Source organism: Labrus mixtus, chromosome 10 (assembly GCF_963584025.1).
Source record: "Labrus mixtus chromosome 10, fLabMix1.1, whole genome shotgun sequence".
Classification (NCBI taxonomy): Eukaryota; Metazoa; Chordata; class Actinopteri; order Labriformes; family Labridae; genus Labrus; species Labrus mixtus.
Window position 1 is genome coordinate 2,309,489 of NC_083621.1, and position 71,897 is coordinate 2,381,385.

The 71,897-nt window shown below is 42.8% G+C and overlaps 1 protein-coding gene across 4 annotated transcripts; it reads left to right on the plus strand.

Moving 5' to 3' along the window:
- Positions 1 to 1,669: 1,669 nt before the first annotated feature.
- On the plus strand, positions 1,670 to 60,466 carry pitx2 (paired-like homeodomain 2). Of its 4 annotated transcripts, none has more exons than XM_061047564.1 (4): positions 1,670 to 1,692; positions 54,347 to 54,417; positions 58,823 to 59,022; positions 59,880 to 60,466. In XM_061047564.1, the coding sequence occupies exons 2-4, from the start codon at positions 54,372 to 54,374 to the stop codon at positions 60,435 to 60,437; spliced, it is 804 nt and encodes a 267-aa protein (XP_060903547.1). In that variant the 5' UTR covers positions 1,670 to 1,692; positions 54,347 to 54,371; the 3' UTR covers positions 60,438 to 60,466. The 4 variants fall into 4 exon arrangements, with proteins under 4 accessions (XP_060903547.1, XP_060903546.1, XP_060903544.1 ...); XM_061047563.1 differs by lacking the exon at positions 1,670 to 1,692 and adding an exon at positions 51,317 to 51,883; XM_061047561.1 differs by lacking the exons at positions 1,670 to 1,692; positions 54,347 to 54,417 and adding an exon at positions 57,668 to 58,326.
- The last annotated feature ends 11,431 nt before the right edge of the window (positions 60,467 to 71,897 follow it).

Below are 71,897 nucleotides of genomic sequence, written 5' to 3' on the forward strand. Positions count from 1 at the left end.
CGTACATTTGTGGTCAGTTCACAGCTCATAAAAGACTAGCGCTAACCTCAGTAAAAAAAAAAAAAAATGGAATAATGTAGAGTGTGGAGAGGCGGCGCAGAACCTTCTCAAAAGAATACCAAAAAAAGTTATTGACCCGAGTTTTGAGCAGAAGCCTCCGCGCCTCGTTGATCTCCTCGCTGGCGTAATTAAAGGGCAGGACGCATGAATCTTCACGTCGATTCTCAGAGATGAATTCTTCACACTGATGAGGATTCTTGCCAAATTGCAAATGTTAAATTAAAAGCTCTTTTTGCCCAAACCTCAAGTTGAGTGCGGCCCAATGAAATAAAAAAGGGAGTGTGTTTAATGTTGAGATTCTCGGCCCGGGGTGCAGCGTGTGAACGGGGGGGGGGGCGTCGGTTTAAACAGCGGCTCTGTTAGGGCTCTAGTATGTTTGTAAGATATGTGCACAGCATCCCCCCCACTTCTTCTCTGTTTTAGAAGAGCTTAAACTTCACTTTGGCATTTACTTTAAAACTTTATAATTATGTGGCCTCCTCTCTCTCCTCTCCCCCTCCCCCCCCTCCCCCCCCTCCCCCTCCTCCTCCACCCTCAGCCGACTGTGTTTACATTTGCCAGCTTAGCATGCACGCGGTCCAGTCCACACACACGGCTCCACATGTCGCTGTGCCGGAGTGTTTGTTGGACCGGGCTGCGGGGAGATTAGTCGCCTCGTTCCCTCTGCTGCCTCGGCGTAACGTTGCTCACCCAAAGGGGCTCGGAGGGCTTGATTTCCACTCCGAGCAGGAGGTGGGACATTGACCCAAAATTTTCAAACAATCTATTTTCTTTTTGGTAAGATGTTGCAAAAAAAATGTCACAAATTCTGCTTTTGACATTTAAATTTGTTGCCTGCCTCTCTTTATATTTTTACTTTTTAAAAAAAGGAAGAGGAAGAAATCTGGAAAAATTAATTAATCAGAAAGTTTAAATACTTTTTTCATGAGACGACTGCATGTTGAAAATCTTACGTTTTACAAAGTGCAAAATTTGGAAATTAGAAAATTAGATGAAGAGTGAAAATACAAATTAAAAGAAAATACTTTATTCACTCTGTTAAAATAGTTTTTGCAGCTCCCAAACAGATGGACCCGAGGAGGATATGTAGATGTGGTTTGTTGACTAAATGTCATGATAATAAAAGCAGGAGGAGATAAAATAAAAAAGTGTCCCAAAGTATTTCCAGTAAAAACATCTTCTTCTTCCTTCAGTTAAAGTGTAAAGACACCAGCTGTGAGGACACAAAAACATGCAGCCATAAATCAGAGCATTTGAAACGCTGCGCAACCCAAAGCCTCGATATTCACTGAAATAATATATCACATATCTCATATTGAGAAAATTACAGGCAAGCACACGCAGCCTAGGGAAGGGCGCTTAGACGAGACAGGGACTAGAGGACCCACATGGTCCAAAAACCCCACACATCCGAGGATTCTTACGGCATGAGACAGAAAAAATCAGGAAGAGAGGCAGAGTGGGGGGAAAGTTGCATGAAAACATGCGCGTGGTAGAGGCAGAAATCGAGGAAGAGAAGCTGCAGGGAAACTAGAAGTGAAAGGTTTTTTTTATACTCAGATTTTCTTTATTAAAATCTGCACATCAGGACGGCTTCTTTAAAAAAAAAAAAAAAAAAAAAGATCTCCAAAGGTAAGACCGGCTTCATTTCTATTCTTCACCGCTCCTCCGGTGTGCTGTTTTTTTTTTTTTCTTCCTCCTCCGGTGCAGCTCATTGGCTCGTTTGTTGTTCGGCGGTGTACATTTTACTTATTGAGCAGTGGAGTTTTGTACAGCCTAGGCAGAGATTAAGACAAATTCTGATAAGGACTGGAAGTTGACTCTCAGCATTAAGGAGGATTAATGTTTAGCTCTGTGTGGCAGGGGCCTTCTCAGTGGCTGTGTTTACGCAGTGTTGCAGACCCCGCATTAATCCAAAATTAGTATAAAAGATCAGCTGTGGCCACTGAGGCGAACCTTCACAGGGCTTAGGCTGGTAATCAAGTCGCACTTTGGGACAATGAGCGCCTGGAAGGTCAATGAGAGGCCTGGGGATGGAGGGACGGGGAGATGGTGGAGGGGTGGGGGTGGGGGGGGGGTCTCTTTGGTGACCACATGGTTTAATTTAGGTGAGATCTCCACATACACACACATGGTTTGCCCCCACATGTGCCTTCTCATCTTTATTTCGGGCGCTCATGATTTGTTTTCGCTGCAGCTGCACAGGAAGTCAGAGTTTTTTAATTTAACACTTTAAAAAGACGTTTTCTTCTTCTTCTCTTTTTTTTTTCACTGCGAGCCCGTCTGACATCATATATGCGTCCTATTTGATGTCACGCGAGTTTACATTTCAGTGCACTAAGTATCAGCTCCGTCACATAATTATAATGTGTGCGGAGGGATTATAACAATAAATAGTAGAAAGACTATCTAGCTGCGTGTAGCGTAGAACAACATCTCCTGTTCCAATGCAAACCAGCGGCGAGACGACGAGAGCAGGGGCGGTGGAGAGGATCGAAAAGGAGATGTACCCGTCTCTCTCTCTCTCAGGAAACTAAAACTGTGTCATGTTGAAAACATAAAAAAAAGAAGTCAGCTCTGGCTGGTGCACTAAGTGTGCAGCAGCACAGGATTCAGTTAGGAAAATAAAATAAAGGAAATATAGCTGAGCGTGAACCACAGCCGCTCACAGAACTGTTGATATGTGCATTATTTTGAGAAGCCACACTCCAAAAAAAAAACCAGCGTCCAAAAGGAGACTATTTTATTGACTTTTGAAATAAGGCTCACCATACAGTGCAGCCAGTGTGAGAATGTGGCCAAGTGAACGAGGAACCTTGTAAATACTTTCCAAACTACATCTATACCTCCTTAAATTATTTATTTATTTAAAGGGATTTTACAGCGCCCGGGCAAATTACAGTGCCCTTGAAAAAGAAATCGTCTCCTCACAATCCACCGTTCTTGGGCACGTGCCGACTTTTTACCCTGCACCAACTTTTCCACAGTAGTCCCCCCCCCCCCCCCCCCGATGTCGCTCCTTTGTGCACACACACGTTAACAAAAACAGACAAACGACAAATGAGAGGGCAGCAGCGCAGAAAAACAACAGCAACACAGCCAAACGATCATTTAGGGCATTTGCACCACAGTGTGGTGGGAGCAGCTCTCTTCAAGTGCCAGCAGCAGGGGTACCAGCAGAAAAGAAGCACCCCCCACCCCCTGCCGCCCACCCCCCGCCTCCCCCCCCCCCCCCCCCCCCCCCCCCGCCACTGCCACCACCACCCAGCGCTCCTGCTAAGATTAGACAAATTAAACACTATTATTCACGTCACTCCCGCAGCTGGCCTTTTAAGTGGTTCTACGTTAACTATCATAATGGTTTGCTTTGAAAGCCACAGTCTTCTCCTTCATTTACATTATGAAAAAGCTCTTTTGGCCGAGTCTCAGAGGGAGTTTTTTTTCTGTGTGTGTGTTGCGTTTCATGTTGCAAGCGGAAAACTACACTGCTGCAGTTTCAAGTAGTATGCATGACGGGATTTTTTTAAAACACCTTTTATGTATTTCCATATTTAAACGTAACACAGCACACATTAAAGTGTTAAAAAAAAAGGCCCTGCTACGACCTGAGGATGATGAATTTACAACATGATTACTCCCCGATTTTTCACCGTCATTTATTTTCTCGTTACAGTAATCATTTGTTTCCATACGGTGAGACTTTGTAAAGCATGTGCGGTACAAAACTGGAGTTGGAATCAATCATCCGATGAGTCGACTTCATGAGAAGAAAACTCCTGAGTTTGTGTCCTCGGCCCGTCGATCTCCTCTCGTCTCACGTCTGTCCATACGTTTTTAATGCAGCCTCCTGTTGAGGAAGAAAAAAAGAAAAAGACGCCCTTTCATTCCCTCTGTTGTATCCCCATAAACTGATAATGGATGTGGTATTGGCCAAGACTCTGAGGACTGAGGAGGGCCGGTGATGGATAACCTAGTTTCAGAGCCATCATCGCCGTACAGCATCTGTGGTCAAACACCCCCCCACCCCACCCCACCACCCACCACCCACACTGAGCATGCTCCACAGAGACTTCAGGAAGTGACCGTAGTTAGTAACATCATGTTGCTGCTTTACATTTAAAACCCTGAAATCAAAGGTTTGAGGTTTTCTTATTAAACCACATAAGACGCTGCGAGGACACATTAAGAGAAAACATCAGCAAACATCCGACTACCTTAAATCTAACGGGTTCACACGCAGGAGCAGGAACAAAAGATACACAGATGTGTAACAGTGTTACAGGTAACAATGCTATCATTAAAATATGAAACAACAACAGACTGCTGAAGAAGCTTCACAAATCAAATGTGACTGGAGGAGTGCAGAATAATTCAGAGAAGAATCAACAGGACGGTTCAGCAGCCGACAGGGACAGTGGTTAGAGCGCGCACCCCATGTACAGAGGCTGGAGTCCTCCAAGCAGGCGGCTAGGGTTCGAATCCGACCTGTGGCTCCTTTTCATACATGCCACTCACCACTCTCTCTCACCCTTAATTCTGACGTTATTCACTTTCTAATCTCTAAAAATAAAAGCATAAAAAAACAAAATACTTTTTTTTAAAGATATTTTTTGGGCCTTTTCGCCTTTATTAGAGAGGACGGCTGAAGAGAGACAGGAAGTGTTGGGAAGAGAGAGTTAGGGAGGACATGCAGCAAAGGGCCGAGGTTTGTTTTCGAACCCACGGCCGTTGCTTTGATGACTATAGCCTCTGTACATGGTGCACGCGTCATAACCGCTATGTCATCCGCGCCCCCAACAACAATAAATCTTAAAAATAAGAAAATGTTCAGCAGCCGACATGGAGAGTTTACATTCAAATACCATTAAAGGAAAATTATTCAAAACTATAAAACAGCATAAATGTGCACATAAAGGGGCGCTGGTGGCATAGCGGTTAGCGCGCTCCCCATGTACAGAGACTTTAGTCCCCTAAAGCGGGCGCAGTGGGTTCAAATCTTTCCCGCATGTCATTTCTCTGTCTTAATTCTTGCTCTATCTGCTCTCCTATCTCTAAAAATAAAGGCATAAAAAGCACAAAAAGAAAAAAGAAAAGTGCACGACTGTTTCAAATACATGTTTTGTTGCGGCCTCTGAACACAGCTGGTATTTAAAGGCGTGCTGCACTACGTTTTCAGACGTAGAGTTCACTTTATAGATCATGAGTTTTACCACTCAGCCTGTAACAGGAGATTTAAATAATATGAGAAAATAACCTCGATGAAGATGATGTCATAACCCTAATGATGAGTTAGTTTTTATTAGTGTCGGACCAAAACATTAAAAACTTTAGACGTAGGTAGTTTTTTTGAAAGCTTTTTATACCGTTAATGTCGAGACAGGAGATAGAGTCGTAAAATAAGAGAGAGAGAGAGAGAGAGAGAGACAGAGAGAGAGAGAGACAGAGAGAGAGAGAGACAGAGACAGAGGACTGACATGCAGGGAAAGAGCCGCAGGTCGGATTCAAACCCGAGCAGCCTGCACTGAGGACTACAGCCTCTGTACACAGGGCGTGCAAACTAACCACTAGTCCACCTGCGCTAATAGCTAATAGCATTTTTTGTTATGACTCCTACAGCTTTCATTTTCACTTTTCATTTGTGAATCGTCATCTGTTAACCACCTCATCATGGAAATGCATCACTACCTGGATGTGTTCATGTTATTCTTTCTTTAGCTTCATGTGCTATGGCTGTCTCAGATGTGTTGGATATCGAGCAAGTCAAACTAGTCGAACTGAATTTGAATAAATGTACGTTGGTGTTTGTGTAGCATCAACAAGACCATAAAACAGATTTAGTGACTCGATGGTGCTTTAAGAACCTTCTCTTGGTTCACTTCAAAGATGGAGCCAGTCAGTCGAGTCCAGGGTGTCAGAGCTGACACCATCGCAGCAGGAGCCGTGGGTGGGTGGGTGGGGGGGTGGGGGTGCTGCCTCGCCTCCACTCGTCTGCCTCCAACATTATTACCTTTAATACGTCTTGCATATCAACTTCAAATCCATCGGCAGGGAGCTGCAGAGAGCGGCGCCGCAGAGAGCGGCGCTCCCCCGCAGGTTCAGACTGTGTGTCTGTAAAAACAGTGACAGAACAGCTCGACGCACGGTGTGTCACTCGATCGCTTTGTCTGCACGACGCGTCTCTAAAAACACTCTTTCATCTCAGGGTCAGACATGCTGGTGGGGCAGTGGTTGGTGCGCGTGCCCCATGTGCGGAGGCTGTGGTCCTCCAGGTTCGAGTCCGACCTGTGGCTCCTTTCCTGCATGTAGTTCCCCTCTCTCTCTCTCCTTGAGTTTCGACTCTATCCACTGTCCCATCGCGCCAATAAAGACTATACTGTCATTCATGCACTTGCAGGTCACTCCGTGTGTTTAGTTCCTGGAATCTGGGAGAAGAACGTTGAATGTTTTTCTTCATTTTACTCGTTGCAGAGCATTAAAGAAATACCATTCGGTCTCATCCTAATTAATCGCCTCTTTAGAAAGATTTTAATGGGAACATTTTAAAAATTCAAAACAATATTTTTCATAAACACGGGGGACTTGTGGTTTGCATGAATCATCATCAGTCTTGTGAAGTGACTTTTATTTGTTGGTGGGAGCCGCAGCGTCGCTGGAGGTAATGAGTCCAAGCAGGGTGAAATGTGTGACAAGCCGTTTGAGAAAACAGCTGTACGACTCACCATGCAGCGTGAGTGTGATCGTCCCCGAGTGTCTGGAGGAGCTGCAGGCGGCTGGTTCTCATCCTCCCCGGAGATGATTTATGTCTGACACATCACAGTACAGTAAAAAAGGAGTCAGCGTACGATGATGCTCTTCACATTCACATGTTTTGCATTTCTGCCTGCATGGGCGAGGATGACATTTCATTTCTTACCCCGAGTCATCTCTGAAGGGCTAATTCAATTTGCACTCAAGCTGTTTCTAATCCTCTCGCTGCTCCACTTTTTCACTCCATCGTCGGGATACAAGAACATTCGCTGTTTGATTGTCTTTTAATGTCAGACGAGTGGGCATTTTGACACAGCTGGTGGTGGGAGCGAGGAGGAAACGGTGTGTTAAATGTATCCAAACGTCCCCGTCGTCATACACGGTGGCATTATCTAAATCAGAACTACCCGCTAACCACAAACTGCAAATAACTAATTTCATCGGCGAGTCCAATTGGGACGCTGATCTTGTTGATTGATTATAACACAGATTCTCCAGGTCCAGTGGATTTGACAAAAAAAAAAGGTGTAAACTTTCTCATGTGATCCGGTCGCACAGTTCAGTGGGTGGTGCATGAGACTAAAACTGCATCGAGTGCTCAAATGAGTGCCATATTTATTAAGCTATGTCGGCTCACAGAAAGAGCATTGCACAAAAAACCACATTAGCACTATTGAGAAAACAGTAAGTACCCCAAATGAATAATGTGCTGGAAATGTAGAGCCAGAAACATGACAGGAACAGTTTGAGATTTTTTCTTTATTAGTTCATGAGGAGTGCGACTGATTCTCACAGCTTTTAGCCGTAATGCTAAGCTAATCATCGACTGGCTCCAGGTCAGATTTCATTGAGTGTACAGCCATGAGAAAGGTGAATCCTTCTAGTGCTTCAGTGTTTCTGCATTTCCTTTTCAGAAATTTGCAAACCTAAGAGAGACAAATTCACAAACAGAGCGGTACCATGTGATGCACCAGAGGCCAAGAAATCTGCACTTAGAGGATATAAGTAAATATCAGAATCATGCAATACCCATGATGCATCATGATACTGTAATATATCTCTACACTTAAGAGTATTAAGTTGTCTGAAAGATACATTTTTGGTTGTCTGTACAAAGTATATTACAATAAAAAATCTAAAGTTAGCCCAACACACTAAGGTCATTAAACTTTGCTTACTTAGTTTTTTTAAGTAAGGTTTACTGATTGGGTTTTACAGTGTAAAGTGTTGACATGGCAGGCCCAGAGTTTTCTTCTTCTTTTTTAAATACTATCTGTATGGGCTTTCAGGCCTTTAAATGACAGGACAGCTGAAGAGATGTGGGGAGAGAGATAGCGGAGCGATGTCAGGCACCCAAACAGCGTCAGGATTGGGAGTCGAACCTGCGGCCAGTGAGGCGAGGAATGTAGCCAGAGCGTGTACACAAGAAGATTTTGGAGTGGCACCTGGGGTGGCCAATCAGATTTTAAGAGGGCCCCTCTGGACACGCCCCTGCTGTGAACTAATTTTTCACAAATGCTCAACAAATTAGCTCGTTGCTTTCAAAAAAACAGATTTCACCTTTAACTACTTTTTTCTTTTGGCATGTACAGACTAGACGGTTTGTAAACCAGGTGCATGATCGTTTAAAGTCGACATAATAGCCATGAGCTGGTGATATACATGTCAGCAGCTGGGGAGGAGACTTTGGTGTCTGAAGTCAACATTAACATTTGGCATGTGATTCTAAGTGGCACTGGCGAGGCCGCAGAAGTGAAAATAAGAAGGAATACTCGACATTTCTACAGTCTCTAAGTTGTCTCAAAGGAACACACTCACATGTGCAGAGTGTAAATAAATAACCCAGAAATATCCCAGTTTCCGAGCCCTGCCAAGTAACATAACACTGGACATAATAGCAGAGATAAAGTGAGACTTGTGTGTGTGTGTGTGTGTGTGTGTGCAGTCAGACATGGGAGAAGCTTTTCTTTACCAGCTCTGCACACCGCGTCCCTGCACCGCATTTCTGTCCATTAACACATCCAGTGTGTACGCATTCAATTTGGAAGCGTAATAAGAGGCAGATGAGCCTCGCAGCCGCTCCCCTCACAGCCGGCAGAGACCCCGGCAGGAGGGGAAATTTGTCCAACTAAACTCATCCCAACAGGGGGGGGGGGAGCTCTTAGGTCAGAAGCCCTTAAGTTGAGGCCGGCAGACGCTCCTATGAGTTTGTGATGAAAACCGTGCGATCCATCATCGCCGGCACGTTTTGGTCTGCTGGGGGACGGTAAGCGTGCTGAGGGGCTCCCACGAGCCTCCACTTGATCACAGTTAAGCTGAGCTACATGGGCCAGCAGAGCCATCACTCATTATGAAAATGGAGGGAAACTGAGATAAGCTTCAACATTAAACAATTACAGTAGATCCTCATAGGGGGGCCGGAAAAATGAAGAAGGAATATCTCAGTAATTTATACTCAGTGTGTTTTGATTTCTCAATATTTCAACATAACTTTCAGAATTACTTTTGTTAAATAAACATGAGTGTATTTTCTGATATTGATATATTTCATGTCAAAGTCAAATTCATCTTTATTACGTCGTAGACATACAGAAAAATAGCTAACCTCTGACCCACGGTGTAAACTCTAACATTATAAAACACTGAAAATACAGAAATACAAAAGAAGAAAGACAATTTGCAAAAAAATTAAAAACAGCAATAACAAATGTGCATGGACCTGAAATAAAGACGAGGCTCTAACTTGGTGAAAATGATGGTGTCCTGTGTATTTTTAAAGTCCGAAGCTTGATCCAAAGGAAACTGGACTTCAGTCCTGAAGAAGCTTTTCAGAGGAGAGGTGAAACGTCTTCAAGACCTTCAACACGGTCCAGTTGACTTTTGGATCAAGCTTCTGACTCACTGTGACCAGGATGACTACACAGAGTCGTTAAAGTGACAGATGCTCCTGTTGTGGAACACGTAGGGTTAACACTAAACATCAGAACAGATAAACAACTCGTGAAGTTCATCTGAAAATGATGATGGGCTTGAAATCATTCATTTAAAACACTTGATGATCGTATCACAGACACAGTCTGAAGTTCCCTAGCTTTGTAAATGCTGGATTTCTTTGACAATACAAGTGATAGGATTTTTACAAAATAACAGTCTTAGTGACTGATCACACTGAGATGTGTCGAGCTAGCTGTGGCCGCTCCACCTGTGGCCGCTCCACCTGTGGCCGCTCCACCTGTGGCCGCTCCACCTGTGGCCGCTCCACCTGAGCACATCTGAGGGACAAAACTGCTGGGAGAGCCTGATGTGTGTGTGTGATACCAAATACAAAAAGTGGATTTGGCCAAACGTGGAGCTCTCACCTTTGCTTTGCTCCGAGACGAGAGAGAGAAAAATGTCCTAATAACGAGAGGTAAAGCCTCCTACTTAATTTGATTAACTGCTTCGGCTGAAAGTGACATTGTCGAGCGCTGGAACGCTGCGTCTCGAGCTGAAAAGAAAGTAAAGAGGTAAAGAATGGTTTTGTTGTTGATGACTTTTTAGCGACGCCTCTCTGTGTGATCGGGCCGTTCGTTTTTCTTCTGCTGGTTTTGAAAATTAGACCCAAGATTTAAACTGGGCAGAACATTTTACAGTCAACAAACGCTCGTCAACTCTCTGGCAAACAGGTGATGTAATGGTTTTACCTTATTACATGTTGTAGCATTTCTGCAAAGCGTTTCTTGTTAGCCTTAAGCTAAAGTACAGTGTACGCTAATGATGATTTATGACTATTATATTGAGTTTTTTACTAATTGTGTTGGATGATTGGATGAATATAAACCTGTTCATTGGAACAACTTGACATTCTTTTGAGTGCTCCTCTTCAAACCTGGAGTTCATAAATTGTTAACTGAGAAAACTTCACTTTACTTAACCTGAACATACTTCAAATCTTTTTTCTCTGGTGTTGCGTTCTTCCCAAACCCCAGCACCACCTCGTCTTACATCAGAGTCAATGTGACCCCCTCCTGGCCTCGCTGGTACAGAGGTAGCACCAGGCCTCCACCTCGGAGCCGAGGCGAGTCTGGCTCTGATTTCTCTGGGAGCTACCGCCTTCTGCCGCTTTAAAACAAATGTTATTGTTTGTCACAGGAAACCAATCAGATTACTGTTTCTTCTCTCATGTGCACACTTAACGCGGCGCACCGGCCCGTATTTACACATGTGGTTTTCATTCAGCCTGGGGGCGGGGGGGGAGGCAGACACCTTCAATTTTCATCTTTATTAAGTCACACTTTGGTACAGGGTTCAAATGGGGGCTGTTTGTATAAAGTACTTGGCGATCTTTGGAAGACAATCTGTCCGTCCACATCAAACAGCAGATTGAGTTTCTCAGGATCGGGCAGAGAAAGAGGAAAAGACGACACCTCGGATACTCGTGACGTCTGTGTTTGCTCAACCTGACAGCGAAAGTGAGGAGTCGTTAAAGTGCGGTGTGGAGCTATTTTGGGTTGGGAGAAATCGGCTACGATGATGGTATCATTTCACGTCAGCTATGTGCATTGATACAGCAGGATCTTGTCGGTGCATGTGTGTGAGTTTGTCTTAAATTGTAGCTTTAAAGGAAGACTTTGTGATCCGCATGTTTCTTTATGCACATGTTCTCTGACTCTCTGTGCATCCCCTCCAGAGATAAATGAAGCAAACACACTCCAAAATGAGTGACGAGTAATTCAAAAAGAAGCAGGAGTTCTGGTAAAAAACAGAATAAAAGGCTTAAAACGGCATCTGGGAGGGAAAGCTGAGGAGTCGGAGGACCTATCAGCGGGGTCTGGTAAGGCTTAGGAGTCAGAGTGTTTGTTTGGCTTCACATGTCGACACTGGGCGCTCTTTTTCTCCCAGTGTGGCTCAGTCCCGCTGGGTTTGCATCCTCATAAAACTTTACCTCCATGAGACACCTCAATTTGACACCCAGAAAAACCAACAACACCCACCTCCCACAGCGGGGGGAACATAAAGAGTCAATATGTAAATGTTGTGAAAGGAGCCAATTAGGAAATGTATCTTGTTTGAAAGGAGTCGTAATCGTTTAATTTCAAAAACATGTTCCCCGGCCTCCCTGGTAATGTGTCACATGTGAGGCTGCGGCTTTCTGCAGAGCGGGGGCGGGGCGACGGTGAAAGGAAGGGGGGGGGGGAGGAGGAGGTCGAACGTGCTTGGTGGCAAACATTTGTTTATGTTTTCCTCCTGGTGCATCATTTCAAAGGAAAGCATGCATGACCCATCTCCTGCAGATTAGAAACACATGCTAACATGTCAAACTTGGTGTCATATGCATGAACGTGTGTGAACGAGGGGGCGCGGGGCGATGTTTGTTTGATGCACGGTCTTTTAAGAAACAATAACTTTTGCATTAATCAGCGAGACATCAGATCATTTGGTTTCACTTAAATCCACAAGGCCCTCCTGGTGTGCAGAAATAGATTGTTTTCCGGGACTCCCAGGGAGAGGGATACGACGTGTGTGTGTGAGTGTGTGAGTGTGTGTGAGTGTGAGTGTGAGTGTGTGTGTGAGTGTGTGAGAGTGTGTGTATTTAAAGGTTTAGACTCTTATTAAAACAGGGAGAAGAAATAACTAAAAAGAAATGGCAAACGTCTCAATGAAGGAGGCCATAAAGCACGCCTGTTTCCTGTTCCCTTTTCGAGTTTCCACTCGCGCTCTGCAAACCTTGAGCCCGTGATTCGAAAGACTTTCCTTGTAATTGCTCCCATCACACAGTACGAGGCGAACTACCAGATGGATGTCCTTGAACACACCACCATCCCTAAAACCAGCGAGAAACTTTTAATTTCTTTTTTAATTTTCTCTCTACAGTAGCTCCCCCGTAACCAATGCTGCTTCCATTTAACATACATGAAAACCAAATCTGTGCCCATTATGATTGAAATGTAAAAAAATAAAATAAAAAAAGAGTGAATCAGTTATTTGACATTTCATTTTTAAACGTGCCTCTCCTCCTCGCTAAATGGGAAGCTGTCAAGTTTTACATATTTTTGAATTAAAGAAGGATTTTCACATTCTCAGGGAATGACATTTATCCAAGTCTTAAAAAAAAATGGTCATGGACGAGGTTGTTATTAAATAGAAGAAAAGTTAATTTGCTGCTTGGATCATGATCATACTGCACCAGGAATAGTTCCCCAAATGAGGGCGTTTTCACATTAGACATGATTGTTTTGTACCGCGCCCGAGCATGATTGCCCCCCCCCCCGCTGGTCTGCGTTCACATTAGTAACATCCTTCCTTACCCGAGTACACTTGAGTATGTAAACTTATCGATACAGCAGGTGGCAGTATGCACATAGCTGGTTTGCAAATCCTGCACAAAGCAGAAAGAAGAAGTAACCATGGCAACCACTCACAGGCTGAGTCCATCCTGCTAACTGTGGATGTTTTTGTTATTTCCGAGACGACCCGATAACGACCCTTTTTCCTACTTCCACAACTACCGTGAAGCGAGGCCGTGCTGCCCGAGGTTACAGCGGTTTTTGAAGCGGCAGAAGCCGTTTAGAATCTCGTCGTATCGGGGTCAACTTCCTCGTTTGAGCACGGTTGCCTTCACCATCTCCCGTGGACCGTAATCGAGGACACATGAATCGTGCCGGAGACCACCTCTCAAAGAGCACATGACTATGGTCATGTAGAATAAGGCACTATTACCAGTATGCTACTAGTTAGCATGCTACTAGTTAGCGTGCTAATAAGCAGCTAGTTAATGGTGAACATTGTGACCTTCATTTGAAGTGTTACCTGAAGCAGTAAGTTATGATGTTGAAAGCATGAAAAAGATGACGTCAAAGCTGGCGGGGAATCATGGGAGTGATTCTCTCTGCTACTTCACCCCCGCCCCCCCCCCCCATCCATGATGAAAACGAACTCCAAGCTGACAGTAGTCATGACGACCGGGCGAAAGCGACCTGAGGAAGAGAATATGTTTACAGACGAGCTGATGTATCAGAGTATGATCTACATGAAGTTTTTATCACAGCAGCTCATACAGCGACAGTACGGCAGCTTTCAGTAACATCTGGTGTTTCCATGGCAACGGTAAACATGTCAGCTGCCTCATCAAGACAAGGATTTCTCTGGCTTTGATAACTGTTGGAAATATTTGAGGTGATGCAAGTACTCAACAAACAAAATATATAACACGGGTTTAGTCCATTTTTAATGACTCTAGATGTTTACTTCTACGTATTGCACCTTTAACATAAAGCTGTTCTGTGGGTTTATATTTGAAGACATTAATGGGACCAATCACAACCTCTCAAATGACGCCGCACAGTTCTTGTTTTTATTTAGAAAAACAATGAAAAGGGCGTCACACTAAATCTGCTGGTTGAAGAGTTTTTTAAAAGGCTTCGCTCGAGTCATAAAAATAAAATGTTCCCTGTATTACTTCAAGAAAGTCTCCTTCAAGCATCACGTTCTCCATATGTTCTCCCCCGCATTACCTCCGGTTTGTGTACACACGCCTGCAGACGGTGAATATGAGACTGACCAGGTGTTATCAGTGTGAGCTGCGGTAGCCGACAGCAGCGAGGGAGAGCGGGCAGCACAGGGCGGACACGCTGCCGGGCAGGGTGAGAGGCCTTATCGCTCGCTTTAATTTTTTCTCCCCAAGGTGAGCTGGGAAGAGATCAGTGGCACTAAACCCTGGGAATTACCCTAGATATTGGCCCCCTGTGCTCTGCAAATGAAATCCTGCCGTCTGCAGGAAGAACATGGTGGTTAACACTCTGAAAATCAGTTTTTGTGCAGACCACAGCTGGCGCGGAGGGGCGAGGGAAAGAAGTGGAGGACATTTCTCATAAAGAGAGAAAGAGACGGCTGGAGAAGGCTCAGCTCTGAGCTTCACTATCCTTTAAAATGCTTCAAACTCGCTCCTTAATATCGCTCCACGCGTGCAGCAGCATGATTACTTCGACGTTTATTTAGGCACAGCCGTGTGCAAACATGCAGCACGGACAACTGACGCGCTCAAAATATGCGACAACAACGTGTAGTTTGTGTCGTCGCACTGACCCAACTATAGTCATGAAACCAGAACCAGGGTCCAGCTGTCTGAGGGGTCTGAGCAGGGGTCTCGGGGCCATGGTGAGTGGGCGAGTGGGCGAGATAGAAATCACTCGATGTGATCATAACCTTCACAGTCCTGAACCTGACCAGCTGTCGGGGCCTGAACTCACCACAAGCGTTTGTGGGCATCACGAAAGTGCTCGTGTGAATCATTTCTTAAACACGTTTGATTGATTTGTTTTTACACCAAGAATTCAAATTAACTTGTCCGGTTTCATCAGCTGTTTGTTCCTTTGGACGTCCTGCTGCTGGTGAAACAGATTTTCACTCCGCCCCCTCCTCGTTAACAGACTTTGTTCACCATTTTCTCACCAACATCTCTCTTATATCTGCACTTCTTAGGACATTATGGCTCTTTGTTTTTCTACATTGTTCCTAAATTTACGTTTTTTTTTGGACCAAGCACACAAGCTCCTCCCTCTCCACTCGAGCCAAGGACAAACTCTTACTAACATCCAAATAATCAGTGAGTATGTTCTTCTTCTTCTCTCTAGTTCTTGACTAAAACAGCTTTTATACACAAGGGGAGGAGCCGGCCGTCCCGTCCATGTAAACACGGCTCTGACAACAACACAGCCAGCGGGACTCGAGCTTCTCCCTCATTGTAGACAGTCAGGACTCAGAGACACATTTACACAGGACAGACTTTATGATTTATTTATGAGGAACATGTTGCACATTCTTCCTTTAAGAAACATTATCAGTTTAGAACAAACATGACTCGTTTAGATTGGACAAACTACACATCTCTGAACTTGTAAGGAGGAGCAGTGATGGTGTGAAGGTAAAGAGACGTTCGCTGAGCTTCACAGCTGCTGCTTCATTTAAAGGTTCACTGCTCTTTGTGGGACTGCGAGAGAAGACGAGAGAATTGTGGAACAACTTTATATATTTATTTTTTTCAGTAGTTAACAAAGTAAAGTAGCTAATGGACCTGGAAAATTAATCATCAACAATTTTTCCCACCAACCGACACCACACGAGAGGAAACTGTAGATGCTGTCACATTTCAACACTCACTTGTGTCGCTCTCAGTTTTCTCCGCCTCGCATAGATTTACACAAATACACACACAGCATGTGTATGCACACACCACATACACACACATCATCACCCGCATACACATATACCCCCTGGTTACCCCAACACACACACACACACACACACACACACACACAGTATTTATAGATTCTTATCGGGGTGTAAAACCAGACCGTCTCTCTTTAGAACAGCCCTCGCCATATTCTCCCAAAAATAGCAGGTGCCCGTCCAGCCGGCCGCAGCGGGAGGATTCAGAGCTTGGAAATAAATGGAAGGATGTTTACTCATCGCCAGAATGAAAACAGCGCTAATCTCCAATCAAGTCCGAGAGGCAGATAGTTAACAAGGAGAGCCTAAAAATAATCCGCGGGGTAACACATTCCAGCTACGATTGAGCTTAACTTTGATCTCACTCTGCGCTGGTCCTTGTGCACTGAAAATGATTAGCACTTCTGTACACTGATTTAGGACAGGCTATTTATAGATGAACTTAAAGGACATAATTTGATGAGTTCAGAGTCTTAGTGCATGCTCCGAAGTTCAGCGGGATGGAAAATGCGAGAGTGGTGGGTGGTGGTGGTGGGGGGGGGGGGGGGGGGGGGGTTTGGAAAACTGATGGAAAGCTAACTTGGAAAACAAAGTTACAACAGACACAACTGACTGGTGACCTTGGCAATGAGCATAACTGAGAGGGGGTTAGGTTACAAAAAAAACTAAATGTTGGAATTATCAGTGGAAGATATAAAGAATTCAACAATTTGAAAAGAAAATTTGTTTCCAATTTCATTTCAAACCGTTATTTATTCTCGATGGATGTTGAGGTTTCCTTCATTTCCAATGCTGTCGAGATTACAAGCACATTTAAAACAACAACAAGCACTTATAAACAATTACTAAAATCAATTTAAACACTTAATTGGAAACAAAGTGGCTAGAAATCAAAATCCTAAACGCTGCAAGAGAGGGGAGAACTTCAATCTTTAGAGTTTTCTGGAGGGCGTCAAAAGAAAATGCAGATTTACTGAGTTCAGTGACAGCTCAGATATTTTAATATAGTTTAGAAAATCAAGATAATGAGATCGTCAGTGAGTTGTCTTTGATTTATCTGAAATTATAGCGAGCTGGGAATCATGACAATATGGACTTTAGATCACAAGGTCAAGTAAAGAATATTTATGACACAAACAAAAACAAAGATAGAAATAACAGATTTTAGAAAAACATAAAAACTTGGTTTCAGAGATTTTAAAAACCTGAAGAACTCTGCAGAAAGATAAAGATTGTAATGTCACAAGTGTGGATGATTACAACTGAAGTGCTGGTATGTACTGTCACAGCAGTGTGTGAGTCACAGAGTTAAAATAGATATAATAAATATAATTACAATCGAATGTGTGTTTTACTTTCCTTTGAGGTTTTGGTTTTGGATTTTGCAATGTTCTTGTTTTTGAGTCATGCAGAGCAGCACTCCCTGCAGCAACAATACTCCGCCCTGATTGGTCGATTTTATTTAACTTATTAATCCCTGAGGGAAATTCTGGTTTACACTCTGTTATTCAGAGACATGCTTCTAGGGCGCCGTAGCCTGGTGGTAATGCTGCGTGCCCCTTGTATTCTATGAAGGCAAAAAGGCCCCGAAAATATCTAAAAATAAATCAATAAAAAGACATGCTTCTCACACACACATGCATAAAGAGGACCTGTGGACCTGCATTAACGGAGAGATATCAGAATGGGGATGATACACAGGGACAAACCAGAGCTGTCAGGCCGCACCGAGACTTGAACCGGCGACCGTCCGGCTCACAGCCCAGGTCCCTGCAGACTGAGATAGTGCCGCCCCTGATGGCAGAATACGAAAAATGGATTAAGATTCAAATCAGCCACAAACTTGCACTGACGACATGTTTTGAGTACATTTACAGAAGGTACAACTCTAACATGGACATAATTAGAAAACCAATGGACAGATTTTAGAGTCTGTTGGGGCCTATAGGCTAAATTATTTGGGGGCCCCTCCAACCAGCATGATGTCGGCCAGTGTCCCAACGCTCTTCCTCTTTCTTTTTTCACTCCCAGACTAATAACTCCTCATTTCATTTTCCTTCAGTGACAGGAATAATACATGAGATGCTAAGCAGGGCGACGAGAGTGAGTGCTGTCAGACGGGGCCCTATTCAGGAGGTTTCCTACTGTCACTGCAAAATGTGCACTTTTTGAGCGCCCTTCGAGGGCTCCTTACTGGCCTGGGGCCCCCCCAAGCAGCTGCCTGCCTTCCCTGTAGAACAAGCAGCGCCTCTGCCAATGGAAGGACAATAGAGATATAATACAAGACATTTAAAAGTTAATACTCTACAACTGATTTAACTTCAGTTGTTTAGAGTGATCATAGTTTGACACATCAAATCAACTCCAACTTTATTTGTCCCTGAAGTGCAATTTGGTTTTGCAGCAAAACAATTAAAAGATACATTTAAAAAGCGAATGAGGTCAACTGTTGGCTCTAAGAGCCACTGAATACAGCCGCCTTGGAGGAACAACAGCGGACCTTGACTGATGCTCTAAGCAGCTTCCATAAAGTTTATAAATGAGTGATAACTTCAACAACAAGTTTGATCTGTTCTCTCTGCAGGAGAGAAGTGCGTTCCTTCAATTTATTGACATAACCACGTCGGCTAACTTGACCTCTTGCATTGGTTATTGTTACTGTTATTTGGACGATACTGAGCGGGGAGTAAATTCATCACGTAAGCTCTGAGCATTAAGTAACATGGATGTGCTTCCTGAGACTAAAAAGTGTCACAGAATACGATGGGCTGACATTACAGGCAGTGCAAATAACTCTTAGATAATCTGCAGATTAACAGTCACTTTAAGCTTATTAGGCCGAGGGACTGTGCAGATGCAGCAGAAGTGCATTGGCTCGATTATCTGCATGCATGTGGAGTGGAAATTCAGCGCTTGTTTCCAAAGTGGTTTGGAGGGGTGTTACCTGCACTTTGGCAGCTCTGTGAAGTGTTCCACGTTCGCTGCCATCTGGCTGCAGGCGCCTCCTCGTAGCAAATAGCAGGGGCGGTCGACTTTAAGGTAAAGTGATGGTAGGTAATGGCCCTTAAACGGATTTTGTCAGGTCGTAAAATCTTAAAATTGTCAGTTCTTAAACCCCACTTTGCATTAACCGATTTAAAGAAGGTTTCAGATTCTGAATGGGATTCACTTTGAAAAATGTCCCCACAACAAAAATCTACACGCCTTAGCCAAAATGTTCTTCTTCTGCGATATCAGAGAAGTGTAGAAAACCAAACTGTCAGTAAACCAAGACACCAAAAGTAAGTAATGACCTGCGAAAATGTTATTTTTCTGCACCCTGTCTTTAGCACTTCCTTACAGCAGCTAGCTACATTTCCTGCTTTAAAAAAAAGACAAGTTTCAGTAATCAATCTGGGAACAAATTTATTCAACATCCACCTTTTCAGATAGAAAAAAACATGCAAGATCTTTGTCTTGTCAGTTGTGTTTGCTGTTCATAATCACTCTCACTACAGTCTCCTGTTTATCTCAAACATATCGTTATTTGTGGTCAAGCCTAACTATCATCTAGTAGTCTTTTGACTCCTCTATGGAAAGGATTATTTAGAGACACAAGCGTTGTTAACGTTCAAATCCAGAAGCTGAAACACAAACAGAATATCTGAATCAAGCTGAACTCAATCTTGGAGTTGTTGGAACTTCTTTCTTTGACTGAAACGTTCATGTCCGTCTCTCTTTGTGGAAGGAAATTCTGTCATCTCAAGTTGCTCGCCTTGAAAAGTACAAACTGAGAGGGCAGACATCATAAAAAAAAATGTCTATCCACCTGTTGTTCTGGCATTGGGGGGAGCATTTGAACCCCACCTGCAATTCTTTGGTCTGGCAGACTGTGATTTGTGTGTGTGTGTGTGTGTGTGTGTGTGCGTCTCCCCATAAACAGGTGGGGTTCCCCGCCACAGATATCAAGTTCCCGTCTTTGATAACCCATTACAGACTTCATTAATTTCACTCACTCCAGCCACGCACTCGCCGTCTGACTAACTCGCTGAGGAATTTTTGTGTGAGCACACCTCCTCGGGCTCGTGTAAGTTTTACAAGCGGAGATTAACATGTGTGAAAACAAATGTAATTGAAGCCTTTATTGTTTTTAGGAGGGTGAAGCGGACGTGGCCGGTGTTAAAAGAACTGTCTGTGTCGGACTGTGAAGGAATATCCCACTACAATGTTTCTCTATTGTTACGGAAAAAAAAAAAAAAAAATCACATATATTCAGAAAACATGATCAAATAATGGATGTTACTTTTATGTCTTTAATCACGCTGAGAGGACAGAAGGTGAGGCAGTAAAAGAAATCATCATTTACAGTTCTGTTAAAGGTCTGGAGAGCCGCCACACATTTCCATCGTTGAGCTCTTCAAACTCGACACACATGCATCTCACATGTTGCAGTTGCGCGGGGCTAATTTGTGCTCCGCTTTGTTTTCTTGACATTGATTGGTTATTCTTGCGCACATGGGACAACCCGACACCGCAGCCTCTTTGATTCCAGTTGTGCAGCGAGTCATCTCCGTGTCTGGGCGGATGACACAGTGCGCTCGAGGTGAACTCCGTCCACTCTGCCTCCACAAGAACGTCCACAGCATGGCTCCAAACTAGCAGAACAATGTTGGGGGATCACGGTGGGCTAAATTTAAAGTGGGAGAAGAATGCAGGCTGAAAAACACACGCGGACCCCCTCAAAAGAAATGCTCTATATCTTCTTCATGTCGGATTCTTGAAATGAACGACTCCAAACTGCAAAGATTAAGACTTTCTGCACGTTCAGGAAAAAAAATACACGATTGTTTGTGTGTCTTTTATGGGTTAGGGTGGGGTCATCTAGGACCAAAATGAATTTAAAACTGAAAATTATGGATGAATGCTGCTCTCAACCAGTTCCAATATAACGGTTTATCATTTGATTTGTCATCAAGGGCGATAATTTATGTGAGAACTGCAGCTTGTTTTTGACAAACACAGTCACAGGCAAAAATATGGTGGAATAAACAAAGTTAACAAGGTTACTGCATAATTGAAAGCCAAGAGATTTGGAAAGTATGCAGCACATATTAGGAATGCCTTTTTCACACTAGAAGACTGAGAAGCATCTTTCGACCTTTGTTCCTTCTCCTCTCTATCGTAGTTCATCGTCAGAGAGGTATTCTTACTCTCTCCACATGTTCCAGCAGTTTATCTTTATTTTCCACCGTCCAGGAGAGCTGCACGTTCCTTCTCCTCCCGGTTGTGTTTACTAGTTTGCAGCTTCCTGTTTGGTGCTGGTGACACCGCTCCTATTGGTTGTTGTCAATGGTCACGTCCTTGAACAACAGAATTTGCATAATAAAAGACTAAAGACCTGCGATAATAGAGAGAAAAAGACTGCCTTAAAGACCCTGACACATCAAGGAGATCGTCGTCCGTCGGCCCTAGTTGGATCGTCGGCCAGCTCCGTTGCTACCCATCTGCCTTTTTTGGCCCATTCGACAGTCTGTGAGAGGAATCTCTCTGATTGGCTGTTCAGAGGTTTCATTTATCTCCAGCTCTCTCTGCGGTTTCTCCTTATTTGTCGCCTCCGCCAAATGGTCTTTGCGATGCGTTCTAGTGCAACTTTTTGGACAGAATGCGACATGAGGCTACAAACTAGTTCTTTGCAGTCTGCTTGGTGTGTCGGGGCCTTAAGACCACCTTACACCAAACTACCGCAATAAAAATACTGCGACTTTGGAAATTTGTCGGTGCAGGTTATAGGCCACATTCGTTTAAATACATACAATCTAAGAAAAATTAAACTAATTGGTTGAAATCTGAGCAAGGGGTCATAAAAACATGATACTAAACTTTAAAAAATAAATCTAAATTTTGTTGGTCTGTTTGCATAAAAACCTTTTTCAAACCCGCCTCAGTGGCTTTGGTCGTAAAACATCTGTTTATGGTATTAGCAGTAATGCCAATACCCTGTAAGTACTGTCTTCTTGTTAAATCCTGGCTGTGCCCCAGACACAAGCTCGACCCTGACACTTTAAAACAGACAGCTCACAAAGAGGAGCGACAAGTGCTGGGGCATGAACTTGACCCCTGAGAGGGGGGGGGACGGAGCTAACAATGATCCGTCTTCAGTGTCAGCAACAAAAACATTCAGATGGGGAGCTGAAGTTTCAGCACGGGTTTTTTTTTTGCTTGTAAAGAAAAATATTGTCCGGAAACAAACCCAGGTTATTAAAGGAATGGTTGAATGGTACAATCACTACTTTTTATTCTTTTACAATTTAACCGTCTGAGTTTCAGGTAGTAGATTTTAGTTGTATGTCCCAGGTGCTTTCAGTCGTATCTTGTAGTTTTGTTTTGCTCTGGACTACCCCTCTTCAGTCGTGTGCCAGTTAAAGAATCTGGACTTGACAGGTATTGATGGGAGAAAGAAACCTCGTCTGACCAACAAGCAAATAGGAGCCGCTTGTGTAGCATTGTTTAGAGGATATCCATGTCCGTTATTTTTAGAAAGCTATACCAACTATTCAGAAAGGTCCTCATAATGCACAGGTCACCGCTGTCAATTCTTTCTTTTGTCTCTCCAAAACAAAAAAAAGGGGGGAGGGGGGCGGCATCTGTCAGGACCTTTAACTCTCAGCGTATCGCAGTGGCTTTGAACTGTACTCTGATGAGTCGAGCGTCTTGATTTAACACGGAGAGAGGAGAGTTTTCTGGAAAAATGACGGAGGTATTTTTGGCCTCTGTGGATACAGAGCATGTGGATGCTTGATTTCAGGATGATTTATAACGCAGAGGCGTCCATAAATCCATAGTGTTGAAGAGATACAAACATACCACAGGGGCCTCGGTGCCCTCGGAGTGGGAAGTTGTGGATAGAAAAAAACAGAAACAGAAAAGTTTCATCAGGCGAGTTTTGATCTTCCTCTCAGCTGACGATTGATTTTTGAGGTTCATTTGATGACTCTGTATTCCACCTTTAACAGTTCAATGTCGTGCAAAAGCTGATTTTGTACATAATTAACCGGGTCAATCGTTATCTCAAACACAATGCACCTTATGTTTGCACCCATGTTAATTCTTATGGTCTGTTGTTGAGCTAATATTGAAGACTAAGGGGAATATTCAGAGGGAAAGAGAGAGAGAGAGAAAAACTCCTCCAGACATCACTCAGTTTGAGTTTGCTGCAAACAGACAGCAGGATTTACATTTATGTTGTTTGATTCAAAATCGTATTGATCTCTGCTCCTTTTGATTCGCATTTTCCTCACTCACAGCCAAATCCTCCCACACAGGCTTTGCTTCTTTTTTTTTTGAAAGATCGCTTTCAGACGGTTTAAAGAAGCCAGCAGCAAAAATTATTCTCTGAGAATATTACTTTAAAATGCGTATTGATTCCTGCATGCAGAAAATGAAGCATTATGTGGGTGTTGAGTGGAGCGAGGAGATACGGCGGTGAAAAATGACACTGCGTCATGAGCTATCAGTTTCAGTGGCTCAAAGAGAAACATCTGGTTGGACTCGGCTCCAAAGAACACAAACCCTGGCTAAGGAGACTGCATAAGTTGGGAGCAGACAGCCTTCAAAACAAACGCCACCAGCTTTGTTGGCTTCTGACACAATTTGCTCGAGGTCTTACTCAGTTTCACAGCCGGGGATTCTTACAATGATCTCCAAGAAAACGTACTGCAATGCAGCGGGCCAAGATAAAAGAAAAAGGTGGCGTTTCTGTGTACGATAACGGATACCCGTCCTAAGAATACGGTGCATTGTTACCTCTTTGGGCACTGGACATAGTTTGGCTTTGGAGTAATCCATCAACCCAGGGTGAGAAATAGCCTTCTATATTTGGGGTCTACGTCTTTAGCTTGTTCTCTCAGTTGGTTACAGGGGCAGCTGAGGAGACTACCATCTCCATCAGTCATAAACGCTGGCCCAAGGCCCAGAGGTCCTGTCACTACGGGGCTTAAACCCAACAATCTTCCCCTCGTTCATATAAAAGCCAAGCGGGTCAAAAGGGTCTTACGTGATTTGCATAGGCAAAGAGGTACTGACTTTATGACTTTGAGTGGAGATACTCTCTAAGGACGAACCATATCGGATTAGTGACCAAACTGGTCCAAAGCTGGAAACTTATTTTCATGGATAATAACAAGTTACAAACGTAAAAAATCTTTCCAAATGTTTACAAAAAGTTTCTTCCTATACGTCTCTTTGACTCTTACATTGTTCATCAGCTATAAGAAGATTACATGAGTTAATTGGTCTTTAAATTAATAGAAACATTTTTTTCATTTATAGAGCCCGACCGCTTAATCGGTCAGCTGATATCGGTATCGACCCTAAAAATCTCATATCGGTCTGGCCCTTATTTATGCTAGTTTTTTAAAGGTCACATATTTTGCTAAATCCACTTCACCATGTGTCCCTAGTCTGTCTACAAACCCCTGAATGATGAGAGAAGTCCATCCTCTCTGTCTTCTGCCTGCTCCACTTTTCAGAAAATGTGTGCTCAAACAGGCCGTTTGGAGATTTTCCCTTCATGACATCACAAAGGGCAGTAGCCCCTCCCTCAGGTGGGTGACACTCCCACAGCTAGGTGTTTGTTCTGCCCTCTGAGTCTGCCTTCTCACCGTAAACAATAGGACATGGAGCGAGAAAGCACCGAGCACACCCAAGCCCTTCCAGAGAGGGGGCGTGGTCAGACACAGCTCATTTACATTTAAAGGTACAGACACAGAAACAGCCTGTTCTGAGCAGGGCTGAAATAGAGGGGTTTATAGACATGATCAAATACAGGATCAGAGTGGATTTAGAACAAGAAACTTCACACACATGTTATGAGGAGCTCTGAGAATTATTTAAACTGAAGAAGAGGAGGAGGATATGTGACCTTTAAGATCATGGTTCTTTGGCGACCTGTTCGTCTGCTGATCTGTTGTCACAGCCGAATGCTGCTGTGACTGTGTTTGTTTCTTGACTTCCTTTAATGACTCGATAGGCTGTGAAACTGAAAGGCTCCTCTGGGATAACGACTCAATATCTCTGTCCGTTGTTCAGTAAAAATAATGCTTAAAACATTAAACATACAGTGGTTCAGAAGAGGGGATACGAGTGGAAGATATGAAATATGGCAATTAGCCCTTTACATTTTTCAAGTCTGGCTCTTCTGATAGAGTAAAAGAATGAAAAGGAACACTGAATGTACATGCATGGGCTATAAATGCCCTAAACGTTCAATGCCCTGTTTGCAGCATTACAGTCTAACTGGTACTAAAAAGCTTGTCCAAGGATTTAAGTAACTATCACCTCAGAATAAATAAAGATGTAGAACTCTGAATCTTTAGCAGTCTGGTTACAGTTTATGTCAGTAATTTCTTCAACATCAGCCCAATTTAAGGCATTAAACACGAGCAGCCACTGAATACGAGCCCCATAAAATGCCAGTGTAAGGCTGGTGATAGGAAAACATTTGGGGAAAGGAGCCCAAAACTTGCAGAATTGGTTCTGTAACGCTGCCGGGTGACCACAAAAATCTGTCTGTGAACCACGTCAAGACTGTGATCATTATTTCACTCTTTACTCCAGCTTTTCGTCTGCATTCGTTTACCACCGCATCAGCATTTTTCCGCCAAATGAAATCTGAAGGCATTCCTCTCCCTTTCCGCACCCTTTGCAGAGCCCTCGTCAAAACCCAGGACGGCTTTCTCTCCCACTCTAAGACAAGAAACCTCAGTGATGTTGTACAACTACTGAGGACTTTTAATCCTCTTAAATATCATTAAACTTTAGAGGGACTGGGTGATTAAGAATTTAGTTTGACAAAGATAAGATGATGGACCAGGATGGATGCATCTGGTTTCTTTCTGGTATTACTCCAAAGTTTGTGTTCAGGATGCAAGACATGTCGTAAAAACGATGCAGAAGCTGTGGACCAATCAACAGACTCAGACGCTATAATGAACATTTTTTTGTCTTTGTATCAATGCTACCTGTAGTCAGACACATTCACAAAATAATTTACTTTTACGTTTCTTAATGTTATGGTTTCTTCCCATCATTTACAAACAAACAAACAAACAAACAAACAAACAAACAGGAAATAAATGCTGTGCTCTCCTCCATCAGGGAACCAGGGACCAGGACCCCCAACCCAAAAAGACAAACCTGAGGGAAACCCTGCAATGTCAACAAAAGAGCAGAAAAGAACATTATTGCAAACGGAAAATATAATGAAGAAGTTTCATTAAGTGCATTGAGATCGCACCAGCTGCGTTCATACAGCCTTTGGTTGTATGTTGGTCGCAGGATATAAACGTCATCTCCCCCTACCACTGATTTGGCGGCTCACCCAAACAGCACATATTAAGGGCCTGCAGGAAAGATTCTGGGTAAAGTCAGACTGTTCTGTGTTCACACACCTTGAACATTTCAGGAAGTTTTCAGGAGTTTTGTGAATGTGTGAAAGCAAAGTTTGTCTCCATTTAATAATCGTGAAGAATGAACAGGTCTCAGATAAAAATAACAAATTCCACAAAGAAGTTTTAAACAACATTAATCTGATGTGAAACGGGTTAAATTCTCTTGAAAAGATGACTGGCACGCTCCAAATTAAATGATCCATTGGTTATTGTTCTTCGCTACACGAGCACATCATTTAGTCCAAGTCACTTAACTCTACGTGTATGTGCTCAATGTCTTCAGTTACGGTCTTGGATGTTTCAGATTTGCTCAACGCTGAGGCATTTTCTAAGCTGGAACATAAATATGCACTGGCAAAGGCTGATATCGTGTGGTTTCACGACGTATCCCACAGAACTACTCATGGCAGAATGATTGACACATTGAGTTTAAATAATAGTGTAGCCATCCCAGGCTGTCTTCAAAGTGCAACTGGTGCAATTTCTGAAAAAGTATCAAACTCTGGCTCGGTACTACAAGTGAGGGCAGGGTCTATACGCTGTAATGACTGAATGCTGCAGGGTGGATTGAGTGCTCACTCTGTGTGACTGTGTGCTTTTATCCATTTTTAAAACGTGGTTCGTTGAAACAGCCGCCAATGCAGATGGTTTCCGAAAAGATCAAGTTCATAGATATAAGAAGAAAAAAAAAAGGTTTCCACCTCTGGTAGCACAGGAACATGGCACATTGAAGTCATATGCAGCCTTTTGAAATGGTGCTACATGCTTTTTGTTTTAAGAACTAGCAGGGCAATGTTGGGACCCACTGTTGTGTGCAAGTTAAGTTTCACGCTAGCTAGCATGAAACATGTAGCATGAGTCAGTAAAACCACTTTTTGATGTCGCTGAATCAGTCGACAGAAGGATTATAGAGCCAGTGTTTATTCAAGAGCTTCCCATCTTAACCATTCCCCTTTGTGAGGCTGTTTGTACTCCGCTCAAGGGTTGTCCTCGAGCTCAATCAAGCTTTATTTGTATAGCGCCAATTCATAACAAGCGTTATCTCGATACGCTTTACAAAAGAGCAGGTACAAGACCTTCCTCATTGTTAAGAAAATTGGGATATGGGGCGATGGGATAAGATGCAGGAAGGATTCCTCACGTTCCTGTTGTCCACACTTCCTTTGCCGCTGAGGTGGAGGTCGGAGCAGGCCGTGCATGAATGAGGACGGCGGTGGTTGTGGGGGCGACACAGTCTGAAGGTGGAGGCTGGGCGTCAGGGACGTCAGGTGGTAGTAGTGTCAGATCACCTCGCTTAAGGTTGGGGAGCTCCGTCTACTCAAGAGCCTGGATTCTGCTGCCAGGACAAGACCTCCTGGACTTCTAACTCACTGACACAGAAAGAGGAGGGGGGTCCTCAGCAGCAGGCCGTCCCCACCAACAATCCTGAGGAACCTACAAGACATGAGAGCTGAGGAGCTCCCAGGAAAATATGTATCTGTGTGGTTAGTAACTAAGATATACAGATCTCGGACGTCGAAGGACAGTATTAGCTTCTTCTGTTTTGGTTCCTTCAACAGGGTTTGCTTTCGTTCAACAGTTCACATTCTCATGACAAAGTTCAAGAAAGTTGTACTTGGTGGGGCAAAGAAACAACCACAGAAAGACGACCGTAACATGACTTGTTTTATGAAATCCTTCTGGGGAAGAAGTAGCAATTTGAAAAGGTTTGGTTTCTTGTTTCTAGATGTATTTATATCCACAAGATCTCAAAATGACATTCTCATGATCCCAGCAGTCATTCTGTCTTTGCTTCTCCCATAATTGCCAGCTGAAGAAATCATAGATCATTGTAGTCATTCATGCCAAGAGAGAGTCAAAACTCCAGGAGCTATACATTTTAATGCAGCAGAACTATTTGATAACATTATCCTTCTGTTGCATCGTCTGCAGTACTCATAGCAGGCGGCACTTGTGACTCTCAAGAGTCCTCATTCCCTGCTCGAGTTGACCACCACCCAAGCCAAGAGAGGCGGTATGAAGTCATCACAAAAGTCAAGAGCTACTGTGCCACAGAGTGTTCGAGGAGGGAAGAAAAGTTGGCAGAAAATCAGTGTTGTGTCACTGGAAAGGATTTGCAAGTGGGAGGAGCGAGGAGGAAAGGGGAAGTGGGGAAGTGGGGAGAGAGGGATTGAAGCGGAAGAGGGATGCTTCAGGGAGAGTAAAGGAGGGCCGGGGGGGGGGGGAAGTTGGATGAAGAAAGTAAGATGAAGAGTTAAAACAAGAGTTCTAGGTAGTGGAGGGAGGCGGAGGAGAGCTGTGGTTGTGAAGGGGAGAGAATGGCGGTGTTGACAGAGGAGGTGAAAGACATTTTCCCTGGCTCCAGGCCCAGCTGGTGTCTACGCTGGACCGCTGCGGGTGTCAGATCTTTATTCCAACCCTGGAGACAGCTGGAGGTGTCAACGCCGCGCCAGCCTCAGTTATACCTCCCCACAAAAGTCAGCCATGTGTTTGTGCTCGCAGCGGCCTCCACTGTCACAACAAGCAGATATCGTATAGTCAAGGAGTCTCCCTCGTCTTTTGACCATTTTCTTTCACATATTCCCCCAAAGTAAGTTTGATTTATTACATCCCCTCCACAAGAAAAACCTTCCTTTAAAAGAATAAAAGCGGCTGTTTGCTCTTGGGAAACTGTAAAATGGCCACTTGAAAACCAGAAATCACTTGTGGGATTCATAATCGAGCATGACAAGACCCAAAAGAAAAGTTATAGGGAGGCTTTCATGCCCCATTTACATTGAAACAATCACTCACTGCTGGGGTTTCAAATTCTCCAGAACCACAGACATACATTTCAGGGGTTAGCCATCCAACTACAAATCAAACTGGTAGGAAGGCATTTTATACATTTCTTAATGGATTCCAGAGGAGAGGATGGCTCTCGACTATCACGCATGTGTGTCTCTGGAACGCCCGTTAAAGCATCACAGCTTTACTCGAGGAGAAGGCAACTTGTAAACAATCAAAGACGAGGAGACGGATTCTTTTATATTGCCGTGTAATCTTTTCCAAGAAGGTAGCACATCCTGCCGAGGAGGTAAAGCGTTGATAGCAGAGGTCTGCAGAGTCAGACACATTCCTCTGTAACGAGGTTAGTTCTGCTCTGAGAGGTGAACCAGAATGATATGACAGTCTGCAGGACCCCAACGCCAACATCACTTCCAAAGTGCTCCGTTTAATTCCAAAATAAGGTTCAGAACTTTGATGAAAAGCGTAATAAAATTGAAGTATGTTCTCAGATAATAATTCATGACAAGAAAAATACTTTTTTGATGGAAAGCAGGTAACGTCTGTCCTTCGTCTGGATTGGAACTCCTCCGGGTCTCCGGGTGAGATTTGACAGATCACGCTCCGCTCAGCTGCAGTCTTCTTCTTCTTCTTAATGTGTCTGTTTGAGGGAGGGAAATCATTCGACTGTCTATAAATCAGACAGGATCAAGGGACTGAAAGCCTTGAAGGGAATGCTTTACTTTTTTTTCTCATATGGTCAAAGTCCCTAAAGTAAACTCTACATGTGTTTAAATGTCAACAGATTTAAAGGGGTTTGTTTACAAATGTGCAAATAACAACCTTGCACTCATTTGTAACCCGTCTGTTACATAATGACATATTTTATCAGCATGTTAATCTCAGCATGTTTGCACTGCTCACCACTGCACTATTGTCTCATTTAGTCTTTGCTTAGTTTGTGTTGTATTGTTAAAATTCAAAAGCAGGGTTGGTAATTTCCTCCTGATACACTTTTTAAGATTTTGGTTGAAATTGTTTTTAGGTCCTGACAGAAATTAATAACTCATGTTCTCTGAAACAGGAACAAAGAAAATCCATCACCAGTGGCTCCTTTCCCGCATGTCATTCCCCACTCACTCTCTGTCCCTGATTTCCAACTCTATCCACTGTCCTAAATACAAAAAGGCCAGCTGTGGCAGTCGGTCGTCTCTCCACCAGAAGGTCGAGGGTTCGAGCCCCAGCTCCTGCAGCAACATGTCCGATGTGTCATTGGGTAAGACACTTAACCCCAAATTGATCCCTCAGCGGCGTATGAATGTGTAGGAATGGGATGAGTTACTTCTGATGGACTCTTTACCCAGCAGCCTCTACCATCAGGGTGTGAATGTGTAGCTGTGACCTGCGGTGTAAAAGCGCTTTGAGTAATCTGAAGACTAGAAAAGAACTACACAAGCTCAAGTCCACTTACCATGAGCATAAGAGGGAGACCACTGTCTGAATTGCACTAACATGTTGTCATTGTTTATTTTTGGGCAATTTACACAGTTTGCCTGCAGCTTCAGGTCATTAAAAAGACTCATCAGGTATTGTGACAAAACCAAAAGTTTTATAAGGCGCAATTTCTTTCACTTTGTTTCTATGTAAAGACAGATAGATAGAAATATTTGACATATTCCTGCACGGCCAGCATCACACTCAGTGAGCAGATGTGTTTATGGGAAATGGGATGCGTAATAAATCTTGGGCATAATGTTATTGAATTAGAAGGGACTTAGAATCCGATACCGTATGAAATCCTGTCTTTTCCAGTTCACTGCTTTTGGTAGCGATATATTAGAGTCCCACATGATAAACTGGCATATCCACCGTCGTTTTTCACCACCTCTTGCGAGACGGTGGGGAGGGGGAGGGGGGTGATGATGAATAATAAATGAGTCTGAATTTTCTGATGGAATTTCCATTTGCGCTGTGAACAATTTTCAGGAAAGAGGATTTACACTTAATACCTCTCAGTGCCCCCTCCGACAGTCGCTGTTTGTAGCACAGATTAAAGCGGAGATCTTCATCTCTTCCCGTGGCATGATGTGATATTTGCTGCCATTTAAAAAGATACTTATTAGTCTGAGGACTCAAACCTCAGCTGTTCAGGATGAATTAAAGTGGCTGTCCCTGGAATGAATATTGGTAAAGGCATTAAATCCGCAAATACACACATCTAATGCAAAGCAAATAAACACGTTGTGCTCTGATGTAACATCTTTACAAGGGTACGTTTCATGATGTCTGTGGCCTGCTTTGGGAGAAACAACTACATTATCAACACATCAGTGACACATATATCAATCAATCAATCATTATTATTTGTAAAGCACCAATTCATAACAAGTGTTATCTCGAGACGCTTTACAAAAGAGCATATGGGATAATATGCAGGAAGGATTTCTCCTTTGTGTTCTTCACATTCCTGTTGTCCACACTTCCTCTCTGCTGAGGTGGAGGTCGGAGCAGGCCGTGCATGAATGAGGACGGCGGTGGTTGTGGGGACGACACAGTCCGATGGTGGAGGTTGGGCGTCAGGGACGTCGGGTGGTGGTAGTGCCAGATCACCTCGCTGAAGGTTGGGGGAGCTCAGTCTACTCGAGAGCTCGGCTTCTGCCGTCGGGACAAGACCTCCTAGGCTATATATAAATATAAGATAGGGGGGTATATTGGCAGAATTATCAGCAGAAATGGAAAACAAAGATCATCAAACATAGTAAAATGTCACCTGAGTTGATCTCTTTCATGGAGTCAGGCATGTTTCAACCAAACAGCAACCAACAATTTTGAAAAATGAAGCCAATGCAGAAGTTTAAAAAACTGCTTGTGCGCTTGAGGCTCTTTCCAAGAGCTTCAGAAGTCACATAGTCAATGTAGTGCTTGTCTTTATGGTAGATGCAGGATTTGCCAACATATTGCTAGATATTTAAGATGCTAATTTCTAAAAGGTAAAGATCAAGAAGCAAAAACATTAAAGACAGAAAAATATAAAGGCTGACACAGTATCAGTTAGTATTTGATTGACAGGTCCTCAGAAGTTAAAACACCACCACAACAATTTCTTATCACCCAACAAGTCAGCAGTAATCCCCAGTCATAAACTTCATTCATGCATCACCTCCTCCCTGCGACCGTTCTTCTCCTTACAATGTCTGCCATGCTGGAAGTTTCATTCTCCTCAGGATGAAAACAGAAGCTGAATCCCTTACAAGCAAATGTAAACAAGCTCACACACCCTCACATGACACATCTTTCCTTTCTTCCCAACATGGCTCGTAATCGGATGCCTGGATGCCCCTTGCCATCCCTCATTACCCAGCATTCCTGGGGGCTACATGCCGAGGGCGCGGCGGAGAGACTGGTGTGAGGCTGGCGCGGGGCCAGGTTGACAGTGATTGATCGAAGTATGATTGATGGCTACAGCTGATGCACCAGCTCCGTTTTCAATTGTTGTTGGATCTGGCACTTCTCACCTTGTAAAAGTGCTTTAAGGGGAGCTTTGGGATGAACGAGGGTGAAGAGTTAGAAGTAGAGGACGGTAAGTGTGAAAAGTGGTTGAGTGGGTAGACTTGATGGACTAAGAGTGACTAAACATTATCTCATTTCAATGCCCTTACAGTGAAAAGATGGCTGCCATTGAAGTTTTATAACCATAGCTTTGTTTGTGTGAGACCTAGAATACGCTGTTTATAAAATGCTAAACCAAATGGGGAAGTATTATCCTCTTAAGCACCAAAGTCAAATGTTGTTGCCATGACAACAAGATAAAATATTTGGCAATTGTCATCGAATTGACCATTCAAGACTGTAAAAAAAAGCTTATCTTACTGAGACTTTTCTTCATAAAAACAACAAGGTCTGCAGTTTTAGCAAATGCCCCAAAAACATGAGTCCAAATTTAGATAATTTTCCACTTGTAACAAACGGATTAGGATCTTTGGCATCAAAGAGTCAAAAAGTCAAAGGCTAAGTAAGTAGGTAGGAGTGGGTGGGGATGGGTCAGGACATGTTGGCCTTGACAATGGAGACCACAGTTATCTTTCAGTTTCTAAAAAAAAAACAGTGGAGGTTGGTTTCTCTTAACAACAGTGGAGATGAATGTGAATGTGTGTAGCCAGGGAGGCCATTTCTGGTAGAAAAGTTGGGACATTTCTATGGGGTCAGACTGAAAGGGGCCAAAAGAAGTTGGGTGTCAAAGTCGGTTTCAGCCCATAGACTGTAAATGAACATGGACGAGTGGCCTGAGTGGTGTCACCAATGGGTTTCTGAAGAGCTGTTTGGGAAGCCTATCCATGGTGGCCGCCAGGTTAGAAATGCTGACTATGGCTAACTAAAGAGCTGGAGCCGAGGCAGCAAAAAGCCTCCTGACAAATCACTACAACATGGCCGCTTGCAGTCACATCTGTCACGCCTCTAATTATGCATATCTCTTATCCTGCAAAAAATCAAAACAGCAGAGTTCTACAAAATTCACCCACCATACAGTGTGTGCTGATAAAGCCATCAACGTATAAGATCAATGTTGTTTTTTGTACCAGGATGTAAACATGTTAATTCCTGCTGTAAAAACAGATATTTTAATATGGGGTGTGTATTGGCTTTCAAGTCTTTTATAGCCAGCCTCAAGTGGACACTCAAGGAACTGCAGTTTTTTTTTTGCACTTCTGCATTGGCTTTATTTTTCAACAACTGAGGCTGTCGCTTGTTTTAGCCATGACCTTTGGGTGTAACTTGGTACAGTGGAATGTATCGTAGTGTATGCGACCATACGTCATATTCTACGGTATCTTACTGTAAAGCACTGCATTGTACAGTATCACATCCTAAGGTATCATATCTTATTGTAACCTATCATGTCATACAGTATCATATGGTATGGTATCATATTGAACAGAAACGTATCGTACGATATTGTATTGCACAGAAATATACAGTAACAGTCGGATGTTTTGTATTGTAACCTATCAGGTGTCAAAGTGGATTTTAGCCAAACCTCAGTGATGGTAGCCAGTGCATTTGAAGAGACATTGTTAAGGCAGTAGTGTTTAAAAAGGTGGAAATCTCAGCACATTAAGTACTGTTTGAGCCATGGGTATTAATGAACATCCCTGTTAATCCTCAACCATTACTGTGGCCACTTTGTTCTTTGAGGACAGTAAAAAGTCAGAGCTGTTTCCATGTTTAACGGAAACACCCGTTCACTCCTTCCAAGCTCTAGATGTGTAGCTGAGGTGAACAGGTGGTACACTCATTCCTCCAACCACGCTGCCCCCTTTCCACAGCTCCACTGTCCCTGCTGGGAGCTGCATAGCTGACGCCTTTGCCTTTCTGAGTTCCAGCTTCGCAGCCAAGACAGAGTTGCTTTGTGTCCCAGCAGGGAGGCAACCTATCAGTAGAGCCAAGGGTGCTCCAAAGCATGCCGACAGAGAGTAAGGAAGGACATAGAGGCCTCATCCGTGACCTTCTGAGACACCAATAGCTATCTGCCCTTTACTGCACTGCTTTGGTCTTATATTGCATGGGCAGAAACACAGACGTAAGGAAGCAACCGTAAGGAGTACTTCACTGTTTTAAGAGTTTCAGATGTAAAGCTTAATGTCTACATTTTTTTTGTGGAAGAATTTCACAGGATGCATTTTGTGGAAAGTTATAAAACAAACAGATTAAACATTTTCATTTGAGGCTTTTCTACACTGAGCAATGGTGACAATTGAAGAGCCTGCTCACGGAGTCAGTCTCCAACCTGACCTTTTTACCAAAGCCACTTATATTAGACTTTGAAAAATGACAACTACATCTGTTATGTGGTGTACCACCAGTAGACTTTATTAAACTACAGATGAAGGGTATGTTCGGACTCCAATCCAGCCTTTGATTTGGCTTCTCAGGTTCATAAGCTAGAGGGATCTGTGGGTTGTATGCTGAGGTAATTGGACTGATATCTGATTGGGTACCAGGACACAAAGCAAAGTAGGCATGTTTGAAATGTTCACCTCTTGGGAGGGAATAAGGTAGGGCTGGGTGATAAGACCTCAAATCAATATCACGCTTAATTGAGCATTTTTCCTCGATTACGATTAATGAACGATTATTTGGTTTTGGGTTTTTGTCCTCATTTGTCTCAACTGTAAATATGCTCAACTATTAAAGCTGGGATATTTTTTCTAATGACAGAGTTCATATCTGATGAACTATTTTGTGGTTATTTATTGAATATTTCCAACTGAAATCATTGCATTTCTTGCACAGTTTTTCCTCAGTGTTTACATTTGACTTCTTTTTGTTCGGTGTCGTCTTCCCTAAATGCGTCCAAATGACAGACATTGCTTCCATGTCGCAGATTGGACGTTTCGTCATGCGCCCTTAAAATAATCAAAATAATTGACATGGGCAAGATTACGTCGGTTAGAGGTTCTGAATGTCGGTTTCAATTAATTTTCGATTAATTCCCCAGCCTTAGAATAAGGAGACATTTTCAGTTTTTACATCTGATGTCAATCGTGCAATTTCTTTTACTCTGAATTGTTAGAACCTACCATGAAATCTTGCAAAGCTGTTGATAATGTCATAATTTGCATATCTTGTTCTTCTCTGATGCCGGATCTTTCCAAACCATTCTTTGTATTTTCCAACATTACATCCCTGGTGTAACAACTCATTGTTTTCTTTGAGTCACGGGTAAGGGTGAGTGATGGGACTGCACAGAGAAATATCTTCTTGATAGTGTTTTTTTTTTTTTCCCTTCTCCACGGCAACAGGCCAGTTATGGAGTCAGGAGTTGATCGATTTGTTTCGCCTAAAGATCCTTGAAGTTGAGTGGGATTGGTGACAAAGCCTGTGGTTCTGTTAATATGGGCCCCCCGGTGACCTGGCGGTATTTGAACTGGCCTTCAGGTCCAGTGATCAGAAAGCAGTGTGTTATAAACCGTGAGCACCGTGGAAGGGGTTAAGACTCAGTCGGACTGTAAGGGCCAAGCCTTCAACACTCGAGAGGATCTGCGGTTCTCTTTGCGAGGATCACGGACCTGCAACCTGTCACCCCTCAGCTGAATTCATGTCTCACTGGCCATTGGAAAATAGCAATCAATCATTACCTCAAGCCCACCGTTCAATGGCAGCAAATCCGGTCTGTAAACATTTTATCTTCCTGTTTCAGTTTTTCAAACAAAAGTAGAAAGGGTGTGATTTATTTGAAGATGCCCACCTCATTGTCTCCAACATTTGCTACTGGATATAAAAATCTTTAAGTGGTTTCGATAACTGCTCCCTATGAGAGGAAGTGCTCTTTGCAAATAGCCAGATTTTTTTTTATTGATTGAAGTAAATACATTTGAATAAATTCCATGAAATCATTCAAAGATTAAATCGTATCCTCTCCCTTTAGTCATGAAAATAGTCATAACAGTTTGTGTTTTAATCTACTAACAATGACAAGTAATCATATCAAACTAATGTTACTTTCCGTAAAGTAATACTTTGAACGTTTGGGCTCAGGACCTTTAAATTGATAGGTATCAGGCCTACAAAATTTAGGAAATTAACAACATTTATCCTAATATATGGCGACCTCTTTTGCAGAAAATCCAACTTCCATTTGATGTATCTACTGTAAATGTTGATAAGGGGATGTTACTTTGACTTCGCTTTGTTTTAAAGATGACAAGCCACTGAGGTTTGAATTTGGATCCAGTGCGTATCTGTATCTGTAAGATGCCTGGGTGTTTTTTTTGTTCTTGTCTGGCTATTTCCAAAATGGACAGTAAGCGCCGACTAAAATGAGAAGCTGCCATTTGACTATTCTGTACGCTCACCAGTGCAGACAAGTACATTCACACACTCTGATTTTCTTTGGCATGCAAGCAACATGTGGTTCTGTAGGGTTTGGCGGTTATAAAGGAGACGAGTGCAGGCTGATGAAACAGTAAAATCTAGTGAGGACGGATTCTGGTCGCCTGTATTTAGCCAATCCATTTCTGATGTGCCCAGATTAGCCTCTATGCTAATTCTCTGGATCATCTCATTAAATGTACACTTGCACCTTAGTACGTTTTAAATGTTTGTTTCAGGACCAGAGTGTGTATACAGAGAGATGAAGGTCATTTTTGTGGTTATTGATGCTGTGGATCAGGGTTAGTTGTGGTTTGGGAAGAACAGACAAACCTAAATAAAAATGTAATTTCTCTTTGGGCCCAGAATCCCAAGCTTTGTCCCTGAATGCACGGATATGCATTATGTTAAATATGAAATATAGGGGCAGCGGTAGCGTAGTGGTTAGTGCGTGTGCCCCATGTGGGCTCCTTTCCTTCATCCCTAAAACTCTCTCTCCCTCCCTGATTTCTGACTCTACCACTGTCCTGTCTCTAAAATAAGCCCAAAAATAAAACTTTAAATATGAACTATAAACTGCTCACATGTGATTAGAAGAGTAAGTGTACCTGTCAGATTTGTTACGTCACTACTACATGCCTTTAAGTGTCTTTTTCGGTGCTGCATTATCCTCCATTCTTGCTCCAACAAGGCTCAATAACATTCAATATCGCTGTAATAAATAGAAGATCTTTGCATCAATTACTTGTTGGCAAATGCCACAGGAGAAAAACAAAAAAACAGGGTTTGTTGCATCACTTCAGTTGATTTCCATTCAGGCTGCCAATCGTGGCAGAGTTCAGTGATACTCCCGCAGTCAGTCTTAGAAACAGAAAACATCACAAGAGCGTATGAAGGCATTTGAGGTGCACAGTTCTAACCACTTTCACTGTCGCTCGATGCTGCGCTCTTTTTTTAAAGGTTCCATATAAGGATTTTACTCTGAAACCTCTCAGGTCCTATTTGTCAGCGACGTAACCTCTCTGTGTTTGGCTTTAATAATCAAACTTTATGTATTCCTGACAGTGAATATCAGATGACTCTGTCAAGATATGAGACGGGTTCAAAGGGTCGTCCGGAGCTGAAACTCGCCAAGATGTAATGTGATGCAGTAACACACATTTATTTAGATAATCACATTTTGGGAGTGTCATAATTATTAAAGAAAATGTATGATATATTCTGCAAAGGTAAAGAGAGAGCCTTAGAGTTGGGTGTTTGTTCCACCACGCATGCAAAGTGAAGTCATGTGCACCACCAGGGATGCACAGCGTTTGCGTGATCCGTCACATGAGGCATTATCACTCATATAATGAAGGCTTTGGTTCCACTCCCATGCTTTCTTTTCTCTCCCACTCCTCAGATATTTTCCCCTTTTCAAATAATAAACTTCTTCTCATCCCCTTTTCATTACACAAGTATTCCAGCTCTGGAGTAGCCTGAAGGTTAGAGAAGCTTTCTTGTGACCGGAAGGTCATATTGTCAGAATCTGCCAGATTCGCTATGAAAAGCTGGGTGGGGGGTGGGGGGGGGGGGGGGGGGGGGGGGGGGTTGAACGAATACATGATGGCGTCTATTAAAGTTCGCTTGAGCAACACGTAATGCTGTTGTTGGCTCTGGTGCTCTGCTCGAGGCGGTTTGTTACCCCTTTTCACCTGTAGTTCTGAACTGTACTATCAACATCTTTCAAAACATTCAGAGTGAAGCATGTTTGCAGGGCTGTTTTGGAAAAACATCGTCTCTAAAATGGTAATTAATCAGCGTTACATTTACCAAACAATATTAAAACTGGATAAATATGTGAAGTGCTTACAGTAAATCCTGTTAGGCATATATTTAGAGTGGAGGGGTGCAGAGGGTGGGGGGGGGGGGGGGGGGCGCAGTTGTGTGAAACGATCTGGAACGAGATTTAACACTTCTAATTACATCTATCAACAATCTGGGCTTTCACGCCTAAAAGCCAATGTGTTTCCTGTTAGCAGAACACCGTTCGTGACAGCCCTGCAATTAATTGAAACATTAGAGAGAGGGGAGAATGCTCCAGGGGAGGTTATGTGGCCTTGGCTGACGCGTCGCATGCACTGCAGCCCCCCAAGACACGGAAAGCACAGGCGATCCAGGCTCCAGATCCGCCTGCAGCCTCGGTGTCAGCAGGCTAGCTTTGCTCTCAGTCAGGGGGGACCAGATGTAACTTTGTACTCAGCATTAACACTCGTATCATGTAGAGGCAGCCGTCGCAGACATGTCCCTCTCATGACGAGGTTATTGCTGTACAGAATTTTATTTTAGAACGATGTTCTGCATATAGCGTCGAGCAGGTATCTATTTTCTGGTGCGCGTATGATTCATCGGTTGTCATATGGAGGTCCGATGATATATAGGGGAAAGAGTGAAGTGTGGAGAGCGGGGACAAAGTAGGGAGTGGCAGGCTGGACTTGATGTGATGTGATGACAGAGACCATTGTGGAGCCAAAAGATTAAGAGGTTTGATCGCAGCCACAGCTTATGTGTCCTCCAGCAAGACACCATGGCTAGAGAATATTAAATCAATGTCTTAATAATCTTTATTAAAGCAAAAAAAAGCCAAATCTTTGCTGGATCGCACTTCCAAAACAAGGGTTTTGGTTCTTTTAAATCTTTTTAGATTGAATACCTTCAGGTTTTTAGGTGATGCTTGGACCCAAAACAGTTATTTACAAATGTCGACTTAAAGATACAGTATGTCGATTCTGCCACCAGGGGGCGCTCAATCAATACTACAATAACAAAAGATGACGTGGAGGCTAGCGGGGAATCATGGGAGTGATTCTCTCTGCTACTCCCCTCCCATCCACGATGAATACGAACTCTTAGACGACCGTAGTCATGACGACCAGGTGAAACCGACTTGAGGAAGAGAACATGTTTACAGACGAGCTAACGTATCAGAGTATAATTGACATGATGTTTTTATCACAGCAGCACAAACAGCAACAGTACGGCAGCTTTCAGGAGCAGCTCACGCTTCCTTATGTGACGTAACATCCGTGGTTTCCATGGCAACGATTTAACTTGTCCTGTCTGTCATGGCGGCCCATAAGAAAGACACGTCCCGTTACAAATATGAAATGAAGGATTTCTCTGATAACTGTTGGAAATATTTGAGGTGATGTAACTACTTATCAAAAACAAAAACACCTTTAAAGAAAGCGATCGTCTGTCGCAACACTTTTTAACTCTCCAGAGGGGACATTTCAATCACAATAAATCTTTGAGTTTTTTGTTTTTTATTCACATTAAGGTTTGTCGATAGTTAGTATTTTAGTCATAATGTTTTAGAACAAACTATTTAAACGCTTGGGCTGCTTTAAAAGAAGAATTTCAGCTTCTTGGCTTGAAAACTTCATTTTCCCCAGAGTATCCATCTGTGAGGGTTTACGCCAGGCAGCCTTTTTCCTCATCACTCTCTCTGCAGTTTACGTGTGTGTGTGTGTGTGTGTGTGTGTGTGTCTGTGAATCTGCTGTGATGAGTGACAGAAGTGTTGTGTGACTAAGTTGGAAAAAAAACTTTTGATTTCCTTCTAGATCCTCTCTTCAAACTCTGAAAGTGTTTTTTTGTTTTGACAGTGACAAACTGCCACATCTTTTATTTTAAACCGACATTTGTAAGACTCTTTCTCAAACGTTGGAAAACTCATTTAGTGATGAAAGTCATGTATTGCATTATTGGTGTGTGTGTGTGTGTGTGTGTGTTCTGTCTGTTCATCACAATGGAAACTGTTGTGTGACATTCACAGCATGCCAGGGGTCAGCAGCGCCAGCCCGAAGCACACTGACACGTCAGTCAGAAGACGTACTTGGAAACAATCTTAAGTATTATTTATGAGGCTGGCAACTGCCAGTACAATGAACTATGACATCACCTAAGCTGCGCCCATTAAGCTTTTATTTGCAGCAATGTGGCACCTCACACATCAAAGCTGTCCGCCTGGTATTCCCTGCACCTCCGACAGCCTGCAGCTAATTACATGATCTGATGGTTACACAGGGAAGGTTGAGACTGGATGCTCGCTGCTGGGACAGTAAACGTGCTCGCCGCTACCTCAACAACAACAGCTGCTGTGCCCTTGAGCAAAGTGATAAAACCCACAACCGGCTTTGTAGCTTCTCATTGGCTAGAAATGTGTAAACCGTCTTTCATAATGGGACGGCTCCCAAAGGAAAAAAAAGCGGGTAATCAGAAGACTGAACATTCAACATTTCAGCAGAGGATAGGCAGGAGTAATGATCTGATCTGACACTGACTCGGACACTGCCTGTCTGTTGACATCTGTCTGCTGATAAAGTGCAACTCAAGTGCAAAATCCTGCAGTTCATCTTGTGTCCACTAGAGGCAGGCTTCAGGAACACATGAAGTCACATACACACCACAGGCAAAAAAGCTGTTTTTACAGCATAAATAAAATGTTTACAGCCTGCTACTTAACACTAAATATGTCTGATTAGTTAGTGTCATCACTTGCACACACTGTACGGGGGTGTTTTTTTTTTTTTTTAAACGGCTCAGTTTTGATTTTATGATCGATACGTGTTCTCCATAGTTAGGTGTGTAGGTGACATGATTGACAGGTGGGCGCGATGTAACGGTTCAGCTCCAGCTCTCAGCCTGTCGTTAGGTTGACTGAAAGTTAGACTGAGACAGGATTTCCAACATGGCAGCTGCTGCCAAAGAGCCTCCAGAGCCCCCTGCTGTGACGTCACTCAGGCTTCAAACATTAAGATTTACAGTCTATGGTCCTATGTGGTTTTTAAAAAGTACTGTCTGTGGATCTAGTTGTTCAGATTGTATATTTTGTACACACAGATTCAAAATAGTCGAGGCCATTGCTTCCCAAACTAGGGTCAGCCAAAGGGGGGTCCCCTAAGATCTTCCGGTGGAGAGGGGGGGGCATGAGGCTCTGTCTGCTCTGAGGTTGTCAAAGTTAGATTAGCATCTTTCTTTTAGTTACAAGTTTGTGTGTAGGCCTTTTCTGGTGGGATTTTATCAATGAAAATAATGAACATTTCACCTTTTTTTCATGTGGGTCATGGGCGGCCTCAGCTTTATTTTTAGATAGAAGAGGGGGGGCTCCAAGTTGAAAAGGTTGGGTGCCCCTAACACACTTCATTTTAAGCTACTTCATCCAAACCAAGTTGTTTTGATGTCTTTTCATGTTTGCCACATGTTCTTTTCTTGTCACTATGACAAAGAAGGTCACCTGTCCTATCCTGCACCCCCACGTTTCATAAAGATATTAAAAGTTGAAGCACATTTATTTTTACTAATTTGAACTACAGCCCTTCAAGATTAAAACTACAGAGGCTACAGAGCTAGCATCAGAGTCGTAGTTTGGATCTCAGGGCCAATGACGAGCTGCCGTGTTTAAGTTATCGAGTCATTTGTGGTCATGTGGAGGTCACAGTTTCATGATTATATACAAAAAATAAAACAAGGTGCCTATCTTCTTCTAATGGGGCCACAAATCCCCTCACATGTTCTGTGTTTGTTTACAGCTGCAGGTAGCTTTAAGGACATGAAAAGCTTTACAGACACAAAAAGCTTTACGGACACATAAATATAATCACCTGTCAGATTTTCACTTATCACCCTAAGGTGCTCCGTGGGATTAATACAGTGTAATTATCATGTCTCTTTGATGCTCAGCAGGCGAACGCTTTGATTAATTTTCTCGTCATAAAACCCGCCCGAGGTGATCTGACTTTCAAGTGGTGAGAGGAAGTGATGTGAACGCTTTCAGAGCGACAAGAACAAACAAGACTTCATATCAACTGAAGCAGGAAATTTACAAACAGGTGGCTCTCAGAAACTTCTCGGGTTATTGTTGTTGTTGTTGTTGCTGTTGTGCCTAAAGAGATCTCCACCTGTGCCATTTGTACGGTTCTGGTTTCTATCAGTGTAGTTAATTACATATTAATCAAACGATCACGCCTATTTGAGAGCAAAGATGTTGATGGTTCATCCCTGCAGCTACTCTGAAATATCTTCTGTTTCACGTCTTTCTGTGCGGTACAATCTCACATCAGCAGCTACAAAACCTTTCTGTTTTCTCTCCTTTGGAAAGGCTCAAACAATACACACCGCTTAGGTTATAAACACACTAATGGCGCTCTCACACTTGGCAATCCGTCCTGTTTCTAAGCTCGCTTCACCTGTACAGTCCAGTCCGTTTGACTAGTGTGAGTGCTCCGATCCACTTCCTTGACCCTGGCATGGTTGGAAGAGGTTTGCGTCGGCATGGTAGAGTTCATGCACAAGCACGGGTACACAACGTGGACGTGAAGTGTCCATTATCATTAGAGAGAGAACCCGGAGTGTTTTGACTGTATCTGACCAAACTGACTCAAAATAAGCCTCAAAGTATGTAAAGTAGTGGTCATGTTCTCTGTGTTGTTCTCCGATTTGCGGACACTGCGCTGAGTCCCTGGAGTCTGCTCGTCTTGTAAACTTGTAAGCACGCTTCATGATTACATAAAGTCATGCATGTGTTGTACACAAGATGTAACCGTGCTCAGGCCCGGTTAGTCCTGGAGCGGTGTGAGGGCAGGCCGGCGGGGGAATGTGGAAGGAGGGCAATCATGCTTAAGCACGGTAAGGGGCAACTGGGCCTCATGTAAGTGAGCCCTAAAGCACATGGTACAGGCACATTAAGGGGACTGCTAAAACCAGCAACTCATACAAACAAACAGGTGTTAGTGTGCAGTGTCTGTTTAAGATGGTTCAGGGCGGTTACTGAAGAGGGAATGAAGGAATAACTGGAAGGAGAGGTGGAGGAGGTGAGAGGGGGTCCTCTGTGATCAGGGCAGAGAGGAGGTTGAGACGAGCTGATTATTTTGTTAATAGCCGAGCAGTTATGTCACATGTCCCGTGTATAGAGGCTACAGTCGCCCCCACTCTCTCTCCTCCCAACGTTTCCTGTCCCTCTACAAAAAATGATCTTTAAAACCATTTAAAGATCATTTTCACTCCAACATCCCTTATTGTTTCTCAGAGTCTCTTTCGATTGTTTTGCAGGACATCAAAGATGACGGAGGAGAGAAAAATGGTGAATATGTAAACCTTTAATCCCCCCCCTCTGTCCTGCTGTTAGGCCCGGGTGTGTGTGCCCCCCCCCCCCCCGGTCTACCATAATAGTCTGCAATGAGAAGCCTGAGTAAACACAATCAATGATAGATACTATATGCACCGCTGAGACTTCAGGAGTCTCTCACCCCCCCTCTTTTTTTTTTTTTTAACCTCACCCCTCCATGCATTTGATTACACACCCCTAACGTTTGGGGTGGGGTGTGGGGGTGTGGGGGGGGGGGGGGGGGGGGGGGTGGGGTGTGGGGGGGGGGCTTTCCAGGCAAATTACAACCTGAGACAAAGGTGTTGATGCAATATTACATGCGGGGAGCAATAACAGGTAACGTGCTCGGCGTCACAGGGGTCGACTTTGAAGAAGAAAACTGGATTCTAGCAGAGGGGTGCCCCCTCCCTCTCTCTCTCTCTCTCTCTCTCTCTCTCGCCTTCTCTCTCTCGCCGTGTATGGCGCTCCTCCATGCTCTCTTACTCCTGGATTACAATCTCTTCATCCATTATTAATGAAGTTAAACTACTAGTGGCATGCTGAATGTGCTGCATGGGAGATTTGTAGCTAATCCAGCGCAAAACAGCCCCAGTCACATAATGAAGGGAAAAAAAAGCACAAATGTCAACAGTTTCACACTGGGACTGGATTAGACACCCCCACCTCACCCTCCTCATTCACACACCGTCTCGCTTGTCGCTTGCTCTCTCTCTCTCTCGCTCTACTACACTACTTGCACAGAAACCCTACAAACACACAGACACTGATGACAGAGTCACACAGAAAATCGGAGATGTTCCAACACCATTTCTTCTTCTGGTGGCGGAGAGGAAGAAACCCAAAAACAGAAAGTGTGAAACACTTTTGCAAAAAGCTTCAGACAAATTTACATTTTAGAAAACAATTGTACAAGATGCAAAACACTTTTACGAGCGCTGAGACAAATTTACTAAACGGCAGAAATTTTTTTTTTTTTCCACCAGAGTCCCCAAACACATTTACAAACGCCAGAATCTTGACGGAAAGGGAATGTACCAAATGCCGAAAGTGAGCCGTCAATCAATTCGTTTGGACGGAAAGAGTGTGCATTAACTAATAATTCTTTCACTAAACTCAGTCTCAGATTTGTTCTAATTCATTTCCTGTGTCATTTGTTTTGTTCTTCCCTCTCGTTGATCTTACCCGTTTGTATTTTCTGAACATATTCCTGGTTTAAGTGTCTCATGCTTCCTGTTTTATTTTCTCATTTGTATCCTTGTGTGTGCATTTCCCTCGTCTTGTCTGTGAGTGTTTCCTGTTTTATTCTGTAGTTCTTGCCCCTGTGTGTCATGTGTCGCAGGGATGTAACGATTCACTCAACTCACAATACGATACACTCTCATTTTTTATTTTACAAAATGAGACTGAAGACTGAGAAACTTCCCCGTCTTCTTGCAATATTTGCACACAGTTTTTGTCTTTTTGTCGTTTTCTGTCTCGGAGAAACCAAAATGCTTCCACACCTCTTTTTAAATGACGGTGGTGCGTCCTCGATTTCAGAATCTTTCTCCGCAGCTGCCATGATAACGCCTTCTTGTTACAACCAACCACCTCTGCTCTACAGCTGCTGATGCTCATGATATTACTGCGATTCATTTTTCAGAGTACCGATGTGAACCTTGACACCTTTGAATCGGTTTTTAAATTAACTGCCTCAGGATGAATCTTTACATCCCTAATGTCTCGTCTTACTTCCTCCCTTTGTGTGTTTCCCTCTCTGTTAGGTTTCACTTGTGTCTTCTTGTCTGTCTCATCGGTGTGTGATTTAGTCTCAGTGTTCCTTCCTGCTTGCTGTCAGTTCTCCATACGTCAACCTCCCTTGTGTCCCTGAGCCTGCAGTGTGGACTCCTATAAACCCAACCCCAGTGAAGACTACTGTTTGAGAGATGTAGAAGAAATGATTCCCTTTGAATCCAGTCAGATTTGTGCATGGACTACTTCCTGACACCCAAACCTGCATTTAAATGAGGCATTTCCACTTCCTGTTCCTACCAAAACAAACCCTAAAGTCTCACATCAAGCAGGTAGAGTTATGAGTCAGCATCCATCTCCCTCTTTAAACATTTTATTGGGATGTTTCTTCTCTGACGGGTGAGTTAATCTGAAGCGCTGCTCTGAAGAGAAAGGCCAACCAGACGTTGAGGGTCGACATGTGAAGCACACTCCTCCAGTTATAATGCTGTTCCTTAAAGTCAGCCACATATGAGGGATGTGACACAGAGATGTACTACACGTGCTGACAGCGTGAGTCGATGTTGACCCGGGTTCCATCGCCCGATGTTCTCATGTGTCACTTGTAAGTGTAGCGACTTGCATGGCGTTGGTCGCTGTGTTGTGGTGAAGCTGTGTGCTCGTATGTACAGTTCAGCGGGGCGATGTGGCTCCATGAAAAGCAGAGACGAGCATGAAAGACTGGAACTAATCAGAACACAGGACCAGGGACAAGCATCCTGATTTCAGATTAGACGCCCTCCCCTCCCTCCTCCCCTCGTTTCTCTCCCTCCCCTCTCTCTCTCTCCTCATATCTTTTATCTTTGTCGTTCTTTATCTACCTTTTGGAGATGATCTTTAGCATCTGCATCCTACTCTATTTTATTTTCTCCTTCAGTTTTCCTTAATCCAAATCATTTTTTTTCCATCGCTTACTTCCATATTCGTACATTTTCCTCTCATCTTGCAGAGATTCGGTTCATTTTAGTTCACAATCCAGGCTGAAAGAGAAGGTTGTAGACTTAAAACTGAAAATGCACGATCAACAAAATGAATTAAAAATGTGTTTAAACTTTGGCTGTCAAAAATGATTAAATGTTTTAATCTCGATTAATCGCATGTTTGAAATTCCATTATTTTTAAATCAAAATAGTCAGGCTTTTATTTTGAATTGTTGTGCTGTCTTAAGCTGAGAGTACTTCACTTGCTTTATGAATTTAACCTTTTGCTTTTATTTTGAAATAAAGTAAGGACCTTCTGTTAGAGGGAAGGTTAGGACATTTAGTTAACCACAGAAAAAGGAAGAGTAACGTTAAGTTTAATTTGACACTTATAACCCTCACTGTCTGAATCAGCCTCCATATCTCACCAGCTCCATCTTTGCCCTCTCTCTCCCTCTCTCTCTCTCTCTCTTTGCCACAGTGGACCAATTAGGACTAAGCTGATTCCAGTTGTGACCTTCGGGTGCACCTCGGGTCTGCTGACAGGAGAGTTAGCATGTAGCCGAACTGTTTTACATGTTATCGACAGGGTGGGAGGCATCATAGTCATTTTATCACACCAATTTCATTCTTGGCCGATTTCCCCTCAGGCAGGTTAGTGGCAGCTTCCCATTGATTTTTCATGTAATTGATCAGAGACCTGCTTGAGCAATTTATTGGCCAGCTCGCACCTGTGATTAAGGCTGAGGGGGGCCGCATGTGTTTATGCATGCACCGACTATTACTTTCCCCGAGATCAACTACTGCATGCCATAAAAAAACAAAAAAAACCCAACGCTGTGCTGTCTCGTCTGTGTGTGGCTGTGCAAGTCTCTCGGACATTTTTAATCTCACTGCACCAAAGCCATGTCATGTCCAAAGTCAAGAGGAATGGAGACGGGCTCGTCTGACTGACCAGCAATGACAGGAGTTAATGTGTTCACATAAAAACACGGACCAGAGTTTAATTCAAAGTAATCCTCGTTCATTTGAAGCCGCTTCATGCATGGGATTAATATTAGAGCAGTCGGGGGGCCAAAACCACGATGACATCAGCTAAGCGTTTTCTTTGGAAGCCGAGGATAGGATAATTACAGAAGAAAGACAAAGACGAAGAGCTGAGTACTTTTTAAATATACACCACGTTAGCCGGGCATGTCGGGAGAAGTGAGGGTATAGCCTATCGTGGAAGCTGTGCGTGTAAGCGTTCTGAAAAACCACAAGCCATGCATGTTGCTGGGCTGGAGTGCTTAGTGCTGGTGCAGCTCGTCTCCCTCTGGTACTGTGACAGAGCTGGAATAGCAAGGATCAGGAATAAAGCCGCTCAACAAGCTCAAGAGCTATCAAAGAGCCACCCTTTTAATTTGCTTAATTTACAGGCAGCTTTTTCGCTAATAACGTTCCTGGAGTGATACTTGACAAATGGAAACACACACACACACACACACACACACGCAGGATATTTCTGCCTCAAAGGAGACTCGATTTGTCTTTCTTATATTTCTCCTCCTTTTTCGAGAAGAGAGAGAAAGTCACACCCTCTGCAATAAAAAACTAAATTCCCACTCATTACTGTATTTCTAACATATTAGCAGTACATAAACTGATTTGTTTAAAAGATTTGTGGCTTTTGGAAAACACCAATTTGACTCCACATTTTATTACACGGCCACAGAGTGTTGGCCAGACAGAACGCTAGGCGACAATCGCCTGTGGTTTGAGGCTGAAACTGAGAAAAAAAAAGAAGGAGAAGGAGAAGGAGGAGAAAATCCGGCTGGTTTTGTGCAGGCAAATTGCAAACCCTGAATAATGGCACCACTTCACATGCACACACACACGCATTACTCAAGCATCAGGAGGCAACAGCATGATTACAGTGTATAACGGCAGGCCTTGTATATCTCACTGAAAGCTGTGGGAGACATGTTTGGAGTCATTTTATAGACGATGGTCTTGCAGGAATAAATACAGAAGGGCATGCACGATGTGAGGAGAGACATCAGACACATGGCTCCTTTAAGATTTGTCCTTGTGTGAGATGGAATTGTAATTTAATTGATGTCTTTTGCAAAGGCTGCACAGACAGGACTAAATAAATCATAATAAATCACCTCTCTATTTGCTTTTAATAAATTGAGGATTGATTGCAAAAATATGTTCAATACACTAGTGTCTGAGTGCAATTTGGCAGGAAATGGAGCACAGATACAAACTTTGTAAAACGGCCTGTTTTGACACAAGAATTAAATTAGGCCTTAAAGATCTAGATATTAAGGCTGTGTTTTATGCATCACAAAATGTGCACTGTGTCTGTTCTTAGATAATCTACAGTCTGCACATTTATGAATCATATGAGGGGGAAAATGCAGATAGTTTTGTATTAAAGTTTTATTTTGAAGTTCCCACATTTCTTAAAAGGGAGCCAGACTTAAATGGAACTCCAAGTTTTTTAGATTCTGTGCATCTGTTGAGGCTGCCTTTGCCGGGCAGTCCATCACCTCTCCTCTTTAAAGTGGAGTCTTGGATGCGTGCTGATACACACGGAAAAAAAAGGGGGAAAGAGTGATTTAAAGTCCTCTCCAGTATGCAGGAGGAGGAAAAAGTTGAAAATGTCCAAACTGTACTGACGCTGTGGGGGCTTGATGTTGCTCGTTAAGAATCAGGAGAGAGCATCAGCAGAGACAGGTCACCCCTGTTTCTCACATCACAGCCCCATCAGAAATTCTTTCAAGTGTCCTTCTGCGTCGCCAAAGATGACAACGGCGAATCGATAAAGCGCTTGAAATGAAAAGAAGCCGCCGGTTTGCCCCCGAGGCGAAAGATTTCATACCCGCCAGCCTTCTCTGAACTTCAGGCATTCCTCTGCACCTTTCTGCGTGAGAAAGAGGAGGCTCTTGACTGATTCTTTTTTTTTCTCCTTCTCTCGCTTTGTATAAGAAGGTAAGAGGAGAATATAGCAGAACCATCACGCAGCTCACCCTCTTTTTTTCCTCCGTGTGCAGGCGGGGCGTGATTTAGAGAAGTTGCATGGTGCAGGGTTGATATTTTTTTCTGCTCGTTTACTTGCATTTTGTCTGCGATTGTGTGTGCACATCCTGCCTTGCGTGTTTTGCTCCATATCACAACATCTGTTATTAAAAAGCGCACGGGTCAAATTTGGAGGAACAAAGCGAGCTGTGTTGGCAAATATGCACATATTATTTATTTTTCCTTTATTGCTTTGCATTTGACCAGCAGCACTCCCGTCTGCACGCGTGTTTACGCGAGTGGAAAATTAATAAAATATGGCCTTCTCAGGGGCCTTTGAAGAAGAAGAAAGGGAATTTGTGTTTAAAAACGAGCTTAATTCAAAAGGCTTTAGAGTTCTGGTTAAATAAACCTCCTTATAAGAAGCTGTTTAAAATGACATTAACCCTTCTGTTCACTCCTCTGCGTGTCCATATAAGGCTGCAGAAAGCGTAAAGATACAGTCCTGGTGTTTTTCAGTGCAAGGATCCTGAATCACAAACATTTTACTGGGGGGGGGGGGGGGGGTCGATGTGCACGTTTTGCTTCAGTGTCCCCCCCTTTCCGTGCCAGCATATTCCCGTGTGGATGTGCGCATTAATTACTGCTTTAATGGGAGTATGACTAAAAATGTAAAAGAAGGATTAGGCGCAGGGAACGCACGGCCTGACGTCCGGTCTGCTCGCCTCACTTAAGATGCGAATGGAAAAATCAGTCTGTATCTAACGAAACGGATCTATAAAGAACATTTGCATCCGAGCCAGCTGTTCACTTCATCTGCACATAAATCCGCAACACGATCCGTGCTTTGTCTGACCCTGGAGGAGACTAATGCATCTATTTAAATACTCTCTCTGGTTTTTTTTTTCATCCATCTCTGAATATTCAAAATGTTGTTTTTTTTTTTTAAATATGTTGAAGCGTGCTTTAATCAGAGCGCAAATCGGTCAAATAAAACGCTCACTTAGGCTTTAATTATGCTTCAATTGTCTGATGACATAATAGGCTGGCCCGTGAATGAGTATCTGTCACTGAAAATGTTGTTTCTGTAAATTAACTTGCCAGGTTTAGTCATGAACGTGTGGTTCTAACTGCTGTTTATTGAGCGCGCAATTTGGATAATAGGCGGTTGAGCTGCTTGTTGTGAATTGCAGGTTTGGTTTAGGCAAATTTAATCGTTATATGTTTTGCATGCCTGCACATCCAACGGAGCACTGGTACAGTAAAAGTGCAGGGGGCGGGCTAAGAGGACGATCACTGTTTTGTTTTTCTTTTTTAAAGATGTCCTCCTGATTTTTTTTTTCTTCTTTGATTGTTGTTGAAAGTTGAGAGCCTCTAAGTTCGCCCTCTGCTAGACTTCACAAGCACAGCCGCATACATACACAAACACACCCCTTTAAGAGCACGCACACACACACACACACACACACACACACACACACACACACACTCCCTCTCTGAGCTCAAAAGACGGAGGAAAAAAATGCGCCACTCTTGGAGCGTCTTTCAAGGGGGGAAAAGTTGAGGAAGACAGAAGAGGACGAACCAAGGGGAGACTCGGATGAAAGCGCCTCCTTCGCTATTTCTCCCCACACTGTAAATAGATGCTTATTTATGCGCATTTAAATGAAACAAACCTAAAAAAGGTAGCGCTGCGTCTCTTTCTCTTTTTTTTTTTGTTTTGGATAACGTAGCCGGGGGGAGCTACATCCAAGAAACGCTGAACACATTTCCGGACAGAAGCTTGAACTTTCAGCGTTACACGGACTTTGAAGTTGCCACGAATTGTCCCCGTGAAAACACATCTGCTGGTGTCTGAGTGAGAGTGGACGGTGGGATTTTATCTCTTCGCTGGAGAAAGAAAAAGAAAAACGCCGACGGCTTGGAAAAAAAAAAAAAATCAAACCCCAACCGGTGTCAACAACTGGTAAGTGCAGCAGAGGAGCAGAGGAGCTCGAAAATAATAATCAAAGTGAGATGTGAGTTAATGCAAGTGGAGGAATTTGTTCCACCTTGTGTTTTATGTTTTCTGGCTGCGTGGTGCGTTCAAAGCCGTGGCTGTAACATAAAGGAGCATGAAGTGATGCGAGGGCAGGGTTCGCCTCACAGGTCGGCAGAAGAGGAGGATGATGATGATGCAGCCTTTCATTAGCGGTGATGGAGTGAGGGGAAATGAAAAAGAAAAAGCTGCTAAAAAACAGATTTTGCAGAATGATGCAAATATATGAAATGAAGAATCAGAGGGTGTGAATTTTGCGTTATATCCAAGCAGCTTGTCAGGTTTTTTTTGCCCTTAAATGACGTATTGTTAGCTTTAAAGTCAACACATGTTAGAATAAACGCATAAGAGTGATAGCAAACTTTGAGGTAACAACTTAAAAACTTAAAAAAATACAAAATAAAAACTGTCTACCCTGCAAATGAAATTAAAAAAAACAACAACCGGGTTAATAAAAAAAAATGAGTGACGTGACTTCTTTTGTTTTTCTTCCACTCCTGCATCCTGCATGTTGTAATTTAATATGAGAAAAGAATATCTGTTAAAAAAAAAAAAAGAGGCGACGTTCACGGTCTCGCGCATTTAATGAATACAGGACCATATGGTGGAGGTTAGTGGATTCATCTCCCCGGTAAAGGCTGCAGTCTCATGCTCTACTGTGTTAATTTCACAAGTAAAGCCGGTGTGAGGCCACTGCCAGCTTTCTGTCTGCGCCGGGCCTCGTGCCACGTGAGTCACCGTCTCACGTCAACTGGTGAGAGCGCACGAGGCGTCCGTGCTGTGACGATGAATGGAAGAACGGGATTAATATCACTAATCATCAGAATAATTATACAGCTTTCATTTTTTAAACCGCTTCTATCGGGTCTGCACTTTGGCATATGCTAGAAAAAATAAAAATAATAATAAGTAGGCTGTCTTATTTAATTACCACCAACATATCATTACAACATAATGACAAAATTATTATTATTATTATAAGAAATACTTAGCGTGGGTAACAGGTTATTTAATTTAAATTAAAAGGTACAAATGTTAAAAAAGGAGGAGGGTAAACATTATAATTTTATTTTTAATTATTTACACATTGTGTATTTTTTATTGTCAGCTGGTTTATTAATATTTTTTTCTTGTACCTTTTCAGAGATTAATTGCTCTTAATCTGACAAAAATATACACAATTAAATAAATGTTTTTCCTGTGATCATATTGTACACAATAAAACTCATACAGAGTCAAGTGCATGAATAAGAGCGGGGAATGATTCCAGAGGCCTGCCGCTGAAATATTGGAGGGACCCCCCCTCATTAAATCTCACTGATTAGATAACACGGGGCCGCGTGCAATAACCTCCCACCTTACAGCATGACCCCCCCACTTTTTCATTTTGCTGTGGGGATGCGGGGGAGGGAGGAGAGAGATAAAGGTTGTGCAGGTACATAGCTGGAAAACTTAACCTCCAATATATCTGCATGTTTTGAATGAAAGAAGAAGAAAAAGCCTCGCGGATGATGTTCGAGCATGTTGAAGGGAGGAAGTGAAGGAAAAATGCTTAACAGCATGACTGCATGCAAATTCCCCCCGACTTGAATTATCATAAGCAAACAGTGTGAGCCTGGACTAATAAAACCCCATCTGTGTAACTTCATATCGAGGTAGTCGAAGGGCTGCGATAATGAATTTTGTAATATCCCACCGACAGACATCTCAATCAGAGTCTAATCCCGTGATTTTACCACCGAATCACTGCACTCCCAACTGCTGCAGGCTGCTGCACAGCACCACAGCCGAACCGTGCCAGACACGGCTGATCCACACACTCACATCAACACGGACAGAATCTAAGGAAACATGACGTGTCTAAATGTGATTTATTTCAAAATGCACATTTGTCATAAATCAGGTGAAAAGCGCCTCATATATTTGCAATATTAATTTTTCCTTTTTTTAAATGCGTGATTTTCTAAATCCTTTTTTGATTCTCTTAAAAATTAAACATGAATAAATCCATTAATTACGCTTTTTTTAGGGATGAAAATAAATCTTTGAGGCCTCAATCAGACCAGATAATTCCCCTTTATTTAAGTTATAGAAATTCCTGCTGACATCCCAACTTTATCAATGCATTTTATTTTATTTTATGTTAATTGACTTAAACTCTGCGCATGCGCTTTCAACGCGTTTTAACAACACATTTGAAAACACTTCCTTTGAGACAACGAGTATTTCTTTTTTTCTTGAATGCAACCCTCCACTGTTCCTGTCGGTCTCGTGCTGACTCCATGATGATGGAGTGTTCATAGTCATGGTGGTGACTTCACAGCAGGTTATTGTTTACTGCTCTTAAAGGTTAATTGTGGCTCTTTTGTCTGTTTTTTGTTTTTTTTACAGAAGCAGTTTTCCTCATATTTCCAGAATGGACTCCCACTGCCGTAAACTGGCCACCACCTGCGCACAAATAGGTGAGTACGAGAGCCGCGTGGGTTCATTTAGAAGCCCACAAATTCATTTTACAAGATGAAAGAATTTATGAAAAAATACCTTACCATGATACACAAATTGTCAATTTCACTGAGCACAAATATAAATCATATTACAATAATTATTTAAATGACTGAGCACAGTCCCCTTTTCTCATTCTTAAGGTACTTTTTTAAAATGAATTATCTTCTTATAGGAGGTCTGAACAATTTCAGCACAATAATCCAATACTTTAAATACAATAATTGAACAATTAAATTCAAACTTGTCGTGAGATTTATTTAAACCAGTCGTTAATCGTTAATTCAAATGTTGCTCTCTTCAGAAAATCTCTCCACAGATTTTAAGACACTGAGGTGTAAAGATGAGATCTGCTTGTGTCTGTAGTTTAGAAGTGGATGTCTCTGGTTTTGTCCAGAAAGGTTCAGCAGTCTCAGATATCTTGGCCTCTTTTGCTCAGTGTGGAATTAAGAAGTCGGTGGATGCAGGTTTGTTTTGCTGTGTTAGAGAGACACCTGGTGGTCGCATGTGGATCTGCAGACACATCAGAGGTAGATGTGATAGATGTGATGAGCTCCGCAAGGGATGATACTCGCTCTTAATTTAAGGACAGGCATGCATGGCCACTGGAATATCTTTCATTTAAATTATATTGAGGGCAAATTACGAAATAAATATTTGTACCATTTCGGTTCTATTCGCTCCCACCCCCTCACTAACATCTAGGAATAAAAACCCCAACAAGAGACGACACAGCAGCTGGAAACCTCTTCCCCGTCAGAGTCTGGGATTTATTAATTATTCTCCAATATTGTGTGGAAATGACATCAGGTCCAGTTAGGATCTTAAATGAATAACCAATAGCTCTCATTCTGTTTCGTTTAGCCGACACTGATGCGTCTCCGTGACAGAGGGCAGCGTGTGAACGACCATTGATTAGGAATAATAAGATAATAAGATATAGACACAGACTGTTGTTGCTGTAATATATGCAGCGCTTGTTGGATTGACTCCGGGGAAAACTCAAAGTATAATGAAAGCCCATCCGTGAGCAGGAATACACTAATGGAGGAATCTGATGTCTCCTTAATCCTATGTAAAAAGCCTTGTCGTCTCCCCCTATATTGACTGAATTGCTAATTAATGGCCCTCTATGGCGGAGGCCTATTGCGCGCAGTAATCCGCAGAAGAGAGATAAAGCATTCAGAAGGTAGAAATGAAGAGGAAAGCGATAATCCACTTCAAATTTAGTATTACAATAAGGCTGCAAGGAAGAAAGGAGCAGCAGACTGTTCGCTGCAGGGCTCCACAGGACTCAACCCCACGGAAACCATTGTTTGTTTTATTGTCATGTTGGAATTTAAAATAGTGCCACAATGCTGACATGTGCAATTTCATGTTCCAATTAATTTGATACTAGTCTCTTATTTATTGAAATATGTCTATTTGTAGGATAATTTCCCCAAAATAATACAGCCTATAGCGACTGATTGGATATGTTGGGGTATGCTTGTGTTGTTTACCCATCAAAGATCGTGTATTCATGATAAGAATACCATTATTCTTACATAACAAATGAGTGACGATAGTTTTAAACATGCATCATCTTCACCGGATTACGCAGACAGAGCATCCAAACAAGGTTTTATTGCTCCGTGTGAGAGATGATTGGCTGCATAGTTTTGATAAATGAAGCCCCCCCCCCCCCCCCCCTTCAGTGTGTGTGTGTGTGTGTGTGTGTGTGCTGCATACAGTCTATGGTTGGTCTGCTGGTATTTATATATCAGGGGCTTTCACGGGATTAGCCCAGTAACTTCTTAACATCGCCAAGTCCAAATGTGCTGGCTGAGTGGAGTGTCCGGCTGGCCACGTGGACATGGGAAGTGTGTGACTAAATGATGAAGATGTTGGTGATGAAGAAGATGATGATTGCTATGATACAATTGCGTTAATACATTTGCATAGAATTCCTCAAAGTCCATTTTTTTTGACATCCTATCCGCACCCATTGGCGCGCACGTTTCCTCCTCTGTCCATCACCTGTTACCCCCCTCTGACATTATCTCCCACCCTCAATCTCCCACCCTGAAAATTAAACTCGCATTTGTTTGATTAGACGTGTTTACTTTCCCTCAACGCTTAAAAAAAAAATCTTTGGGGAATTATAGGTTAAAAGAAAATGTGCTGGCATATCAGCTCAAACTCATTAAAAGTCCTTCTCCAGAAATTCTTAGGCAAATGAGAGTCTTATCAGATTAAAAAAAAAAAAAAAAACACCAGAGGAGAGCTGCATGAGGGGTCCAAAAGCAGAGTGCGGAGGGAGATCCATTTAAGCACCCAGATAAAGTAATCCGTCGTCAACAAACCGAGTGTGCTCCGGTGGGGTTGATTTAATGGATATTTGAACCTTAACTCTGCAGGGATCAGGAGGATCGCCTCATTTGACAACTCGTATGACTGACGATGCCTTTTCTGCGCATGTCGGCTGCCTGCAGGGATGTATGGGATAGTAAACCACTTAAGTTTAGTCATGTGTTTTTTTGGACCTAATGATGGAAATGCATTAAAAAAACCATGTCCCTATATTCTGTTTAGCCGAGTGCAAAAATGCGTAAATTATATTTCTTGGTGTTTGTGTTGCAAGTTTAGTAATTTCACGGCCTTTTTAATTTCTTATACTTCACCGCGTTGAGTTAATATGTGACAGTCTAAAGGTCTGCATTCAAGTGAAGGCGTGCTCCTTTTAACATACTGCACATGTCTGGCAGTTAGCGTCAGTTGACAAGTGCGCACAGACACTTTTGGAGCAGGCTGGCACATCCCTGCTTTATTCAAGATACATTTATGTCTCTGCCTTGAATGTGCTTTCTTTCAGAGAGTCACTGGGCTGTAGTGCGGGGCTTCTGTGTTTGCACTGTGCATATTTCTTTCATTTGAGCTTTCAATACAATCCGCTCGGTGGCTCGCTTTATCCACATTGAGTCCCTGAGTAAACTGCGGTGACAGAGCCTACGAGCTCGCTGCTCAGCCGGGGTATCAATAGAACGGCATCGTTTTACTGGGCCACTGGACCCATCTCATAAAATGAGGCCAAACTGTGTTATTTTCATTTTTATTTGGTCTTGGGCTGCTGCGCAACTCTAGCTCGGAGCGCCGCGGGTACACCGTGCGTCCCATCTCTCTTTACATGCTTTTATTTGGAAGAGGAAAAAAATAAGCGCCAGTGCCGGCATAAACACATTGGCACACATATCTCGTTTCTGCAGGCTCCGGTTGGTTGCTCCCACCGTCATATCCACATGGATGTGCCTGTCAGAGAGAATATGGGCGGGCTCAACACGGTGACGTGGAGAGAGGCGTAGGCAACAGCTGAATGAACAGAGAGCTGTGTAGTGTGTGTATGCCTCTGGATCTAATATCACCTACCTGTCCTTGTCACTCTGATAGTCAGCCGAGGTAGCCGCTGTTTACAGCCGATGCTATGGCAGCGCTCTCTGGTCTATTTTAAAGCGTTTCCAGTTAAACCAGAAAGAGGGAACCGCGGGAGGAACCGCTCAGCTGTGCGGCTTTTTTGGACAACTGAACACATTCCGCAGACGGACTTTTCCGCCCATCCTCGCTGTACTAGAGAGGACTTTTATCTGCTTTTGACAGACAGTTGTGCGATCTTTTACCCATGAACTCTATGAGGGATCCTTTAAACATAGACCATCACCACCTTACAGGGAATAAACTCGTCTCTACGCACCACACGGCTCTGGCGATGGCCTCTACATTACAGCCGCTGCAGCGGACAGTGGACTCTAAACACCGGTTAGAGGTGCACACGGTGTCGGACACATCCAGCCCGGAGTCAGTCGGTAAGAGCCGCCGGGATGCAGATGTTCCCAGTAAGCGAAACCAGCAGCTGTCCTCTTTATGTCCAACAAAAAAAAAGACTCTGATTAATCGGCGCACGGGGAGTTTTACATACATGAAAATGGGCGATTTCAGATGTTATTTTACGCACAGATAATTAGTTTTGACAGTGGCTCGTGTGTGGCGAGGGAGTGAAAAGTTTCTGTGTTATGTAAATGAATGACAGCTTGTCTTGTGTCAACTGTAATTAGTTAGGTATTTGCTCATATCCTCAGTGTCAGATTAAATCAAAGGGTCAATTATAATCCCCGAAAATAAAAGGAAAGGCAAAATTTAAATCATGAAAAGGGTATTTGTCTTATTTAAAATGAAATCCTTTCATCGGCAGAGAGGTCTAACTGTGAGCAGCTCAGCCATTTCCCAACAGTCTCATGGATCCAGGACTCTTTTTTTTCTCTCTTTCTAAAAAGGCATACAGGCCTTTAATCTGCCTGACCCTGACTCTATCCGTTTATCTCCTCTTGACAGAAAAAGAAAAAACCCAGAATAAAAACGACGACTCATCGGATGACCCGTCCAAAAAGAAGCGGCAGCGGCGGCAGAGGACTCACTTCACCAGCCAGCAGCTGCAGGAGCTGGAGGCCACTTTCCAGAGGAATCGCTATCCGGACATGAGCACGAGGGAGGAGATAGCCGTGTGGACCAACCTCACAGAGGCCCGGGTCAGGGTGAGTACTCCCTAGGGTGCATTCAAAAACAATTCCTGTGTTGTATTTTGGGGGGGGGGTATTTAACCTACAAATACCTTATACCTTAATATTATTACGCACGGACGCAAACTTTACGCACGGCTCGTACTTCCCTTAAAATAATGTTTGACACAATTTGTAGCTGCAAAACAAATAACCAGAGCCCTGTTCAAATAAACGAGCTCGATTTCATTAGATTGAATGTGTTTATCTATTAGGCTAAAAATAATTCTAATCCTCTGCACATAATGCAAAATAAACAGTTTCAGCAAAAAGCCATTTTGTGTCTCTCGGCAGGTTATAATCTTTCCAGTAATTGTGTTTTAAACTAGGACAGAAATTAATATTTTAATCGCTGTAATTAGACATTATTAGGTCGTTAACAGTCGAGGTTATTGACATTGGTTGGTGGCAGATACCAGTCGTGTTCTGCTGTTCGTGTGAAAGAGGTGCAAAGCTTGTATTTTGCGATTGTCGCCCTGGTGTTGTGTGATTAAGGTCAGCGCGCAGAGGAATACACATCCTCTCCACTTCAAGATGGTGCAGTGACAGCAGCAGCGCAGTGTGTATTCAGCCCAGATAAACACGGAATCAAAGCACAGGGACGGTCTGCACAGAAAACAGTCTTGTGTTGACACTAGTTTAAATTATTAGGATTTTTTTTTTTTTTTAATTCTGCGTGTAATTTAAATGCATCTTTCATTTAATAATATGGCGTTTCTGATGTTAAAATACAGAACTGTGTCCAGATTCTGCGCTGCAAGATTATGTATAAAATATCGTGTAATACTCAAAATCATTTGCTAACCTTTTTTTTTATTGTTCCTTTGTTTTAGGTTTGGTTCAAGAACCGGCGAGCCAAGTGGAGGAAACGGGAAAGAAACCAACAAGCAGAGCTGTGCAAAAACGGCTTCGGCCCGCAGTTCAACGGACTCATGCAGCCCTACGAGGACATGTACCCCAGCTACACGTACAACAACTGGGCCGCCAAGGGCCTCACGTCGGCCTCTTTATCCACCAAAAGCTTCCCCTTCTTCAACTCCATGAATGTCAACCCCTTGTCCTCGCAGACCATGTTCTCGCCGCCCAACTCCATATCCTCCATGACTTCCAGCATGGTGCCATCGGCGGTGACGGGCGTGCCGGGCTCCAGCCTCAACAGCCTCAATAACTTGAACAACCTCAGTAACCCGTCCCTCAACTCGGGGGTGCCCACGTCGGCGTGCCCCTACGCGCCTCCGACCCCTCCTTACGTGTACAGGGACACTTGTAACTCCAGCCTGGCCAGCCTGAGACTGAAAGCCAAGCAGCACTCGAGTTTTGGATACGCCAGTGTGCAGAATCCAGCCACTAATCTGAGCGCTTGCCAATACGCCGTGGACAGACCAGTCTAATACCTACATGCACTGCAAAAAAAAGAAAATCACCACTTGAACACGTCATTAGGGACTGCTGAAGGTGATGTGTGTTATTTTTCTTCCTCTGGTGGAAGTCTGCTCGGGAGATAATTGTAATGTTTTTCATGCGTTTTGGGGAAATTTCTTGATCATTTGGCATTTTTTGACACCAGTCTGAGTGTGATTTGCATTGTTCAGACTCAGATCAAAATACAGCCACTTGTTCCATAAAAATTACCAAACATGCTAGGAAAAAAAGTGAGATTATTCCACAGCATCATTGTTAATTTTAAAGTAAATAAAATAATTGGAAAAATTGGAGGTCGATTTAAAGCCATGACGGTTTGTTATGGTGGTCATTTTTTGCAGTGTGTGGGTAATGAAAAGCAGCCGGCCACAGGAACAAGAGACTACTACAACTACTTCTTCATTTTTCAAAAAAAAAAAAAAAAAAAGGGCACTATAGAAGACTGAACCACTGAAGCAAGCTCAACTCCAGCTCGGAGTCCAAGTGAACGGGAGATTTTTTCGGTTTATATCCTTTTTTCTTTTTTCTTGATGAGGGCAGGCCTGCTTCACAGTCCAAAAAAAAATAAAAGCACGACCTGTTTTCATTTTTCAAAAAGCTCATCACGAGGGTCTTTTTACTTTCTCTGGTGGATTTTGGACGTTCATTGTTGACTGAAAAAAAAGGTTGTATATATATTTGACTTCTCATCTCCTGTTCTGTCGAGGCGAATGCGCTTATACCCCTCCAGTCCTCTCCAGGTTCGACTTATCAACGCATGTGGAAGAAGAAGACGAAGATGATGAAAAAAAACCCTAAAAAGGAATCATGTTTTGCTTGCAAACAAAAGGGAATGTAAATACTAAAACGCACCAGTTGTGTGTTTCTAACATATTATAAATTTATTATTAATGTCTGTGTGAATATCGATTTAGAATAGCAATTCTGGATTTAAAAAAAAAAAAAAAAGAAAGAAGAAGAAGCATCAACAATGTTCCTGCGACAGATTATTTGGTTTTTGCTCTGTGTATACTATTTGGTACGGAATTCTGTTGTTTTTTTTTCCAACATCCAAAAAAACTATTGTGTTTTATTTAATGGAAGTAAATATATTGTTGAAAAACACTCTTCTGATGGGGGACTCTTATTGAATCTTTGTGTTAGCGGAGTGTAAAGCAATGACAGTGTGTCTATAGCCTTTCGATTATGTGAGGTACTTGTGCGCCTAATCTATAGAGGAAAACAATGGGCCGCTCCAATACACATAGATGCTCCGTCAGATTAACTGCTGAATACATGTCTGCTGCTCAAAGAGCCTCGGCTGGTCACTGGTGCTTGAAATAACACGGGAATCCACAAACGGGAGCTGGACCACACAACAGTGACATCAGTCCAATAGGATTGGATTTTACCCCGAGTTTGATCCCAGACCTATGAGGGGGGATTATTTGGAAACAAGCCACTTGGAAATCTGAATTAAATTAGGATTTGGGTAAACATGCATTAGTCCAAATTCAAATCATAAATTGGGCGGATAATTAAATCTAAATTACCCATAAAATCTTGTTTTTGACCATATTTTTAAAGCTGCTCTTGTGCCAGAAATCTGAAGCACCTTTACGCACATGCCAGACTCTGACGACGTTTCTGTTTTGCCTCTGCATTGTGTCTTCCTTTTGTAACCTGGCTCTGTTTCTTTTCTTCTTTTTGTGTGTGCAAAAGGCATTGCTTTATATTGCGTAAATCCACCGAATCAAAACAAAGCTACGGTGTAGGGAAACTATGATTCACAAGCTTGAGCAAACAAGGCGCGCACAGACAGAAGAGATACAGAGGTATGTGGGCCGAGAGGCCGGGCTGCAGGAGGAGAGTGAGAAGGCGGGGGGACGAGTGCTGCTTCACGGCTGCAGGCAGGGAGGAGAAGCCGAGGAGGAAGCACAACAACAGTCCCTGCAAAAATGTAGCGCTTTAAAAGAAAAAACAGGGCGGCCTTTAAGGGGATAAGAAGTCTAATTTGCATGCAAAATTTTGACCATATGATTGTTTTTGAGTTCCATTTAATTCCATTGTCACAATACTATTAAATACAATATTCTATCAAATATGGCCGCCTGGTGAAAGAGCTGATTTAGGATCTGATGTCATACTTAAAGAGGCTTTAGGTCATCCCTCGTGGGGATTATTCTGAGGAGAAATAAATCACAGTTAGTCCCAAGTGTTGTTTTTACAAAAACTACTCCATAACAAAGACAAGAGAAACACCACTCATCTCTTTTTACACGTATGACTACATCTGATTCTGTGAGCTGACCTCCCAACCCTCCACAATTAGATTTCCCTCGTTAAATAAAAAGCAAAGCACGCGAGTCCTTTTGTTGCACGAGCGTCACCTTTGTTTTTTTTAATGGAGTCTGTAACGCGGGGTAATAATCAGCTGACAGGGAGGATAAGCTTCGGCTGCTGTTTTTAGGCGAATACGCAAGTCTGCAGCCTCAATACACATCCTCTCAATCAACATGTGAGCAGAGGATGACCCGAGGAGAGACGACATGGAAATGATCATTTGGCTGAAACGGTGCACAGGACTACAGATCTCTGGCCTCTCCTCTTTTCTTCACTCTGTACAAGGTAAGAGCTTGTTCAACTTTCGATGGGACAGAACACATTTGACTTGGAGTTGCATGTTTCCTCATTTTTCAGTGCCCAATTTTTCTGCAGAGAAACCCTAACTACAAAATAAGATTTTATTTTTGCACCATGGCTGCTCAAATTCTGCTCACGTTTTGGATGAAATGTATATTCAGAGATGCGACAAACCAAACCTATTTTAGAGTCTAAAACTACATGTTCCCGGGCACAGCCACGCATAATAACATCTGACAAAGATGCATAATAAAGCATGTAGCAGAGTTCATGTTCCAACACAGATACAATTATCAATCTCGGTTCTTTTCTCTTTTTTTTAAGCCAAAATCGTATAATGCATTGCATCCATTTTCGGACACATAAAAACACACTGCTACATCTTAATGTGAGATTTGTTCCGCTAGATGATTAAAACAAAAACACAAAAAAAAAAAAAATCCAATGTGCAGAAACACATCGAGCAGACACATGCAGCACCTCCACTCCGCCGGGAATTCAAACACAAAGCGAGGAAGAGCAAATATCCAAACACGAACCGTTACACCTCCGATCTACATAATTAACCGTCTCTACGCGTCGGCTTTGGACGACACTGGAGATGCTTTGGAAATAATAATCCTGCATGAAACATATCAGGTGCTGTGTTTCCTAATTATACGCAAATTAAGCCTGAAATTCAGTTATTGTATTTTATGAAAAATAGTTTTTTTTTTGCAGATGTTTCCTGACTTCTGTGTAAAGAAAAACAGTGACAGAAACAGTTTGGGTTTTTTAAAACTACGTTTGGACATTTTTAGCAACATGTTCAGATGCATGGTTGAATTGCATGTATACAATTAAATTATGTTCAACAATAGATACGCTTCTAACATAAATACAGAATTTTACAAGAGGATATGAATATCTGATCTCAGCTCTTTTTGGGCCTTTTCTTTAAAAAAAACAAAAAACAAAAAAAAAACAATTAGATTGAAGCATTTAATTTATCTTTTCAAGCACAGTTTTATTTTTTAAGCACATTTTAGGTTCTGTTTTAGTACGATAGGATGTTGCAGACAATGTGGGAGTTGTGTGTTATGTGTGAACAAAATGAGCACTGCAGATTTCAGATGTTTGGGGGGGGGGGGGGGCTCGGATCAATAGTTTATTTTTAAAGTGGGCAGTGATGCAACAGGCTCAAATTAAATCACAGCAGGACTGAAGCCGAGCAGCTTTTTTAAAAGATCATGAATTTGACTTGAAAGGGGAAATCCAGTCAATTTCAGAGCCACATTTCACCTGATAAAAAGAAGAGAAAACAGTCGGTATTATCTGCATTCCTACGTTTGAGTTAAAAATACAGTCAACATAATGATAGGAATATACATTTTTTAAATCCTCACACAGTATAGATGCATACACACCCTTTATATATATCCACACACAGACATACACACACCTTTAATTTGCTAATTCAGTGTGAAGTCCTGCTCTGTATTTTATTTAGGGCTGATGTGGCAGAAGAGAAAACATTCTTCATGCTTTATATTTAAAATAAAAAAAGCACAGATACACAGCCTACCTACAAACACAGCACAGGTCGCAGCACTTTGCACCATGAGTGCAGAGAGAAAGAGAGAGAGAGGGAGAGAGAGAGAGGGAGGGCTGCTGTGTGTCTGGGGGAGGTGGGTGCTGGAGGGTTTGGGGGTTTGGCTCTGGACCAATGGCAGCCCAGCGGCTTCAGCTAAAGGTCACATGGTGTGACCTCACACATTCTCACCCTCACCTAAGGCCCCGGGAGAAGTTCTCCATAACAAGATACAACACTGTCCATCCAGCGGAAGTCCTTCAAAACCTGAGAGTAACTCAGAATTTACCTTCCCATGGTTGGCTTTTTTTCTGCCAAAATTATGTTAAACTTTTTGTATAACTGGCTCTTTAAATCAGCAACAACATAGTTATATGTTTGCACATTGCAGAATGAAGAATGTAAACACATTTGTCTGGATGTTGGGTGAAAATATTGCCTTGCTTGTTAATCTTTGTCTGCATGTGTAAGACAATCTAGGTAAGACGTGCAGACTTTTGTTGCATGTGCGTCCTTTGATTGTATGGTGTGTGTGTGTGACTGTGGGGGCTCGGTGCTGTTCGAGGGGCAGGCGGCTGGCCAGAGCGTGTGAAAGCAGATAACCAGGGAGAATTTCATGACGCACACACTTCCTGCTCTCTGAAGTTCTATTAAAGAAAGATGAAAACTAAACACACATCTCAGATGTTTTCTCTCCAAATCAATTTCTACACATTAAGCATGCTGAAAAAGATCAGTAGCACGGCTCTCATGGACCTTGAAATAGTGGAGGAGGGGAAGAGGAGGAGGAAGGGGGGGGGGGGAATGATCCACCAGGAATCAAACCGTGCATTCATTAAAATATTCTTTTGAATACAGTTCACCTGCTTGCTTGTTTTTTCACGACTGAAATCTTGATGTCACTCAGCGTAGGGCATGATCTGGACGACCTAAGAGCAAAAATGTAAATGGTTGAGGTGTTTTAAAGCTTTTTTTCCCTCCTCTCCTTGGCTTCTAATTGTACAAAATAATTCACCAAAACAGAAAGAAGAGAAGACACCAAACACCTAAATCAGTCCAAGATGTTCAGTTTGAAATCTCTGATGTGTCTTAAAGCTCAGAGAGGAGAAAAGAAAAAAAAAACATTAAAGAGTCATCACTTAGCATCAATGCTAACTATGCTAGTCCCACTAAGCCCACAAAATACATGCTGATAACATGAAACAAATCTCTTTTTCAGTAAAGCTCGAGTACAAAATTAAAAGCATTTTCTAAAATGATAACATGCAAAGAGAAAACAATATATAGAATAAGAAGCATGCAGGGTCATGGGTTGTCTTCATGCCTCTTCATGTTAACCTGACAAGCTGCGAACATTTTAGCCGTATCTGCAGCATCGTGTTCAGACACCTTCAGTTTACACAGTCTGCCCCAGATGGCATCTCTCAGCGCTGTTTTCTTTCAGCCTGTCATCTACTGTAACGCCTTAATTGACGTTTACCTCTGCTGGCTCGCTGTCAGCCACCCAGAGTCTGAGTCTGAGGAAAAGCCTGGCAGAAGCGTTTCCCAGGCTCCAGCTTCAGGTAGAAAATTACACCCGACACGTTCTGTTTGTTTTGCTTTTTGTTTGTTTTTCCTCCCATTTTTTTTTTCATTTCTTGTAGTCCAATTTTCCCTCCTTCACACGCAGGGTGAATTACAAAATGTCGTGGACACATTGTAAACGTGTCTCCCTCACGCGCTCGTATGATTTGTCGTAGTTTGAAAGCATCATGGCTGACCAAACCTGTTTAGTGTTAAAAAAAATGAAAGAGCAGATAATCACAAATCCACCATGGAAAAGTTTACAACTGAATCCCATCGACTCTTCTCCCTGTACTCAAACACAGCTCTGTTCAATAAGATTACATATTTTAAATTGCAGTGTCTTGGGGCGCCGTATAGCCTAGCGGTTATGTCGCTTGCGCCCCATGTACGGAGGTTATAGTCCTCTTTGCAAAGTGGGTTCGAGTCTGACCTCGGCCCTTTGCCGCATGTCATCCACCGCTCTCTGCTCCCAACATCTCCTGTCTCTCTGTGGCCATCTTTTCCAATAAATGCAAAAAGGCCTAAAATTAACTTTATAAACTTTATATACTTAATAAAAGATAGGGTTCTTTAATTTGCTTTTAATCGGAGTCGATGTCAAATAAAGCGAAACATTCAAATGATGTGGGTACTTTCCTGCACCGCAGTGTGTCTGAAGTGGAAACAGAACTCCAAACACTTTCAGATTTAATGCACATTACGGTGATCTGACTCTCCAGCTCTACAAACTTGGCACCTTTGGGCATCAAATTGACAATTTTACAGTACAAAGAAGACCAAGCTTTACACCATTTACCCCGTATAGTGCAACGTTCAGTTCAAAAGCTACGTCATGTCAGGAGTCAGTGTTTCCTCAATTCAAGCACCGCGCTTTCATGTGGAGACGTTATGGTGGGGAAAGGAAGAATCATGTGGACTGTTACGATTTAAGTTAAACCAAATAATGTCTCTAATGCAGCAGTTAATGTTAAATCAAAAAATGTATCTGAGCTCATGCAGTTTTAAAGATGGAGGCAAAGTCCCTTCAGTAATGCAGATTTATTACTCGGGATTAAAGGAGCAATATGTAACTCTGACCCCTAGTGTTTAAAATGGGTACTGCAGTCCAAATTCAAACATTGTAGAGAGCTGTCCCCCCCCCCCCTCTCTAGAGTCCATGCTCACTCAGGTCACCATGTGGTGGACTCTGAAGCTTCAGTGTTTATCCAGCTCTGCATGGGTCTGTAAACCTTTCTGTGTTCTAACCTCTCTCCATTTTTCAAAAGCATCTCCAATATTGATCCTAGTTTGAGCACGTTTCTGCTCGTGGAGCTTATTAGAAACATGCAGAGGCTTTTTAGGTCGGGTACAATCACTTCTATCTGAACCACTTCTCTTGCCCGCTTCCATCGCTGCAACACCTGTTGACCTGATAACTGCTCTCATATCTGGCAAACCGAGGGGCGTCCAAAACGGCCGTGTGGGGGGGTGCCTTAAAACCGCCTACCTTCTCTGGTCCAAAGAAATCCAGAGCATTCAGGAGCAGAATCTAAAGTTAGAAGGAGGACATACTGACTGCTGCATTGTTGTCAGAGAAGCCAGCACTTCAACATGTTTCCTTAATGATCATACAGTAAGGTCACTTTATCGTTTCAGTCAGTAGATATCTAATAGATTTTCCAGACTATCTGAATATGTAGTTAGTAACTGATATCTGTTTACATACGTCTGATCGTGTTACAGCTAAAGGGAAACTTAAAGTCTTATAAACCTAAAATCATTCTACTTCAGTATGATCACTGCAGAACACATTTTTGTGTTTTTAAAATGTAAGATTGTGCCATGTGTACCCAATTAATTTAACCTATACTGCCCTTTTGTTGTGAGATAAATCTTCCATATTTTCACACTGCACGAGCGCATGCCGCCAGCTTCTCTTTAAGCCGTCATTGGAAGTATATCTTTTCAAACAATTGGCTATAACAGCTACTCAGATTTGTACGTCAGCTGAATCTGTACTTTACTGTGCGCTTGAAACTCTTTGGACTACAATCAAATAACGTCTGACGTCTTGAATTTAACACTGTGTCTACATTAAATGATAACACTGATGATATCTGCCATCCTGTGTTGAACTAGTGGACGAGAGAGACAGAGGGTGCAGTGTGACACGGCAGGGCAGTTATATCACACCCTCCCAGTTAATAAACAAATGTTGGACTTTGTTTTTACTGCCTATAGGCACTTTCTCAGAAGGACAAATGGTGTATTCTTTTCATTGTCGTATCAGAACCTGGGCCAGCTCCAGCAGTTTGTGGTTACCAGCCTGTAACTCAAAAACAACCAACCTGTCCATCCTTCAACAACCAGTCTTACAGCACACGCTATGTCTGCTCAGTCACTGGAATACCTTGTTCACACTTTATCAAAACTCCTGAAAAACCCCAGAAGTTTTCACTCCGACTTCACCCGGAGTTTCTCCTCCAGCCTCCTCGTATTTATTCTGCAGAAAGTCAGAGTGAGCTGATGTGAGAACGCAGCAGGATATAATCAGGAGAATTCACCTGGAGCGAGTGGGGGAGGGGGTGGTGACGTTTATTCCCTGTGATCGCTGCACGACCATAGACTGTCTGCACGCCACCGATCTGATCTCTATGCACAAAATTAAACATGCTGCATTATGTTTTCTAAGGAGTTAAAAAAAAAAATCAATTCATCAATGCATTGCAATTATTATTTTCCCAATTCAATATCGATTCAGGGAAATCCTGCGACCGTTTTTTTTCCGTTATGACACCCCTCTCCACTAGGGGCACTTAGGTGCAGTGAATTCAGGTCAGGCACTTTAGACCATACTGTACTTTAATGTTTTATTATTTGTTTATTAAAGAATAATGCAACGATAAAATACATCTTTGAGTCATTTTTATTCTCAACCTATACAAACAATGCACACATGATTATTTAACAAACATCAGAAGGAACTGTGATGAGTTATCCGGGTATTTCTGTCATCTGTATGTATAATTAAATCGATATCGAAGCATATTGATCAATATCGAATTGAATCGTGACCCAAAATAAATGAAATCGAATTGAATTGTGAGGTTGTGGACAATACCCGGCTCCAATGTTTACAAGAAGTTAATTGTGACATCATCTTTGCACGGAGCTAGACTAGTTGTTTCCACCAGTGTCCAGCACCTATGCTAAGCTAACGAAGCTAACCCCCTTTACAGCTGCGAGACTATTGATCTTCTCCTCAAACTCCCAGTCTTTAATCCAAAAACAATGAATTTCTTTGCAATGAGCACATAATCATTTCACTGCTGCCCCCTGTAGGAATCATCATCTTTTAAAAGACAGATGGACATTTTCATATCACCTCTTTGTTTACATCTGTTTGTGTCACATACGCCTACAAATAACCGTCATAAATATGAGTTCCACATGTCTAGACTAACAGCAGTGAGCAGTGAAATCAGCAGCTACCTACTGTAATAAAGACTCCACCTGGTGTACCTCTTGGCTCCACTCATCCACCTCTCACAGCCTACAGCATTTTCCAACCCAACGAGAACAGACGGTGTGGAGAGCGACTTATTGGATTGGATCCCACCCAGAAGTGACTTATACGCTCAACCTATATGTCACAGATGGTGGGATTTCTGTGTGGTTGATATAGGAAATCCACTAAGGAGTATTGATCTTTCTAAGATCTGCTCTCTCTGCCTGATCTCCACAGGATCTGAACATCCGCAGAGACCTGGAGGGGAGCTGCTGGAATCTCACTCTGCCTTCAACCCGTACTACAGTAAAGGTAATTCTATACAGTATATCATATTCAAAGCTTCACCTCAGTCTCTGTTGTGGCATGAATGATTCAATGAACCTGAAATTATGTTGTTCCACTTTCCTTCTTCCAAACAGTTTCTCTTTCCTGTCAAAGGGAGCAGGTTATGTCTGCAAAAGGTTTTCAAATGGACTGTAGCTCACACGGGCAGTTAGCATGTTTAGCACATGTATACCTGCAGGATTCATAGCTGACCTGTGTGGAGGCCTGGTGTGCGAAAGCAGTTGATATGAAAGGTAGCAGCTACAATTGAACACAGTGTGGAGCTGCAGCAGGAGCTTTTTAATTAGCTATAAACCGATAATATCAGCCGAAATTACGATATCCAGTGACTATCGGTATCAGCTAATTTTATGGCAGATATGTGCCGATATTACTCGATTTATTAATCAGTGAAATAGCATTTAATGTGAGTGTCATTGTATTACACTAGCAGTTCTCTTTCACCAGCAGAGGGCGCTATAAGGACTACAACAAGCATGATCACTCATGTCAAGCGGTGATGCACGTACATGCGCAGTTACTGTCCAGTTGTCTTCATTATACTGTATATCTTTAATATCCACATTTGAGGGATCAAATGTATATCTATCTATCTCTACAGGTTTCACAGAGCTAAGAAAGATATTGGCTGACATATCGGTAATCTGATTTTTTTTTTCTCCAATATCGATAGCGGTATCGGCCCTCCAAATACCAGATCGGTCAGGCCCTATTTTTTAATGCTCCATCTTTTCATAATGATGCATGTTTAAACCACCTGATGACCACAGAAAAACTGAGATATTAAGATGAACTTTGGGAACTTGTGACCCCTCATACAGCACACAGGACACTAATCCAATCGCTATGGACGGCCAAGTCCTCGCCAGAACGTCACTTCAGAGATGTTCAGTAGAGAATCCTTCCCCTTACACCGCTGCAGATTCAGATTCTTTGTTGTTATGCAGAAGACAAAAAAGACAAGGTCAACATCACCACAAAATCTAAATAAAAACTAAAAACAATCTAACAAAACAAAAAAAACATGAAACAGTGTAAAACATTGCACTAAACCGCAGGATGCAAGTCATCAAAAGTACGTTGAGTTTTATGTATTTTTGATGAGTGTGGGTCAATAATGCAGCCGTTTGGGAAGTAATTGTTCATCATCAAAGCATAGCTGCATGCTATGTCGCTAACATTAGCTGGTTAAAGTTAGCTAACAAGAGCATCAGGAGTTCTGGGGCAGTAATGTTTGTTAAAGGCAGGAATAATTAGACCAAGTTCACACAACATTTGACGTCAGGATGAGGAGAAGTCTGTTCTTTTTGTTTCCTCACAGGGACAGAGGAGCGTCTAGCAGCATTAATCCACCAACCTCCTCCTCCTCTCGCTTTTCTTTCAACCATTTAAGGACGTAGAAGAACAACCTGAGCTCGTCTCCTCGTCTGTTAGTGCTTCACATTCAGTCTTTCACTGATAAAATTAATCTGATTTAAACAAGTGCAGGTGGCAACAGAGACAATAACTTCTCCCTAATGTGCAGCAGTAGGAAGCCTTTCTCGCCCGCCAGGTGGGCGGTTCCCTAAGCGTGTGACGTCACCAGAAGGCTGTGTATTAAAGACAGAGTGCTTCCTTTCCCACAGTAGCTTCAAGTTGTAACACCAGAGAACCAAAGGAAATTTACTGATGACTCATTGTTTGCCCTGCCAACAGATCTCGGAGTAGATTAAGTTCAAAACCACAACAGTAATAATCCGGTTGTGTCAAAAGAAGAACCTGCAGACACATGCAAGGAAGGAATTGTTTTGTTGCAGCCAGACAACACTTCGCCACGTAAACACGAAGGCGAGGAGA

What these genes read in the sequence shown, in the direction of transcription:
- pitx2 (XM_061047561.1), top strand. Translation starts at nt 58,113, where the DNA reads ATGAACTCTATGAGGGATCCTTTAAACATAGACCATCACCACCTTACA. An exon ending in CCGGGATGCAGATGTTCCCA is followed by an intron (nt 58,327 to 58,822) that starts GTAAGCGAAACC and finishes TCCTCTTGACAG; the next exon opens with AAAAAGAAAAAACCCAGAAT. An exon ending in TCACAGAGGCCCGGGTCAGG is followed by an intron (nt 59,023 to 59,879) that starts GTGAGTACTCCC and finishes CCTTTGTTTTAG; the next exon opens with GTTTGGTTCAAGAACCGGCG.